Source organism: Schistocerca piceifrons, chromosome 2 (genome assembly GCF_021461385.2).
Source record: "Schistocerca piceifrons isolate TAMUIC-IGC-003096 chromosome 2, iqSchPice1.1, whole genome shotgun sequence".
In the NCBI taxonomy this organism is placed as follows: domain Eukaryota; kingdom Metazoa; phylum Arthropoda; class Insecta; order Orthoptera; family Acrididae; genus Schistocerca; species Schistocerca piceifrons.
The window spans coordinates 463,980,637-464,052,725 of NC_060139.1; positions in this window are offsets into that span (position 1 = coordinate 463,980,637).

Sequence of the window (72,089 nt, forward strand, 5' to 3'; positions counted from 1 at the left end):
TCGTATGAAGCGTCCGCTTAAAACACTTTGCTAGATACGAGTAACAAATCTCTTTATTCACCACACATTTTGTTTCAAAGTTTGCACATTACCAAATATACTGCGAATTCCATCTGCAGGCAACAATATACGTCGCATTTTTAATGCTACAAATTCTATGTGAAACTGTTCTTTTAAAACGTGTTATGAGATATTTAAGCGTTATGCACACGATCACATCCGTCAATAAATCAGGACGGCGCACAAAGCATTGTCACTTGTGAGTAACATATCTCGACGATAAACTGGTCCAACGATGGATAGGCTAAAAGGGATGTAGGCATACTGGATTTCACCACACGTCTGATGTCACGGGATGTGATAAAACAATAGTAGGGAATGCAGCGGCTCCAGACATCCAGGCAAGATTGTGGTGCGAGCTGTACATTCACTTGCCTCTTCGAGATCACACTGAACATTGACGAAAGCTAAACGAAAATTTTGATATTAAACGTAGCTGTAAACAGTACCCCAAGGCTGTATGTGCATCAGTGTAATACTGTAGATAACCGTTCTAGTAACTCGAGGGCTCTTTCGAAAATGAAAGCTTTGTAGTCCTATGCATAAGTTAAAATGCACCCCAAGTTTCTGCCTTCATGTAGCATTCACAGTCTTCTGAAATCAGACAGATATCTATCTAACACCCAATACTTTCTGGCTGATCAGGGTTGCATGAAGAACCTCGACTCGCACCAGACTTGATTTCGTTTCCTTACTATTAACGCTTCGCAGGCATGCACCTCACGTCCATAACACAGACTCCACTGCTAACGGCCTGCGGCTCCCGCAGGAAAGCTGAAATCTGGATGTTGTTGAGTCACAACACTTCTTTATATGCTGTGCAGCCACATCAGTGTGACCACCTGACAAAAGCCTGTATAACCACTTTTTGCAGCAAGGACAGATGTGAGACGCAAGAACAGAGTCAAGGCAACGACAGCCATGCCAAATCCAGTGCCGTGGGCAGCTGCCCTACGTTTTTCAGTTAAGGATCCATGGCGTGTACAACTCGATCAAAGTGGTCCCACAGATCCACGACTGGTTTAAATCGAGGGAGTCTGGTGGCCAGGGTAATATGGACAACTCATCCTGGAGCTTTTCGAACCATGCATGTACCATACATTGTTCTGCTGATGAATGCCGTCGTATCGAGGGAAAACAAATTGTATGTGGCGGTGGACACGGTCCCCATTGATAGAAATGTATAATTGTGTTGGTTCACTGTGCTTACAGAATGTCAACATCATCCATGGAATGCCACTAAATCATTCCCCGGACCATAACGCATACAGAGTGTTTGTTTTCAGACGTTTCACACCGTAAATGCCAACGGCCATCTGTCCGATGGCGCATAAAACATGATTCATCTAAAAAGGCCACATAACGCCACTCATTGGATGTCCAGTTGTAGTTCTGGCGTACAAAATCCTAACCTTCGTCGCCAGTGAACGGCAGTCAGCGTGGGGGGACAGAACCAGACACCTGCTACGGACGCCCATTCCCATACGCAGGAACGTTCGCCGAACGGTGGTTGAGGAGGCTGAGCGGTCAGCTGGCCACAGTTGAACATATATTCGCCCATCTCTGCAATCGTCGTTCACCCTTTCATCTATGGTCCTTATTGCACCACAGTTGCCGCGCCGCTTGTTGAGGACAGTGCTGTTTTCTCATGCTCGGTATACTTTAATCAGTCAACAACAAAAAATGGTTCAAATGGCTCTGAGCACTATGGGACTTAACATCTATGGTCATCAGTCCCCTCTAACTTAGAACTACTTAAACCTAACTAACCTAAGGACATCACACAACACCCAGTCATCACGAGGCAGAGAAAATCCCTGACCCCGCTGGGAATCGAACCCGGGAACCCGGGCGCGAGAAGTGAGAACGCTACCGCACGACCACGAGCTGGAGACTAATCAGTCAACAGCTTACAATCTTAGCCGCTTCGGAAATGCTTTCACCCTTGGCCCGAATGTCAGTGATCATGCCTTTTTTGGACATCAGATAAACTTCTCTGTTTTCGCATTGCGACAACAACTGCACTGTTTTCCGCATCCCCTCGATGCGCTTTCTACAACTTCATCTACTTCATCTATATCTACATGATTAATGTGTAATTAACAATCAAATGCCTGGCAGAGGGTTCATCGAACCACGTTCACGCTATTTCTCTACCGTTTCACTCCCGAACAGCGAGCGGAAAAAACGGACACTTAAATCTTTCTGTGTGAGCTTTGATTTCTCTTAGTTCACTATGACGATCATATTATATTGCTACCGCTAGCCACAACAGTCTCAGAATTGCTATCCGTGGCCTCTGCTCCTGCGCAAACAGCTGAAGGCTGTTGCACTTCTCGTTGCTGATTCAATGACATTTTAAATGCCGCTCTAGTCAATACCATTAAATAACTGTCAATATCAGGTTCCAGTCACTAAATACAGTTTCAAATTTACTGTCGTAGACACACTTAACTTTCAAATTACTTGACAGATGGTATAAAGTTCAATGTCCAGATACGAAAATCACACAATATACAATTCTACAATCTAACTACTATCTGGAAAAAAGTTCTTTCTAAATTGATTTCAAACTATTTTAACTACAGGATAAAAAAATTAGATTTCTCTGGCCTTGTTCTGTAGTCTCGGTGTTGTCCAATAGTTGAAATCGTTTATTGGTATCAGCAATCTTTTACTATGGACACCGAATCTCTCTTCAGATTAGTTACCTCTCGTTCTCGTTGATTTTCATGAAACAAAAAATACATATATTATATAACAATCCAGGAGAGTCCTGTCACACTGGCGCCACTGTAATTTTTCCTCCTATCTACGTAATTCTGTAGCTCTCAATTCGTTCGAGCAATCAATCATTCATGATAGGAAACACAGTCATAGCTCAGTCACTCAAAATGATTCTGAAATTTTACTTGTTAGAATGAAATCAGGCGATGATTCTTCTTCTCTGCAGGCTCGCGCTTTGCGGCAGTCTGCTAATCTGTACAAATAAAATGCCTCGTAATTTTGGGAGCGCTGTATAATCAGTCGGGAAACATCATATCAAGCGGATATTTGGATTTGATGAAGTTTAACCTTCCGAAGAAGTAATGGAGCTCTTGGATTATTAAATGCAGGCTCGTATCCAGTCTTTCAGAAGTTCCCTTCTGATTAACAACTACCGAATATATCGATAAATATCATTAATTCTCAAATTTCCAATACACCTTTTATTTGAAGGAGCAATCTATAAATATATATTTCCTTTTAATCGTACCGTTCGTATCAGTTATCTTCTGTGATAAATCTCAATAATCAGATTACAGTTCTTCCAAACCAAGCTCAGGCTAATCGGCACGAAGACAATCTCGGAAGCTCCCTTTCTTTTTTTTTTTTTCTAACAACCACCAGAGAGAGTACTACAAAGAATACTTATGCGCTCATGGCATAGTTATTGTATGAACTACTTTTCGCACGGATTCTGCGAGTATGAAGATAGAAAATTAGTAAACCTCATTCAAGGGTAGAATTGTATCTGAATAATTCATCGAATATAAAGAGATATTACACACTGTTCTTGGATATACTACACTGGTAAGATTGGCTCTCAGCTCTTAATGTTGATGCGAAGTTAGATTTAATTATGCCCCTGGATAAGTAAATGGTAAATGCGATCTGACTGTGTTCCTATAATCTGTTTTGTCTGAAATAATACGTACTTCGGACACCACCACCAAGAAACAAACCAAACAACATGCAAAAAGACAAATAACCAATAACGAATCGTAAGCAAAACTGCACGGATGCTCAGTGGATGGCAAGAACACGATCGAACAACTATTTCTGAACTTTACTGCCGCTGCTGCAGGTTTTACAATACTGTCTACCAGCGTGCTAGCTCCGTCAATACTGCTGGGGCGACGACTGCGGCTGCGAAGTCGCTGAATTAAGATAAGTCTCTCAAATATCTTGAGCAGAATAAACTACTCAGAAACTGCTAATACCGCAAGCCCTATATTTCCTCTAAATGGTATACAACGCTTTCAAGACTGGCTCAGCAACCTTTAAGGTGCTGCCCAGTGTGTCTTGTACTAACGTGTAATACCAGTATGATAGCTCTGTGCACTGGTTGACTACGTTCAATGGTGAATGCCAGCCTATAAGGAGGAATCAACTGCAACTATACTAGTAGTCAGTGCAATGCCTACCATGGACACTGATGTCCTACTGTAGCTGCTGACTCTAGATCATACACAGCACAGTATTCAGAGTCTAAGTCCCTATCTCAGAGCTACCGAACCTTGCGACTGTCCGCTTTCACGGCACCAGACACTCTCCCCTCTGCCTTTCTCTCCCCGATCCTCTTGCGACAATCTTGCCGCCAAATTCTGATCAGCCAGTCCCGACGCTGCAAAGGCCTCCCACATCTCCATCGCGAAGTGATACAATTTCTCCACCTATCCAAAAATTTCTCTGTTCAAACAGCGGGCGATGACCCTCAGCATTTCCCGCACTTTCTTATGAACTGCCCAATTAGAGCTCAGCCCATTTGCCGCTAAAACAGCGCGCGATCGGGCGGCGCCAGAGCGTACGTTGGACGCCTCTGTCTGCTCGACATTTCCCCTCTCTCTCTCACCTGGCACTCGGCGGTGTTCCTTTTGATGCTTGCCGGTCACTGACCCCATCCCCTGGGACCCCCGGCCCCTGCACAATGCTCTTCCGGCGCTCGCCGGCCTTCGCCTCCCCGGCTGTGCCTGATCACTCCTCGCCTCCACTGGCATATTTACTTTGCTTACACCTACAGCAGGCAACAAAATATTATCATTACCAAAGCCCATATTATTTCAGACATGTATTTAATCATCACGTGTCTCTCTTTCTAATCCACCTAATAAGACTAATTAACCATTATGTGGGTTTATTTACTTCAAACATGCAGACGAATCTGCGAAATGAACGTCACCAATGAAAGCCACCTTTCAAATTCTTGTATTTTCTCATAATATTCTTCCACTTCTTCATCTCTGTGCTGGATGGTTGGCGTATATACCTGCATTAATACCAAATCTTTTGAACTACCCTTCAGTCGTATCATCATCAGTCCTCCATCAATATATTGTACCTTCATTACCTTATTTTTCAACTTTTGCCCTATCAATATTCCTATTCCGTTTTCACCACTCTTGATTTCCCCTGAGTAAAAGAGTTTATAATCTTCACTTTCTATCTCCCCATTCTCTCCCCATCTCATTTCACACAAACCGAGGGCATCTAATCTGTTCCTTTTCAACTCCTGTTTTCCATTCTCTAGCTTTCCTGCTTGCAGAAGTGTCCTCACATTCTATGTTCCAATCCGTATCTTTCCTCCCTTCACTGTCCCTTTCTTCCTTTCAAATATGTCTACTCTCAATGTGTTCCCCTCCCGGAGATCCGAATGAGGGGAAGTTTTAACTCCAGAATCTTTCACATGGAGAGACATACCATGTACTGCTTGGGAATGTAATGTGGTAGTTTCCCGTTACTTTCCACAAAGGCAGTAGGATGCCCAGCCTAAAGTCAGCTGCTCACCATGAGTCACACGCTGTCTGTAGCTGCCTCTCTGGGTTTCAGTCACTACTTATACTCTTTTTGTGCCCAAAGAGAAAAGGTGCCTCTTCCGCCAGCTCCGCCGTATCGAAGCCCATCTTCTTCATCTCATACAAACAAATAAAAAGAAAATTTTCTCTTAAGACGAAGAGACCAGTTGTTATATACATGTTATATTGAAATATTTCACTGGTTCATGTACAATACTCTTAGTGGGGTTTGACCTTTATGCAATTCTTTTAGTGTCAGATTCTCTTAGGTCCGTTCAAACCAAACGGCAAAACACAAAATTCGTATCTCCTCTCCACAAACATAAAGGCTGTGTACTTCCTTCTATCTTCATGTAATGCTATTTGCCAATACAACGTCTTTAAATCAATTGTGATGAAGAATTTAACACTGTGAAATTTCAGTAACTATTCTTCAAGGTTTTCAGGGCGAGTCCTGACAGGAACAATGATCTTATTTATACTTCGGGCGTCAAACACAAGCCTGACATTACCGCTGGGCTCATCAATAGCTACAATAGGGCTACAATATGGAGAAAAGGAGGGTTGTATGTTCTTCTGATTTCTCATCCTTTCTTTCCTTCAGCTTCTCTTTTTGCCCAAGGAATTCGATAGGCAGCAAAGAAGCATGTCTCATGTGGGTAAACTCCTATTTTGTACTCGTTTCCCTTTACTACCCCAGGGCGTCTTCTAAATACTCGAGCATACCGAAGTATTACTCCTTGTAACTCCTACTTCTGGTCCTCTGACGAACACGCAGATTCACTTACCTTGGTTCAGACAGACTCAGCGTTCATGTTTTATCCAAGCAGCTGCTCACCTCTTTGTGTATCAAGAAACAGTACGTTTGGATATGAGAATTGTACTCTTATATCAGTACTCGCTTTTAGTGTATTTTCAGTTGTGCTGGTTTTAATTAAATTTACTGATAACCTCTGTTCATTGTAAAGAAACATTTTCCCTGTCCTAAATCACTCTGTTCTTCGTATTTTCTAAAGGTATCCATTCCAACATGACAGTTACAAGTTTTTGCACTACCAGAAAAATACACTTCAGAGAAAAATTGCTGCTGGTTAAGGTACTGAAGCATATATATTTAAAATATGACTGAAATTAACTTAACTGACGGTAGTCTGAAACAACTGTTAGAATAGGAATGGCATGTGAACAAGTATATGATCTCGTTGCTCATGTGCTTTGCCCCGTACTGAACTCTTCTGATTGCGAAAATGTAAACTGTCAATAACTTTAAACCAAACTAAAACTGCATGAATTTAAATAACACAAAGACTGAATCTGATGCAACGCTATTGATCTGAAACTGGACCTGGTAAAAACTTGATCAATTCGAAAATAATAGTCCCTTTGCTTAATGGATGCCATGCCTGAAATAATAAAATTTCTTACCTCTGTCTGTCCAATGGTAACGTCATTAGCACTGCTCTCTGTCAGTACAATAAATTGTATAGTTGGCAAACAGCTATTGTCCAAGGCTGTTGCTTAGCATACATTTTAATTAAATCGAATATGACTGAGATAATAACTTCTAGAGAAAAATAGTTAATCAAAAATGATATGGATCTGAGAGCTGGTATTGACTTTGGCTAAGTAACAATATGGCACTAACTTTAAAACTTGTATTTTGACTCTCTGAAAATTAATAATGCTCGCAATTAACACACTCAGTAAACTGATTATACATTAACAATTAGTTTTACCAAATCATTGGATATGTGTGGTATACATTGTCTCAGTCATCACATATGTATACAAGCATTGCATTATTAACAAAACAACTTTCTTTACCTTAATTATTTCCAACTTCTGTTGAGATTCACTTTACAGTTAGCAATCATCATAATATCTCACAAATAAAAAAATCATTACTGCCCTCAGAGAGTAAGTATATAATCAGCACACATCAGATACAATATATATTTACACTTGAGGGTCATCCATGCATCACTCAATCTAAAGTTGCTCTCATACATTACCCATAACACCTCAAATCAGTGATCACTGTTGAACAGCAATGCTACTACACAATCGATACAACATTTGACCATCTCTGGTTCAATATAATATTTTGTCACAAAACTTGAATTAATTTACCCTGAGTGTATACCTTTCATAACCCTGCTGCCTTCTTGTGAAGAATTTGGCAGTGTTCTTACGGCAATTGTCCACAATAATGCAACAAATTCTTAACATTACATAAGTATAGAGTGATAAAAGGTTGGGAATGTAGCATAAAAGAGGTAATGAAGAAATACAAATCTTTTTGAGCATCTGGCTCTTTGAATACCATAAAAATATCATGGTTAACTTGTTAAGCATTTTATTTAACCATCTAACATGTATCGTTAGAAATCATGAATGTATAATAAAGAAATACAAATCTTTTTCAGCATCTGGCTCTTTGAATACCACAAAAATATCATGGTTAATTTGTTAAGCATTTTCTTTAACCATCTAACATGTATGGTTAGAAATCATGAATGTGCAAAGAGTCAGGTATGATAGTGCTCATGTGTACTATGAAACTCTAAAATGTAGCCTAATATAAAAGAAAAACCTAATAGTATGAGCAACTAGCACTTCACAAAGTACATTGGAACTAAAAAAAACTGAGTTACACAATACAGAGCTATAGAAAAACATTACTAAGTATTTACAAACTTGTTAATAAATGTAATGCTTATGTGCACCAGTATGTGAGATCAAGTGTGCATTCATAATGCTCCTTTCGATAATTATGAGTAACCATAGGCATTGTTACACATGAGTATAAAATATAAACTAAAGAGTGAAAAGGTAAGGGTAAAGTCTTGGCAGAGGAAAAGTTACAGTCTGGATGGTCTGTAAATCGAGGATCCAAGACATTGGTTCATATTTCTTCATCAGAGGATTATATTTTTAAGTAATGTTATCTTGAATATTTTTTAACATCATTAGCTATGTCAAAGTAGTGAGATTTGGCACTGAACAGACTCATTGTTTGCAATGGTAAATGTGGTACCCAATGACAACTCAGCCAATTATATATTAAGTACTGCTTGATAAAGTCGTGAGTGCAATGAATGGTGTCATTACAGCTCTCACATTTGTAATGTATTATCGTTGTTATCAGTAAGCTTGCATATATTTATATTGTTGCAAACAAGTAAAAAACTGCACGTGTCATGAACATCTCAATGGATAAGGTAGGGAAGGACAATAGCATAAAGAGGAAACAGGACTTAAAGAGGCTTTAAATGCTTTTAAGACTGCAGAGTTTGATAATAGTGGATATTAATACAAAATCCTAAACTTCCGCAAATAACGACCGCATTATTTATGACAGCACTATCTATATATAAGTGATAAATTGTGCTCGTAGTTCATTATCTAACAATATGGTACATTGAGTATGTTTTAGACTCATAGTTGAGCTATTCTAGTAGCAGGCTAGAGATATATACATTTACTGGCAGTGACTGTCTGCAGTACAGTAGTGGTTACATGAAGAATAATAGTGGGTGTGCCAGTAAGGAGACCTGAAAACTTAATGTATACAGGCAATAATTCTAGAAAATAGTATGTGAAGATTGACAGTAATAAATGACAAAATACATAGTTCATAATTAATCGGTCTATATGCTGGTGGAGCTCATAAGAAAGATCAGCATAGTAGAATATCTCGGAAAAGTAGGAATAAGGCAAAGGAAAGTGCACTTTTGCTGCAAAAGAAAATCATTATCGTCCATAGTCGTCAAACTGGTCATTCAAAATAAAGCAAGATGAAAAAGGGTGATCATAAGACTATTTTAAGAATAGACATGAAAATGTTAAAGAAACCAGAATGACTTAACAACTAGGAGCATATAGTATAAGCATAGATTTCAAAGCATACAAAATAAAGGGTGATGCGGAATGGCCTGTTGTATCTGTAAAGCATGAGGAAATGATTATGCTGGAATTGTTAATGGCATAGTTGATGCAAACAAAAGTAGCATATGCAGGAGCTAAATGTCAATACAGATATCATGTAAAAGCATTATTAGTGCAGAAAAACGCAGTGTATCGAGTGGAACATGCATAACTACCATTCAAAAGCAAATTTTTCTTTATAATATAAGGATAAATATATGTCATGTTCTTCTACAATAGCTAAAAAAAAAGTATCTGTACCTCCATTAATCCATTATTGTGTTTTCATTAACTCCAAATTATCATAAAACATTTCTCATTATAACAGTGTGACCTCTGTGTCATCACTTTTCCTTACCTTATCATTCACATAAAATCATTATTTTCCTTAGTAAGACATCATTGTGTCTTCTTTATTATCACTTCATAAAATATTAGCATAATCAAACTGAAGCTCACATCTAGCATACATAGAAAAGTCGTTAGTACATGTCATTCTTGGTCTTACTATAATACTCACATAGCACACCGAAAAATGATTGATTAGTGACAGCATATAAATTTGTTTGTAGTATACAGATCATATTCTTCAGTTTATACTTTGTTGTTTCCCGTAAAACTTGCAAGAAAAAATATTAGTTGGTATATGACAAAGGAAAGCCTTAGTTGCCATTGTTTCGCTAGTTTTCCAGTATCGTGTTGCATATTCTCGATGCTTCAAAATGTATATGTGTTTACCTCTTTTTATTTTACTTTACATGGTAACAACTTGTTCTAAAACAGTCTTCACACCAGTTGTAATTACGGTTTTTGTCTCTACACTATATTTATTAGTCGGTGCCATCTTCATAACTGGTTCCATTTCGTAAATCTTTTTCAAAGTTATAAATATGAAACAACACTGAATTTTAATCTTAAAATTGATTACAAGAATTTTCCCAATCAGTACATGATTCATCCTACGCCAGTACTGCAACTTATTGTTGTCTTTTACAGTTTTTGTACCTGCATTCCAGAAAGTCAAAATAATGTTAACCCAAATCTCTATTCCTTTAAAAAATGCTTCAGATTTATGACTGGATAGGGTGTGTAAGATACTGACACTACATTTGATCGAGGCATTACCAGGCGCACTAATGCCAGCTATAAATTGAAGTTCTTTCCTACCTTAAGGTGATCTTCTTAAAAGTTGTTGGTACAATTCCTCCAGTTAACCATTTGTTTTTATGCATATCATGTGGTGTTCGCATAAAAAACAGTTAGGACAATAGTATGTTATGCAACATGTTCATATCATTTAATTATTGCGTGTGTTTAATCTTTCTGGCACCGTCCAAGCAATGGTCGCCGGTTCCCTGATTAATTAACAATTTTAAAAATAATAATGACAATGGAAATTTTCTGGCACCGCACAAGAGGCACAACAATAGTGAGATCGCTCGGGAGCTTGTGTCTCAGCTAATTTACGCACAGGCACGCACACTCCAGTCAAGCTTACGATTTTTCGTATACACAAAAAATCTGTAAAATGTAATGTTAGATTATTAAATGATATTAATTCTGGCTGTGAAGCTATTTACCTCCTCTTCTTCTCTGAAGAAAATTTTGTGGCGTCCAGATTTCTCTGCTTAAATTCCTTGCTTCTCCGAAGTATTACAGGTACGTGTGACACAGATAGATCAGCTGAAATAAAGAACTAAAAAACCACATTGGCTTATTACTACAGGAATTAATATATTTCACATTATTAGTGAACTACCCAGAAATTCACCTCCTCTGTTATGGACGGGAAAAGACAGACAATACTAAATCGATGAAACATCTGACAGGTGTTTTTACAAAACATAAGAAAATTCATGTTCTTCCTTTTTTTCTCGCTCCCTCCACAGGCTTGATTGCTGTAGGTATATCGTATTTTAATATTTGCCGTAAACTACTTCCGCTTATTAATGGATAAAAATAAATTGAGAAAAATGAAACATACACCCATAAAGGTAAACCAGTATAAGTCCCAATATAGCCTTTATTCATACTAAAAGGAACTGATTACTTCAATTTCACCACAAGACAAACTACATCTAAAGGCAACAGGCATTCCATTATCAACCGTATTTAATCAGTCCCTTCTGAACACGATTAAGTTCTTTGTATAAATTTCGGCTGAACTTATTTCCAGCTTCAGCCATATTTCTGTATCTATAACGATTTCAGCTTCAATTTTTTCTAGTAGAGCTTGGAGCTCTGGTTCTTTCCCAACACAGCTACGACGATTTAGAACTATAGCACCAAATGTTGTTAGGTCTACCTTCGTGTGTTTGTCCTCTATCCCCTTAGACCTACGCCCTTATCGTAGTTTTGCGAGACCCTCTATCCTAGAAAACCGCCCATTCCGCTCCACACACTTCCCGCTATCCGTGTAACCGCTTCATGAGCTATTAAGCGGAACCAGGAAACCCACCACACTACAGCGCAGGTTAAGAAATCTGCAACCCAAACGGTAGCAGAAGCGTGTCAGCCTCTGGTTGAGACCCTCCTTACAGCTCTGTACCAAAGGACCACAGTCTGCTCTGTAGACGGTGCTGCCTATGGTGAAGTCAGCCTTCATCTCGCAAGCAGGACTGGTAATCTTTACCACTTCTTGTAGCCACCTGAAACCAGAAAGAATCTATTATGATCCAAAGCGTCATTAATGTCGACATAAGCCACCGCCTGCAGTTCGCTGCAGCCTGTGCTCTTCATGATATCCATGAGCACACTTTCCACATCCTGAATGACTCCTCTCGGTATGCACACAGCGTGCACACTGTATTCCTTCCCCTTCTTGGGAGCCGTATTATTAAGGGACCCCACTATGCACCTAACTTATGAGCTCCGAACTACCAGACGAGAAGTAAATCTCGGTATGGACAGTATCCAGGGCAGCCACAGTATTGGGTCAACATGAAGCCCCCAACACTGATGCCCATTGACAAAAGGCTCAAGCTGTGTGACTGAAGCCAACACTGCTTGGAGCTGCGAGCGAAGGATCACACACTCAGTTCACATCTGACCACAGCCGTCACAGTTCCTGTCCATACTGAAAACACACTCTCATTCCAGGTGATCGACAGATATCACAATCAAACACCTTGCTGCACAACCGGACGTCTCTGTTGACAATTCCGACACCCTCGTCCACCAGCTCGGATACTAAAGATATGTGCCCACTGGGTTCCTCGCCGTATAATAGAACACTTCCATCTTTTTGGCCCAATGAAGGGTGCACTCCATGGGAAGCGGTACGTGGGTGACGGGGAGGTTATTGATGTAGCAAAACTCTGGCTCCGACATCGACCAAAAGCGTGATACCATGCCGACATACAGGCCCTCCCAGTAAGGTCGCATAAGGCCGTCGCACTGAACGGAAATCACGATGAAAATTAGGGTTTTGTAGCCAAAAGATGGGGAATAATGTGGCGTATTGGAATCCCGAATAAAATCAACTTACTTTCAGAAAAAAATGTGTTGCATTACTCACTGAATCGCCCCTCGTATTTCCAGCTGCCGATGCCATGTTTTCTGGTGTTTTTTGATGGCGCACTCCACTAGAGGGCATCGCTAAGCACGCGTATCGATGCTAGGGGCCCATCGGCCGACCTCTGGAGGCGTTCCGGAACGAGTGACATAGTTCGCTGACAGCTAGCTAGCAAGAATGGAAGAAAGTACACCATGGAGCCGAGCGGCGTGGGACACAGAGCCGCAATGTTCAGTGTGGAGAGTGGCCAGCTGTGTGTGGATATCGTCGACTTTCCGACCGGATGCTGTCTTCTTCCAGTGTCCAGAGGAAGACAGCAGATCGCAGCCAGAAATAAAGGACGGTGGAGAGCTTAGTCACTGCAAAATCCTGCAAGGAAGCCCACATCCGTTAGTCGGAAGCTGATAGTCTGTGGCAAATTACATGGTGTGACATGCACTGAGAGAGGTGAAATACGCTGGTGTCCGTTGTGGTGGTTTTGAAGCTTAGTGAAGCCTTTACAAATTGTTTGAAGTGAATTTGTACGTCGTATGGTAGAGCTGCGATGCAGAAGAGGGTTATATTTTATTATAGTAGTATTAAGGGGCACGATACTCAGTGTCAAATGTTGTTTCTTATATATATCTAGATTTTAGTTACTGTGTGGTCATCTTAAGTGCAGTAAATGTGAGTTAAAACATTAAAGCTACTTGTACATGCAAATACCTCCAACTGGACTATTCATATCAGGGGTTCAATTCTTACTCTCACTTGTTGCGTTCATGTGCACTGAGTATGAACTCAACCTCTGACATGAATATTTCAGTGTAGACTATGTGCATATACGAGTAGTTTTAATGTTTTAGCTCACATTTACTGCTCTGAGAATGGCCACACAGTGACCAAAATCTACATATGCAATAAACATCATTTGTACCTGATTGCTGTAGCCTTTACGGCTTGAAGTGAATACAGCTGCTGGACGCAACTACTTCCATATGAAACCGAACCTGATAATATTTTATTGTACTGTGGTCATGTTGCTTATAGAAAGATTGTGATTTCACCATTGTATAAAAGTCAGTATTCTCTATTGTGCTGTGTTTCTGTGCCTGTGTAGTAGTTAGCTTTGTAAAGTTGTATTGTTCATTAACATTCATTTGGAATGCAGTGGTGGTTGATGGTAGTATAGGATAGGTCTCTCAGTGGCCACTGCTTGTCTGATATTTAATGTGTGCATGCCTGTTTGTAAAGTTATATGGGGCTGATATTCGTTGGCTTTTGTTGTGCCTAGCTGTAAAGCAACCTTGGTTGAGTTAGGTTATTTGAATTTGTTTTTAATAAGTATTTTAATTCTGATATTACTTTGCATATTTTAAGTAAGAATTTTTTAATATATCTGTATGTCCTAAAAATATTGTTTATTCAGGTATTATCAGTTTGATGGCATTTTTGTTATCAAGCTCAAGGGTTAAAATTTGTAAGTACTTCCATGTTAGGCATGTTAGGATATAAGGTATTTAATAAGAAGGTATTTAAAATGAGCCCACACTCATGCAACCCCCAGTCAGAACCAAATTACACCCCAATCCTAGGCTACAAGCAATAAATCTATTGTGTATTGTGAAACTATATATACCATGTGTGTCAAGAAAATCAATGAATACAATGAAATAAATGTGTTTGATGGTAATTATCATCCAGATTAACTTACATAATTATGAAATAATAATAATTATTATTATTTATTTTATGGCCTTCATTGGACCACTGTAGTCAAAAATACAAAGTTCTAAACAAGTTGTTACACATGGATACAATTTGGTTCGACAATAACTTAATATATTTAGGTAATATAATTATTAGAGGCTATTCTTATATGAAAGGTGTTTTGCTCTTCTGTCTGCCCAATATTTCTTCATTCTTTGAGATATTTTCTTTCTTTCTTCATCTGAGACAACTCTTCCTGTACTCCTTTTATTGATTTTCATTTGTAGTCTGGTTTGTGGGTCTTGCAGTATTCTGGTTTTCTCTGCCTTGTTTTTTAGGTCATCTACTGTAATTTGAAGTTCTTTTATACACTCCTGGAAATTGAAATAAGAACACCGTGAATTCATTGTCCCAGGAAGTGGAAACTTTATTGACACGATCACACTGACAGAACCACAGGCACATAGACACAGGCAACAGAGCATGCACAATGTCGGCACTAGTACAGTGTATATCCACCTTCCGCAGCAATGCAGGCTGCTATTCTCCCATGGAGACGATCGTAGAGATGCTGGATGTAGTCCTGTGGAACGGCTTGCCATGCCATTTCCACCTGGCGCCTCAGTTGGACCAGCGTTCGTGCTGGACGTGCAGACCGCGTGAGACGACGCTTCATCCAGTCCCAAACATGCTCAATGGGGGACAGATCCGGAGATCTTGCTGCCCAGAGTAGTTGACTTACACCTTCTAGAGCACGTTGGGTGGCACGGGATACATGCGGACGTGCATTGTCCTGTTGGAACAGCAAGTTCCCTTGCCGGTCTAGGAATGGTAGAACGATGGGTTCGATGACGATTTGGATGTACCGTGCACTATTCAGTGTTCCCTCGACGATCACCAGTGGTGTACGGCCAGTGTAGGAGATCGCTCCCCACACCATGATGCCGGGTGTTGGCCCTGTGTGCCTCGGTCGTATGCAGTCCTGATTGTGGCGCTCACCTGCACGGCGCCAAACACGCATACGACCATCATTGGCACCAAGGCAGAAGCGACTCTCATCGCTGAAGACGACACGTCTCCATTCGTCCCTCCATTCACGCCTGTCGCGACACCACTGGAGGCGGGCTGCACGATGTTGGGGCGTGAGCGGAAGACGGCCTAACGGCGTGCGGGACCGTGGCCCAGCTTCATGGAGACGGTTGCGAATGGTCCTCGCCGATACCCCAGGAGCAACAGTGTCCCTAATTTGCTGGGAAGTGGCGGTGCGGTCCCCTACGGCACTGCGTAGGATCCTATGGTCTTGGCGTGCATCCGTGCGTCGCTGCGGTCCGGTCCCAGGTCGACGGGCACGTGCACCTTCCGCCGACCACTGGCGACAACATCGATGTACTGTGGAGACGTCACGCCCCACGTGTTGAGCAATTCGGCGGTACGTCCACCCGGCCTCCCGCTTGCCCACTATACGCCCTCGCTCAAAGTCCGTCAACTGCACATACGGTTCACGTCCACGCTGTCGCGGCATGCTACCAGTGTTAAAGACTGCGATGGAGCTCCGTATGCCACGCCAAACTGGCTGACACTGACGGCGGCGGTGCACAAATGCTGCGCAGCTAGCGCCATTCGACGGCCAACACCGCGGTTCCTGGTGTGTCCGCTGTGCCGTGCGTGTGATCATTGCTTGTACAGCCCTCTCGCAGTGTCCGGAGCAAGTATGGTGGGTCTGACACACCGGTGTCAATGTGTTCTTTTTTCCATTTCCAGGAGTGTATCTTCCTTAATTTCTGTGATCCATTTAATGTCGCTCTTGCTATTCCACAATTTTTGTATTATTTTTTTTACTAATTCTGTTTTCTGGAGTTCTCATCAGATGTCCAAAGAATGAGATGCGTTTCTTCCTGATTGTGCTTATGACTGGTTCTATTTTCTTATATACTGTTTCATTTGATGCTATTCTCCAATGTCCATTTATTTTATACTGTTTATTTATACATGTCCTAATTATTCTTCTTTCTATTTTTAGTATTCTGTCAATTTCTGCTGTATTAGTTGTTTTGAAGATAGTTTCAGCTGCATACGTTATTTCTGGTTGTGTAACTGTTTTATAGTGTTTTAATTTTGCATCTATAGATAGGCTTTTTTTGTTGTACGTAGTTTTGGTAATGTAATTTGCATAGTTCAGTTTTTTTATTGTATTTTGCCATGATGGCTTCTCATTTAGATTGTATGTTATTATTTCGCCTAAATATTTAAATTTATCAACAATTTTGATTTCCTGTTCTCCTATTGTAATTTTGTTTGCAAGTGGTGGATCAGTTAGTATAATCACCGTTTTTTCAAATGATATTCTAAGGCCTACTTTCTCTGCTATTTCTCGTAGTGATTTCACTTGTTGCCTGGCTTCTTGAACGGTGTTGGCTAGGAGAGCAAGATCATCAGCGAATCCCAAGCAGTTTAAGCTAATATCATCTTTTGCACTTCCAATTCTTATCCTCTTTGGATTGTCCTTGTACCATTCTCTCATTATGTATTCCAGTGCACAGTTGAAAAGTAATGGTGATAGGCAGTCACCTTGTCTTAAGCCTGTTTTCATGAGGAATGGTTCCAAAATTTCTCCTCTAAACTTCACTTTTGATTTGGTGTTAGTTAGAGTGAGTTGTATTATTTTAATTAGTTTTGGATGGAGTCCTAGATTTCTTAAAATTTTTAATACTGAAGGTCTGTGGAGACGGTCATATGCCTTCTTAAAATCTACAAATGTTATTGCCAGAGGTTTGTTCCGTTTCTTGTAGTATGCCTTAATCAATTATGAAATATATATATATATATATATATATATATATATATATATATATATATATATAAATTGTAACAACCCATCCCATTGAACTGTCAGTGAGTTTGTTTCACGATCAGAATTAACTGGCTTGGTCATGAACTGTTTAGTTGTCTTTGTGGCTGTTTCTTTGATATATAACTAAGACAGCTACTTCTAAAACATAGTATTTCACGTTTTTCTGTTAACACTTGATCTCAGCCACATTTTTTGGTGCCGAAACCCGGGAAGGAGCGAGCCGAGAAGAAAATCACAGAACTACATAGATGAGTTGGGCCACAGGACGAGGTAAGCATTTCTGCTAGAACACAGTTACGCAAAACTACAAGATCATAATACTATAGGAGTACTATGCAAGTTCTATGCCAGTATACTGACGCTCATCATATAAGCACAGTCTAAAACTCTTGCAGTATAGACTAGTTCTGTAGGGCAAAAAGGTGCGGCCTTTTGCAGCAGAAGCGATATTAGCGCCCCAAGCTGCTAGCCTGCGGTAACAATAGAATTGCTTGATATAAATGAAGAACTTGCTGTTTTTAAGGCCGTTACTTCAATATTTTCTAGTCACCAAACGTGGTGGTGAATTTTCCAATACGAATAGGAATATGCAATTAAAGCAGTAACCCATCTGCTGTTAATGTCAATCTCTAATAACGTCAGTGTAGTGTAACATATATAGTTCACAGCAGCAAAGTCGTAATTGTGTCGTCGAAAACGATGAGACATGAATTGTAGCCAGATATGTTCAAGTTAAAAGAGAACTGGTTATGATTATATCCGCGTGCATGGTGTGTAGTTTCTGACGCTTTTCACCGACTGCAGTTTGTTTCACAAGTTTTATAAGACGAATTCGGACTCATTTTAAGACATTCAAAGCAAGACACGTTTCTTAAATTTTTTAAGATTACGTACTACATCTCCTTACAAACTCCCCTTTCGTCCTGTCCTGGGTTTTATGCCTTGTGTGTATTTATCTTGTTTATCTTCCGTGCTTCCCAGGTGTTAAAACGTATCATCAAAAATATCTTTTCGAGATGTAACACTTCGACCTCCAGCATGTCCATCTGCTAAGCTTTCTTCTTATTTATGTGCAGATCGTAAACTACAGCGAGTACATGTTCAATTACATTAAGCGCAAAACCCAATTCCTGTTGACTTTCGGCTACAACTGCTGCATCGTCATTTAATTATAACGTGCTTACTGTCTGTCCTTGATAAACAATAATAGTCCTTTACTCCCCTCATTCCCTTTTCAAACATCAGTGGCGACAGCGAATATTGTTTACACCTTTCCTCCACTGGTTTTGACATCTTATACAAATCTGTGAGCGCATGCTATTAAAAATTGGTTTGAAGAAAGAAAATGTGTGAGTTATCTGTCTCTCTCTGTTATCGATACCAGACTGCCTAAGAAAGCAAAGCAAAAACATTTTATCTCATCCTACATTGTAAACCACCTTCCACATTTACGAACATCATATGCATTTCTTGCTTTTCCTGTAACTAGACACTGTGGTAAAACTGTTTCTGGAGCTCTCGCCTCCACCTCTCTCTACTAAAACTGAAATTTGTTACACATTTTACATTGTTATTGTCACCTTCCTAATTGAGAATCCATAAGAGCTTAGATTGCCTGATGCAATGCTTGTGTTGAATTCACCACGATGCTCCATTTTATGGTCTTAAATAAAATCTGATCATAATCCTGTCCTTCAAATCGTCTAGGTATTTATCTGTAGAAACCAGACACACAGCAGTTGCATAAATATTGTAAAAGATATGTGCACCAAATGCAAATCAGAGTAAGTGCGAAGTGACACCTTGTGAGAGTTATAAATTTAAAAATTACTGCAAAGCTGTATACATGCAAATAATAAGTGACATGTTATGCAGCCATGTAACAATATTACATAATTCAAGTAGTTCATATGATATGAAATTGTTGTATTCTGTATATTGAAAGTGGTCCCCATTTTATGTTCTTTTGCAAAAAATGTCAAAGAACATTAAACAATTTTACCCTTTACTTAATCCCAACTGATGTCATTCTTCAGCATTTCAGAAAAATTTAGGTACAAATCCAGTGTAAGCTGACACAGGATTTAAAATTAACCATCCATTGACATAATTTTTTACAAAATTTGATCAGCTCAGACTCATTATTTTTTTTAAAAAGAAAGTTACAATCATCAGCATTAAAAAGACAACAAAATCATATCTGGGCGCAAATAAACAACTATAGTAATCTGCAGAGGAAACAGATTTAATTACTCTTTCAAATAATAACTGATGGCAGTTAACATCCTAATTACCTAAACTGGAAGTATTTTATCTTATTTCTGTTTTTTGTAATAATTCATCATTAGTGAATCTGAAAATGAAATAGAGCCTTAATCTTACAAAGTACTTTACAATCAGCAGCTTTGTTTCCTCACAACAGCCCGCAACTTCCCCTAACTTTTTTACAATCACAGTGCCACACCCGTGTTAATTAACGTACCTCTCAAAGTTTCCACCCAATGCAGTTTCACATTTTATCAACAAACTGAATAGCTCTTCATTGTACATGGTTAAACTACCTAAAATACTATCGTCTTTGTAGTTTCTAATATAGTTGTGCAGTTTATTACAGTTATCTAATGCATTGCTACCATTAAAAAAGCAGAATATGTTTCACATTTATGAAAAGACAATATTTTTCTTATGACATAGCCACAAACATATCTCAGATAGTTTTTTCCTCCCAAGCCTACGAGTTTGGCTGCAAAAGGTAGTACTGGGATGCAGAGTTTCACATAATTGAAGCCCAGAGGAGATGCAATACTCTGTACAGCTTTAACATCTAAAATTGTTTGCCCCCCAATCCACTCCTTCGCAAAGCTGCTATTGGCTGATGAGCGTGTCACCAGCTTATCAAGTGTAGCATTATTAAACGCAGCAGTGAATTGCTTTAGGGACGGTTTGCTACAAAACCTTTCTTTATGTCTTATGTCTTACAGCTGTAAAAATAATTTCCAACCCATCTTTCTCAAACTCTTCATTAACAGATATTTGTCCAACTATGAGCACATTTACCATCAACTGCAGAGAAAATACATTCGTTTACAATCCTTTTTCCATTTGATTCTTGTAGTATAATCTTTTACCACTGCCATCTACAAATTTCCGTCATTCAGTTCGAGGTTTCAGATTCAATTAAACTGTCAAATATTCAGAAAGACTTCTGATAATTTTTTCAGAGTTACAGAAGCTCTGAAGTTGCAGTAGTCAAACAGAGAGTTCATTTTTTTGCAAAACCCTGCATTGTCATAAGCAGTGGTAGGCATAAGACTGCAAGCTACAAGCAGCTGAATAGCAGCTGCTACTGTTTGATTGGCCACATGCGGCAGTGTTGTATCCTAGCCAGTAATGCCACCCGAGCCCGCTGCCAAAAGGTTGGCAGCATCAAAGTCCGGACGCCGTCCGCATAAGCAGCGCCAGCGAGACAGCAAATCGCCGCAAGTCTGCGCGCGCCACCGCTGGCTGCTGGCTTCTTAAGCGCTGGAGTCGCGAGCGCTAGGACAGTTCTGTATTCGCCGCTCAGTTGTATACTCGCCACCGAATTGTGTACTTGCTAGTCAGTTGTGTGTTCATCGCAGCAGAGTTGTTGTTTGTCGTCAGCCGACGCTGACCTAGCCGCTCCGACTCGAACTAGACAGATCTCTGTAGACACGGAGTTCACTATTGTGTTTCTGTATCTTCATCAATAAAGATAAGTACCGACTTTTATTTAATCAGAGTGTTTGGGTTTTCATCTTTCTGTTCACTGTTCCAGCGGACCGGTCGGCCCGCTATTAAAAGTGTGGCGGTGACTTCGTAAGCCGTTTCTACCGCGAATTGTTTGTCGCTACGAACACCGCCACAAAACTGGCGACGAGGTCTTCCGAACTCGTGTGCAGGGCTGGTTCAACTTGTTCTTGTTATACTAATTATAGAGATAACATTTTGGGGGCTGATTTAATTTGTGTTCACTATGTCTGCCGAATTACAACAGTTGATCTTGTTACAGAGTCAGCAAATACAAAGTCTGGTGGAAGCAATCGCCAAACAAGCGGCTAATGCTCCAACACAAAAGGAACAAGCACAGGCAGCACCACATTTCCGTGCTTTTGATGCATCCCGAGAGGAATGGCGAGAATATTTCGCGCAGTTGCAGGCGCACATGACAGTCTACAAAATCACAGGTACTGAGCGGCAGCTTTATTTAATTTCCACTGCAGGCGTGGAAATCTATCGACTCCTTTGTAAGTTGTTACCGGAATCCCAGCCAGAAGCTTTAGACTATGACGTTGTTGTTAACAAGCTTGCTGAGTATTTCGAGTCGCGAGTTCATGTGGCAGCAGCCAGATTCAAGTTCTTCAGATTAAAGAAACTGCCACATCAATCTAATAAACAGTGGTTAACAGATTTACGGGGCCTCACCCGTCAGTGCCGATTTAATTGTGTGTGTATGGAGCTTCCTACAGTGATGTCATGCTACGAGACGCTATTACTCAAAACATTGCAGATTCTCGTATTCGTGCTGCTATCTTAAAGTTGCCTGACCCGTCATTAGAGACTGTGATGAACATCATTGAAGCCCAAGATACTTTTGACTATGCTGAGTGTGAGTTAGATCAGCCATGTATTTCTCAAATTGCCTGTGCTAAGCAAGTTATGTCACGCCCGCGGCCCCACCGGCAGAGTCAGACTGTAAACACTAGCCGGCCGCGTCATGTTAAACACATTCGTCAGCCGCGTGTGCAAAATGATAGAGTTAAGTCTTGCCCTAAGTGTGTTCTTGCTCACCCTCGTGAACGTTGCCCGTTAAGAAACGCGGTTTGTCACTTTTGTCAAAGGAAAGGACACATCCAGACTGTTTGTTTGCGTAAACGCAAGAACAATTCTAGTGCTGCCCAGCCCATGGATATTCATGTTCTTCAAAGCCAGCCCGCCCAGAAGGTCGCGTTTAAAGACTCTTCCACGGTTCATGTGGGTAATAAACTTGTTCGCAATAAGCCACCCACCCAGCCCTCTGCTATGCGACCCAAGCGTAATTCAAACACTGTAAAAAGTAATGTACAGACTGCAAGTGAAGCGGGAGTTGTTGTTCCACCCGCCCAACCCACGAGTTGTCGTAAGCAGCGAACACGCGCTAAACGCGCTGATTTTGTGTCTTCCGCCTCCACTGCACCGATCCAGAGACAGTGTAATAAACTATTGTGAAGATACACATCCAGGATAAGACCTTCAATTTTCAATTAGACACTGGTGCGTCTGTGACTCTCATAAATAGTGCTACGTATGCGGCTATCGGCCGCCCTAAACTTTCAGCGGCAAAACATTCTTTGGCTACTTATAGTGGAGAACAAATTCCTGTGTTAGGTGTATGTAGCGTGCCAGCCACATTCCGTGGCAATATAAAAACAGTTTCATTCACAGTGCTCCGCGCTACAGAAAGTGTAAACATTTTCGGATTAGACTGTTTTGACTTGTTTGGCCTGTCTATCCAAGACAATGTGTTGCAAATTAATTCTGTTGTTGTTCCTCAAGACAGCATTACCGATTTGTGTAAACGATACAGTGACATATTTAAAGACGAACTAGGTTGTGCTGCGAACTTTGCCGCTCATATTACTTTAAAAGATAATGCTCAGCCTCGATTTTGTCGTGCTCGTCCAGTGCCTCACGCCCTCCGGGCACCTGTAGAAGATGAACTTCGTCGTTGGCAAAACAACGGTGTTATTCAACCCGTTTCAGCGAGCCAGTGGGCTTCTCCCTTAGTTATTATAAAGAAACCGTCTGGCAAGTTACCTTTGTGTGCTGATTTTAAGTCGACAGTTAATCCTCAGACTGTCATTGATTCTTTTCCTTTGCCTAGACCGGACGAGCTGATGGATAAGTTAGGGGAAGCTCGTTTCTTTTCCAAAATTGATCTCCGTGAGGCATATTTGCAATTGCCCCTCGACGAGCAATCACAACAGTATTTTGTCATAAACACGTCGTTGGGGTTGTTCCGTTTTCTGCGTTTGCCTTTTGGTTGTGCGTCAGCTCCAGCTGTTTTTCAGCGTTTTTAGTCACAACTTCTGGCTAATGTGCCATCGTGTTGCAACTATTTAGACGATATTGTTGTGTACGGTCGGACGCCTGCTGAACATTTCCGTAATTTGGAGTGTTTGTTTCAAGTGTTGTCTCAGGCAGGCCTACGCTGCAACATCGATAAATGTTCATTTTTCCTTACGGAGTTGGAGTATCTGGGACATGTTATTAATGCTCAAGGCATTCATCCCTCCCAGTCACATTTAGCAGCTATTCGTGATTTGCCCGCCCCTCGCAATCTGCATGAATTGCAAGCAGTTCTTGGCAAATTGACATATTATATTAGGTTTATACCTAATGCATCACAGTTTGCTGCACCGTTGCATCGTCTCCGCCGTAAGAATGTTCCGTTTGTGTGGTCAGCTGATTGCCAATCAGCCTTTCAGCAGCTTAAAGAGGCTTTATTGAATAATCTTTGTCTGGCCCATTACGACCCTAACAAGCCTCTGGTGTTAGCTTGTGATGCCTCTTCTTTCGGCCTCGGTGCTGTGTTGTCTCACCGAGTCGGTAACACCGAACGTCCTATTGCGTTCGCATCTAAATTGCTAAACAAAGCTCAGTGTAATTATAGCCAATTGGACAAGGAAGCGTTGGCTATTGTGTTCGGTGTCACAAAATCCCATCACTACCTCTATGGTAGACCATTCTATTTAGTAACAGATCACAAGCCCCTGACGTCACTGTTTCATCCGTCTAAACCAGTTCCTCAGCGGACAGCTCAGAGACTACAACGTTGGGCTCTTTTGTTATCACAATACCAGTATGAGATACTGTATCGCCCTACAGCTCAGCATGCAAACGCTGACGCGCTTTCTAGATTGCCGATTGCTGCGGATGATGTCTTCGATTCCTCTGACGACTCTTGCCATCAGATTGACGCCGATGAGCATCAATCCCTCCGGGATTTTCCGATTGATTATCGTCAGGTGGCACGTGAGACAGCTACGGATCCTCATCTGAGTTTACTATTACGTTTTGTTCAACGTGGTTGGCCGTCCAAGGCAAAGGACATATCGGATCCTGTGGTTCGTCGCTATTATCCGCAACGTCATCTGTTGTCTGTTTCGCACGGAATTTTGCTGTTACGCACCGAGAATGACCAGCTTCGTGTAGTGGTTCCCCAAGTGCTCCAATCCAAGGTCCTCGACTTGTTGCATCAAGGTCATTGGGGAGTGGTCCGCACCAAGCAGCTTGCCCGCCATCATTGTACATGGATCGGCATTGATAAGCTGATTACGCAGATGTCTACAGATTGTTCGACGTGTGCTGAACACCAAGCTGCTCCGCCTCAACGCTATTTTGAGTGGGCACGCCCGGCCGGTCCCTGGCAGCGAGTACATATTGATTTCGCTGGACCATATTGGAATTCTCGTTGGCTCATCGTGATAGATGCATTTAGTAATTTTCCGTTTGTTGTGCCCATGCAGTCTACAACGTCTGCACAAACTATACAAGCGTTGACTTCAATTTTTTGTATTGAGGGTCTTCCAGAAGTTTTAGTGTCTGACAATGGTCCACAATTTACCTCTGCTGAATTTGAACGTTTTTGTTCTGCCAATGGCATTCGCCATGTTCTTACTCCGCCGTTCCACCCTCAATCGAATGGTGCAGCGGAACGTTTTGTACGCACATTCAAGGATCATATGGACCGCCTTCGTGCTACGCACTCTCGTCAGCAGGCCCTCATCACGTTCCTGTCGTCGTACCGGACCACGCCACGCGACGGCCCTTCGCCTGCGGAGCTTCTCCACGGCCGTCGTCATCGCACCCTACTACGGTTGTTGCACCCCCCGGATCGACCCGCCGCTTCTGAGCATCGCACGCGTTTTCAGCGCAACGACGCCGTTTTTTTTCAGAGTTTATCACGGTCGCCGTCGTTGGGAACGTGCTACCGTGATAAGTGTCCAGGGTCGCGGTTTTTATACTGTTCAAGGTGCTACTGGGGTGCACAGGAGGCATCAGAACCAGTTGCGCCGCGCTGGCCGCCCGGATTCTGCCGCTCGTTCTTTGTCCACAGATTTGGTCCGCGGCGGGTTCCAGCCGCGCCTTCCGACTTCGCTGCCGCCCCCAGGGCAGCAGCAGCAGCAGCAGCCGTCGCCGCTACCACGCCGACAGCCCGTCCCGTTGATGCCTCCCGCGCAGCTTCATTCGGGAGCGCTCCAGGTGGTCGCTCCGGCGCCTGCGGTCCCTCTTCAGTCGCCACCGCCTTCGGAGCTGATGGACGTCGACCCCTCAGCCGGGCCGCCTTCCCAAGCGGTGGCTGTGCAGCCTGTCCTGCAGCCGCTTTCCTTGGGCAACCCCAAGGAGTCTGACACCGCAGCGCCTTGTCCGGCGCCCACTCAGCAGCCGTCGACGCAGCGTCCAGTACCAGAAGCTGCGCCCGTGGTCACAGGCCTGCACCCTGACCTCGGTTTTCAGTCGGTGTTTCCCGGGGCCCCGCGCAGCCAATGCTGGGGTGCGGACCGGGGACTGCCACCGACAACAGTCTCCGCCCCGGTCTCTTCTGCTACCCCTGCGGCCGGACCCCTCCCCCGCCGTCGACGCTCGCCGCGTCATTATTCAACGACGGTGCGGCGATTTGGGGGGGGGGGGGGGAGGAGTGTTGTATCCTAGCCAGTAATGCCACCCGAGCCCGCTGCCAAAAGGTTGGCAGCATCAAAGTCCGGACGCCGTCCGCATAAGCAGCGCCAGCGAGACAGCAAATCGCCGCAAGTCTGCGCGCGCCACCGCTGGCTGCTGGCTTCTTAAGCGCTGGAGTCGCGAGCGCTAGGACAGTTCTGTATTCGCCGCTCAGTTGTATACTCGCCACCGAATTGTGTACTTGCTAGTCAGTTGTGTGTTCATCGCAGCAAAGTTGTTGTTTGTCGTCAGCCGACGCTGACCTAGCCGCTCCGACTCGAACTAGACAGATCTCTGTAGACACGGAGTTCACTATTGTGTTTCTGTATCTTCATCAATAAAGATAAGTACCGACTTTTATTTAATCAGAGTGTTTGGGTTTTCATCTTTCTGTGCACTGTTCCAGCGGACCGGTCGGCCCGCTATTAAAAGTGTGGCGGTGACTTCGTAAGCCGTTTCTACCGCGAATTGTTTGTCGCTACGAACACCGCCACAAAAGGCAGTGCTAAATTTTGTTTTTGAGCAGAGCAGCAGGTCAGTAGCTTTCTTAGTGCACTTAGGTGGCAATCCGAAACTGCATTTACTAGCTCTCCCACACAGCAACGCTATATATTTCCAGGAAGCTGTACCAAAGCCGCCACTTTTTAGTTCATACAAAACATTATATTTGAAAAATTATTTCTGACACTCTTCAAAAGATGAGTGTCATAAAGGAAACAATTTTTTTCTTTCTCATAAGTCAGAAGAACTCTCTACACACACCCCTGCACATCTCCCCCACTCAATGAAATTTGACCATTGGCCACTCACACTGCTTTTATCAGTACTACCAACCTTTCTTAAGTTATGTACTACTGTAAAACACATTTTTGTCAGTACATCAGCAGGCACACATTCATTATATAAAACATGGTAATGGCTGCCTACATTTTGGAAACAAACCACTCATCATTAGTACTAGAACAGTGTTGGCATTTTTTGGGGTTCATTTGCCACCAAAATCTTCAAACCCAGTGACAACATCTGATGTAACAACATTTGATAAATATGACATTAATGTCATTTCGTCCATACGTAGATTTACAAGCTTTTCGCTTTGAGGAAAGTGTTTCACCTCCTCTTTCAACAAATGAAAAATATTTTCATGAATACCACAGTTTACTTTTATATCTTCCACGTACTTCTGTAAAGTTCTAACTGACGGAAGATGAAAATATTCTGATAAAGGTGTATATGCAAGTGTTCTACAATGTAGAACACATTCAGAACAAACACCTTTATTTTGTCATCAAATGGAAGCCCACGTTTCCTCTTATCAGGTACTCTAACTTCACTCAAAACAAGATGTAAAGCTTTCTTTGTAAGATACTGACATATATGGTCTTAAGCATCTCCCTGTCTTCAACCACACTTTTTGCATTCTACTTTCTTCTTCTTGGATGGTACATGCACCTTTTAAACAGTCTGCACCTTTGACACAAACGAACAGTTTAGACAGCTTTATATTTCAATTGCTTCTTCAGATGATCAGTTGTTCCGTTTAATTTAATTATTTGTTCTTCGCATCAATCCGAATCAACTAGTCCAGCTTCCTTATCGGAGTCTGTATTCAGGGCACTCACTGATGCACTCAATACACTTTCATTAGTGGCATTCACATAGCACGATGTTTTTTTCCTTTTTCTTTATCGGTAGAGTGTATCTGTTCGGCAAATTGCGTTTGACTGCAACGGCTGATGGTTGATTTGGAACATCAGATAATGTTGGCACTGCATTCCACGCAAATTTCTTCTTGTCTTCGTTCAAGAACCGGCATGTCTCAAAACAGAGAGCACAAATCCTAACATTCTTGCACATATACTGGATATCCTACTTCGTAAGGCCGGCCCTTCTCATATTTATAAAACACTTCGTGCTACTGGAGAAAGAAAATAGATTTTTACACTATGAAAAAAAAAGAAATACACCGCATGCATATTGAACCACAAAACATTTTACACTATCCAGAAAATATTGTAATTATCTCATCTTTTATACCCACATAATGTAGCCTAATGCAATCTAGAACTTTTTCTTTGCTTTCATGAACTTCTTATGACATGCTAATTTTAGCAATTTCTTGGTTGTTTATAAACGACCATAGTAATTACTTGCAACTATGTGTTTCCCTGCTTAGTCTAACAGGCAACAGCAAAAATATTCATGAAACTAAGTAGGTCCTATTGAAAAAGTTGTTGATTGCTTATCTGCAACCGGAAAACGTCCAGACATTTTTATACAATAGTAACATCATGAAACGGTGATGAAGACTTCGCGATTCTCGTTAAGAGCCGAAGTTGTGAAGATACTACGAGTGACTGAAAATGTTAAACATTTTCTCGCATGCCCGAATGTGTAACTAGTCATGCTAAAATGAGCATTTGTTATTCGTAACATTATTGACTTTACTTAGTATCTTTGGAAATCGAAAAAGACATATTTCCGGAATATATTTTCATTGGTGCTACGGTTTATAGCGCCACAATAATCTGCGAAATAAGACCGCATTTTGAATGTGCTTCTCCCCTCGATATACACATAAACAATCGTTTCGCAGTATGTTATGTTTGTACAGGTCAGCAGCTTGGCAGTGGGGTAATGCTCTTTTTACAACTCCCGTAAACGTGACGTTATTTTGACGTCACGCGCAATATCGACGACCTTACGGTCGGCTATCGAGTTTGTGACAAGGAAGAATATGGATATTATTGCTCCTCGATTCACTCGCAGCAGTTTAATCTGTCCTCTTAGGTTCCTACTCAACCACACTCCCTGAAGTCGCTACATATTCGGAAATAAAGAGCCAAATATTAGTGAAAAGACAGAATATGGATTTTATTGCTGCTCGTTTCAGTCTTTTCACTAATATTTGGCTCTTTATTTCCGGTCCTCTTAGGCTCCTTCCTAACCGCATACTCGGAAATCGCTAAATATTTATTTCATTTTTCGTTCTCAGATCAGACTTTTGCAAAACAGACTTGTATTATATTCATAAGAAAGTATCAAAATGTTTTACCAACGCTAACATGAAAAAAAGTGCCTGTGACGGGATGGGAACCAACAAATTTCGACTCCAGAAATCACGATGTTTTTCATTACGCTAGCACTTAACAATTCGATGTTCAACTCCGGCCTTGGTTATCATATTTTATCAAGAAGCGTTGTATCGTTGATGCATCATTAAGCGACATTTAATGGTAATGGTGAGGCGTTTCTCATACATTTTCAATGCTCCATTACAGTAAAACGGCATAATGCAAATTATAAAACAAATGTATTTCATACTTAATTTGTAAATTATTGACGATAATAACTCACTCCTAGGAGCGCACAGCTAGTATATGAAGGCATTAGCCGTCGATAAATCATTACGTGACTTTTATTATAGCAATAATTGTAATAAATCATTCCAAGAATGACGTGTTTTTGTAAATCTCCGGTACGGGCACATGAAATCTTGTGAGTGGCCCGTATCAAATCCTTACGAAGGTCGATAGCCGATCAAGCGTTCGTCGGTATTGTGTGTGACGTCAAAATGACGTCACGTTTGCGGGAATTGGCAGCGCTGCAGTAGCGAAAATGCAGAAAATCTCTAGAAGTTTCGTGACTCATATTTTAGAGTCTGATACATGTGAGGTACTACATATCGTTTGTGTGTTTCCATAGCTGTTTGAATATAACCTGTTTCGCTTGTGACACTGATATGCGCTATTCGGAAATGCTATAGCGGGTGCACATATAACTAGTGCTGCCATCGGATGATCGTTCAATGTACTACTCCGATATTATCGATTCAGGAAGAGCTGATCGCGAGCCGACTCTGCCACCAGCTTTCGAACAACGTGACGGATTAGATGCGACAGATAAAAGTTCGGAAGCACGATTACACGGGCTGGAGAGGGAACGCACAAGAGAGCCTCTTGCACTTGATCTGGAGACATGGACACACTTCTGGGAGCAGTCTGGTCAGTCAGTTGACAAGGATGCGACACTACCGCCAGTAAACATATACTTCTTCCTGTCCATCTGTCAGGATAGCTGAAACATTTAGTAGAAGATACTGCGGTGACGTCAGAGACGTACGCAGAAACAAAGAGGGTTCTCTAACCTCGTTTTGGCAACAAGGATCGATTAATTCGGGACCACTTAGATTACATAGAAGCCATGAAACCCATATATTTCGTCACTCAAGAGAAACTCAATTTGACATTCACTGAATGCCACCGACGTATTCAAGCGCTACGGCCTCTTGGGAAAGACACGAACGGATACGGCCAAGTCCTCGCGCTGAAAATTCTCCGTGCTTCGCCGGATGACATTTTGCACCGCTGGATAATTCACGTCAAGCGCACGAGAGTAGCCGAAGAGGATATTTTGCGGCTGATGGAGTTTCTGAGCGAGGAAGTGGACGGGGCGCTTACCACGCAGAAGATACGCGGTGATATTTCCACCGCCTCTACCACTCTCCCCACGGCTGCCGCACTCAATGAGCACGCAAAATCTAAAAGACCAACCCATAAAAGCGCTAGGTACAAGAACCATTCTGTGCTTTTTATATATCTCGTGGCCACTGCGTGCAGGACTGTAAGAAGATCTTATTGTCAGTGACCGAATAGATAAATTAAAACAAGCAAACAGATGTTTTCTTTCTCTCCAACGTGGCCATACAGTTTAGATTGCAGGAAGAAGGAAAAGGATCGATGCGCTAAGTGTAGACAGTTGCATCATAGATCCATTGATGATGAAAGAAATGATACTAAAACTCCTGCGGCTCGGGCAAACATTATTTCCATGGGAAAAATAGTTGTTGTTCTCCACGGACTCACGTACCTTCAGAAGGCGCAAGTATGCTTCTCAGTATCTGCAGGACTGAGTAGGGTATCTCGATGTGTGCTGGGTGCAGGAACTCTATCCAGGTTCAGAGTAAAATCGACGACTGACCGTTTGAAATTCCAGACTGTAAATCGACGAGAATGTACTGTTTGGTCGTTTGTACAAAAGCCTACACACTCACGCCACCAAGAGTTGTTTAGTTTAATATGAATGGGCTTTTGAAGAATCCTTCGGTGTCGCTCACTGTCTTTGAAAGTCTTCATGTGATTTCACACTAGCCACCTGTTGCACAACATGTAAAGAGTTTATCATATGTCCATAAGCTTGCGCTAGCTAGCCCAGAAATCGATTCAGTGAAGGACATTCTCGTGGAGGTTCTCATAGGAGGCGATTTTTATTGAAAAATAGTGAAGAGCAGTTCGTCAAGACGCATCTCTGAAACTTTATAGTTAGTTCCTTCCATATTTGGCTGCGTATTTAATGGGAATAAATCAGGAACCTTGTGCATGCAATTGTGCTAAATTTTGCTCATTGTGACTCGTCTGGTCTGCACTTGGATAACGACATCAGACGCTTTTGAGACTTTGAGACTATGGATTACTGCTAGTCAAGACTGATGCGTGAGCAGCAAGGATGTGAGACTTACTGAGGCGTTCAGAGCATCATTCTGTATAAGGGATCAACGAGTAATTGTTTCACTTTCCAAAAGACAATAAAACCACTCCAAGTTACAGACGACTGGAGAGAAATGATTCAAACACCTAAGGGCAAGATTTCAACGTCAAGAAGATTTTAAGAAAATGTCCTACGACTTAATGCTAGACTACCTTACGAAGGGGCAAGTAGAGGTCGTTCCCGCTCAACTCTCAGGGAAGGCGTCATCATGCAGTGAGAAATAAGAAACATGGAAACATTAAGTGGAGGATCGCCTTCGGCTCGCCATCCCACGAAACCGAATACAATACGTCTTCTCTGACCGAGGTGCTAGAGGCAGGACCGAATGTACTGCGCTGATCCTAGGATTTTACTGCGATTCAGACTACATTTCGTTGTCCTTGTCACAGATATCACTCAGGTGTTCCTTCAACTGGTCTTGAATGAAAAGACAAAGACATGGCCAGATTCTTCTGGTTCAGAACCAATAGGAACAAAAAGGGACGTCTTCAAACGACGGACGACATAATACAATACCGTTTCGCCAGGCTTCCTTTCGGCCAGATGTGCACCCCGTTTCTACTCCCTGCAACTATAAGAGAACATGCCAACAAGTGTATGGCATCATTTCGCACCGTGGCGTCTCTTTTAAACAGGAGTAGGTACATGGACGACTTTGCGATCGCAGTAGAAAGTGATAATTTGGTGATCACCAATTACAAGTTGGGGCAAATAAAAGTGGCTCGGACGAGTGGATAGGACTGGACGTGGATTTATCCATACAACCACCCCCCGTGTCGCGTACACCACATATGGAACAGCGTCCCACACAGCCGGCCGATCCCTGAAGCGCATTGCCACAGTCTTCACGCCTGACGGATATTCTAGCAGAGGTCAGTCTGGTCGCGGCCCTAGCTCGTGAGACACTCAGGTGCACGTATTCTGGGACGCATCCGAAAACGTATATGGAGCAGCTCTGTTCGTTCGTATGGTCTTAAAGAATAACGGCCTAACTCTTTTAGTCTATAGCAAGAACAGACTTGCTGCTATTAGGAAGGTGACCTCGCCACGATTCGAAATTTTAGGGGCAGTAACAGGTATCCGCCTAACTACGGCATGGACTGCCCTCCATTTTGTACACAGCTTTGTCAGAAAGAGAAATCTTTGGGAGAGATTGCAGCCACTGAACCATCAGCTGCCCAATGAGTAGTCCATAGAAAATCCTTCGCCGGAGAAATATACGCGCTTCAAAATAGCTTACCACTGCAAAAAGGAGTCGAAGATCGCATGGTACAACCCTTTCATGGAAGACGGGCTGATACTTATAAAAAGTAGGCTGCAATGCACTACCCTCGACAGGACAAAAACATCCAGCGTTCCTTGACGGTTCTCATCATTTCACAACGTTAGTTATTCGAGAGACAAGCGTCCCCCTCCATCACTTTAGAGTTTGTTCTGTACGAAGTTGGACTTAATTTTGGATCCTCAGAACACGTCAGGCAATCAAAAGAGTTCTATATCCTTGCTTCACGTGTAAGGTCTTGAAGAACCCAAGAGGGCAAAAAATTGAAACACCGCTGTCATTTGAACGAGCTACGCTTGCTAAATCATGTAATGTTAAGGGAATAGACTTTGTTGAACAATTATTCACTAAGTAGGAAAGAGAAGTACACGTGGCACATATCGGTCTTTCGTCATGTGCTACCACGCGAGCCATGCACCTCGAACTCTATGCATAATTGTCAAGAAATAAGTTTCTCATGCCTCTCCCGCGATTCGCAAAAATACGTGGACTACCCCATACGATTTACACAGAAAACGCGAAAGCATTCCACGCCGCCAATATGCAACTAGCAGAGTTTTGGAAAGCGTTAACCACCACAAAGACTTACCAATTCCTTGCCCACCACGGTATTACATGGGTGTTCATTACCTCACAAGCGGCTTCGTGGGGAGGATTGTGGGAAACAATGGTGGGTACTATGAAACGTTATCTGCGGAAGGTACTGGAAATCTCAAGGCTCAGTGAGGACCAACTGAATACCACCTTGCTTTGCAATGAAGCCAGCGTGATCTCAAGGCCCATCACACAAGGAAACGATGCAGATGCACTGGCCCCCTCCAATTTTCTAACTGGAGAGAAACTCGTAACGATTCCAGCAGGACCAGAGTTCAAATGGCTCTGAGCACTATGGGACTTAACTTCTGAGGTCATCAGTCCCCTAGAACTTAGAACTACTTAAACCTAAGTAGCCTAAGGACATAACACACATCCATGCCCGAGGCAGGATTCGAACCTGCGACCGTAGCGGTCGCGAGGTTCCAGACTGTAGCGCCTAGAACCGCTCAGCTACCTCGGCCGGCAGGACCAGAGTCTATGTCGGAAACGAACCTAAGAGAATTCCTGCGGAGACAGCGTTTGGAAACGTTGGACGAAAGAATACCTGTTGGAATCGAGGAACTTCGACGAAGTTAAACGTCCACCGGCCGACTAATTAAATTTCACCATTGAGACGTCATTCTGATACAAGGGGTCATGCGCCCACAACACTTCTGCAGGAAGGCCAGAACAGAGAGAGTACTACCAGGGAGAAATGAGAAGATAACAACAGAAACCTTCCGCACACGAGAAATTCACACGGTCAGTCGTCCTGTGCAATTGGTCATGCCTTTAGAGGTCGACCAGGGTAGGGAGGATGTTGCGGAATGAGATACTTCCTGCGGGTGAGACACTACATGTTTACTCATTGGAGGAATATCTTTGGCTTGTTGATACGTGTAGTTCTGTGCCGAGAAAGAAAGTTTGTTGTGTATGTAGTACGCTCTGTCATACAAATTTTCACGACGCAGCTACCTATATGAGAATGCAAAGTCCAGATAAATGGTGATGAAAGAGGAAAACATGACAATGGCCAAGAAATAATTAAGTAAATCGGTAAAATACAATAGAGACATTAAAACTGATAAAATACTGAAGAAATTTGTGTAATTACGATATTGTCGCCTGCAACGAAACAAGGTATGATGCTGTTTCATTCATTCCATAATAAATGGCTGTGTCGCCTTCATTACCAGTAGAATCCGTTTGTTTGAATCTTTTAGTAAGTATTTTGTTGTTTACAAAATTTTTAATTACTATATTATTATTCTACATTTCATAAGAAAGCCAAAATATGTTCGTGGTTGGACACGCGCAGTTTTCAGTAGCTATGTACAATTTTTTCAAAGAAATGTTTCGTCAATACCGTCTTGCTGCACATGAATACCACTACCTGTGACTTGGTTACGTGTACATAGCAATATAATTAGTAATAGACTCGACAAATTGTTCTTGTACACTAATATGTTTAGGACGAGAGGTCAACAGCCTATAGATGGAATCGTGAAATGCAGAAAATGCACGTAGGACGAGTGGAGCTACTGCTTAGTGTATTGTTACGACACGCAGTCCTGTTACGCAAATGCTACAAAAACTAAAGAGTATGGATAAGTAGTCTGACGAGTAAAGTAGGTGGTTGCTGTTTAGGAACAGGTAAGGGACGGTGCATCCCATGCAGTTGGGCCTAGTAATGTCTGTTACAGCCCAGTGTTTCGTGAAAACACATGCAGTTTCTGATATTCACAAAACAGACAAACACTGTCCGAACAGGTCTTGAAGGCCCGACGGTACCGATCGGCCGCCGTGTCATCCTCAACCCATAGGCGTCACCAATGCGGATATGGAGCGGCATGTGGTCAGTACACCGCTCTCCCGGCCATTGACAGCTTTCGTGACCGCTGTCGCTACTTCTCAATCATATAGCTCTTCAATTGGACCCACAAGGGTTGATTGTACTCCGTACTTGCCAACAGCACTCGGCAGACCCAGACAGCGAACCACCCAAGTGCTAGCCAAGTCTGACAGCCCTTTACTTTGGTGATCTGACAGGCGCCGATGCTACCACTGCAGCACGGCCGTTGGCTTCTGATATTCACATCTACGACAAATAATAATAACAGTGACAAAAACTGCAACAGTTGCGGCGCGGGTTATTTCTTGAAGGTGCACATAAAATTTTGCTGTCGGGGAAACGTCAATCCAGCGATGCAAACGATGGCGCTGCCGCTGCGTTACACGCGACGCGCACAAGCTAGACCACCTTGTATTAATAAAACGAGATGTGACGGAAACCCAATCGTTACTGTCCTTCCGATCTAAGACAGTACACTGAACATGACATAATTCTAATACATGCATGCTAAAAATACGAGGACCACCAAAATGGGGTGGGGCAACAGTTCCCCATGAGGGCAGTTATTTATTCGCTTATCCGTCTAGTAAGATACCACTGAGTACTTTCAGACGTTAACTGAACTACAAGAAAAAAAACAGTTGTTACTCTGTTTTCATGGAATAGTAACATCCTGTTTCTACATTTCACCATCTCGTTGTAAAGTTAATCATCCATGTCAGGTGGAAGTGATACAACTGATGAACTACAGTCTGGTAAATCATTAGGAGATTCCTTTTTGGTATAGAACTGACCACCTTATGTGATGTGATGTAAGCTTCAGAGTTATTTATAGTGAGCAATAACTAGTATTATAAAGTCTAGTAAGGGCCTGGTGCCTTCATCGCTTTCAGTAGTTTCACATGTTTTACAATACTTGGAGGGCTTATTTCAATATTAAAAAATTAAAACAATAGTCGTTTATTCTTCAGTCTCATTTGCACATTTTCAGTTACATGGCGTGTTTTGATCTCTCTGGATCATCTTCAGATCTACGTAGCTGCGTAGGCAACCCATCTTGTCCGTGTTACAACCACGTATCACTGTTCTCCAATATGTAGCTCTGACACAGACGAGATCGAAACATGCCACGCAATTAGAAATGTGGAAGCGAGACTGATGAATAAATGACGACCATTATAGATACCAATACAGTTGCTGATCCGTACGCCTTCAGATGCACTTTAGACATCGCTAGCTTTAATTTTTCTGCTTATTGCTTATAGTCCATCTACTGGGGTGTCAAAACAGTCTTTCTAGCAAACGTTCTATATGTAGATGATTGTTTCTCTACTTTCTACTTCAGATACGGATATTTTATTAACATGTTCTGATTTGGCTTATTATTCACTAACTGTCCTTTGTTTTGACTGTAAATTACTTTTAGGTATTTATTGGCGTACTAGCCTATCCCTGCGGCTTCGTTCGCGTACGACTTTAACACAATGTTGCACAAATCTACTCCTTCGCCCTCCCCAAACCTCTCTACATCTACATGGATACTCTGCAAATAGCATTTAAGTGCCTAGCAGAGGGTTCATTGCACCACCTTCACAATTATCTATTATTCCAATCTCGTATAGCGCGCGGAAAGAATGAACACCTATATCTTTCCGTACGAGCTCTGATTTACCTTATTTTATCGTCGTGATCGTTCCTCCCTATGTAGGTTAGTGTCAACAAAATATTTTCACACTCGGAAGAGACAGTTGGTGATTGGAATTTTGTGAGAAGATTCCGTCGCAACGAAAAACGCCTTTCTTTTAATGATGTCCAGCCCAAATCCTGTATCATTTCTGTGACACTCTCTCCCATATTTCGCGATAATACAAAACGTGCTGCCTTTCTTTGAACTTTTTCGATGAACTCCGTCAGTCCTATCTGGTAAGGATCCCACACCGCGCAGCAGTATTCTAAAAGAGGACGGACAAGCGTAGTGTAGGCAGTCTCCTTAGTATGTCTGTTACATTTTCTAAGTGTCCTGCCTATAAAACGCAGCCTTTGGTTAGCCTTCCCCACAACATTTTCTATGTGTTCTTTCCAATTTAAGTTGTTCGTAATTGTAATACCTAGGTATTTAGTTGAATTTACGGCGTTTAGTTTAGACTGATTTATCGTGTAACCGAAGTTTAACGAGTTCCTTCTAGCACTCATGTGGATGACCTCACACTTTTCGTTATTTATGGTCAACTGCAACTTTTCGTACCGTTCAGATATTTTTTCTAAATCGTTTTGCAGTTTGTTTTGATCTTCTGGTGACTTTATTAGTCGATAAACGACAGCGTCATCTGCAAACAACCGAAGACGACTCCTCAGTTTGTCTCCCAAATCGTTTATATAGATAAAGAACAGCAAAGCGCCCATAACACTACCTTGGGGAAGGCCTGATATCACTTGTGTTTTACTCGATGACTTTCCGTGAGTTACTACAAACTGTGACCTCTCTGACAGGAAATCGCAAATCCAGTCACATAACTGAGACGATATTCCATAAGCACGCAATTTCATTACGAGCCGCTTGTGTGGTACAGTGTCAAAAGCCTTCCGGAAATGCAGGAATACGGAATCGAGCTGAAATCCCTTGTCAATAGCACTCAGCACTTCATGTGAATAAAGAGCTAGTTGTGTTTCACAGGAACGATGTCTTCTAAACCCATGTTGACTGTGTGTCAATAGACCTTTTCCTTCGAGGTAATTGTTCAAAAGTGTGTGATATCTTATGGGACTTAACTGCTAAGGTCATCAGTCCCTAAGCTTACACACTACTTAACCTAAATTATCCTAAACACAAACACACACACCCATGCCCGTGGGAGAACTCGAACCTCCGCCGGGACCAGCCGCACAGTCCATGACTACAGCGCCTCAGACCGCTCGGCTAATCCCGCGCGGCTTCGAGGTAATTCATAATGTTCGAACACAACATATGTTCTAAAATCCTGCTGCATATCCACGTTAACGATATGGGCCTGTAATTTAGTGGATTACTCCTACTACCTTTCTTGAATATTGGTGTGACCTGTGCAACTTTCTAGTCTTTGGGTACGGATCTTTCGTCGAGCGAACGGTTTTATATGATTGTTAAGTATGGAGCTAATGCATCAGCATACTCCGAAAGGAACCTAATTGGTATACAGTCTGGAGCAGAAGACTTGCTTTTAATAAGTGATTTGATTTGCTTCACTACTCCGAGGATATTTACTTCTACATTACTCATGTTGGCAGCTGTTCTCGATTCGAATTTGGAATATTTACTTCGTCTTCATTTGTGAAGGCATGTCGGAAGGCTGTGTTTAGTAAATCTGCTTTGGCTGCACTGTCTTCGATAGTATCTCCGTTGTTATCGCGCAGAGAAGGCATTGATTGTTTCTTGCCGCTAACATACTTCACATACGACCAGTATCTCTTTGGATTTTCTGCTAGGTTTCGAGACAAAGTTTCGTTGTGGAAACTGTTATAGGCGTTTCGCATTGAACTCCGCGCTAAATTTCGAGCTAATGTAAAGGATCGCCAATCTTGGAGATTTTGCGTCTGTTTAAATTTGGCATGTTTCTTTCGTTGTTTCTGCAACAGTGTTCTAACCCGTTTTGTGTACCAAGGGGGATCAGCGCCGTCGTTTGTTAGTTTATTTGGTATAAACCTCTCAATTGCTGCCGATACTATTTCTTTGAATTTAAGTCACTTCTTGTCTACACTTAAATTATTAATTTGGAATGAGTGGAGATTGTCTCTCAGGAACGCCTCAAGTGAATTTTTATTTGCTTTTTTGAATGCGTATATTTTTCGCTTATTTTTCGAGGATTTTGGGATTACAGTATTTAATCTCGCTATGACAACCCTGTGTTCACTAACCCCTATATCAGTTTTGATACTAGTTATTAACTCAGGATTATTTGTTGCTAAGAGGTCAAGTGTGTTTTCACAACCGTTTACTATTCGCGTGGGCTCTTTATTCACTTTTCTACCCCGTCTCTCAACGCAGGAGATGTGAAGGGTTTATTTATTCCACTCTGTGATTGACAATGAAACAATGTTTTCGCAGTCCCAGATTTAGAAAATCTCACTTCCTCGTAATCGAAGCCGTAGCGTAGAAATTACGAACTATTCGCCATTCGCTGTGGTGCATTGCGTATATGCGTTGTGCTCATTTCCTAGCTACTTTCTTGTCTGCGGTTTTGTTTACGTTTCTTGGACCGTGGGTGCCCTTCTTCGATTGTTGTGTAATGATACCAGAAATGATTTGTTACAATAACAATCGGAAGGCAGCCATACGTTGTTACCACGTATGTATTCGTGTAGTCATGTTGGTATTATATGCTTCCATGGGTGCCTGCTTCCTCCAATTAAGTGACGCGAATTTGTGCGCGTCACATAGCAGTGCTCCAGCTATGTCGCTGGCTAGAGGTTTGTGCAGTGGCGAAGCGTCCATTAAGGCTCTAAGGCCGAACTTACCCAAAAAAGTTCAAAATATTTCGTCCATACTGAATTTAATCCGTGCCCTCGTAAACGTTTCGAAATATTTTACGTCTGAACTTCGTATATGCACCCGCTAGTATAATGTATCAATCCTCTCGCGTTGTAAGCAATAGCAGCTAGGAATTCTGTGCTTCTTATGAGCATGCGCAGTAAGCCCCGTTCCTTTTACGTGACGTACTGGGGTTTCTTCAGCGTGGATACGGTTTTTAAAACCTGGCGTTTGATTGTTTCTGAATCTCGCCAGCAGGCGGATAACGCCTGTGTAATGACAAATCATTCAGCAGTTCCCTAACAGATTGCGCTACGTCACATCGTCTATCACGCTAGCAGCAAGCCGGGCAGAATGAGAAACCATTAACTCTTAAATTAAGTGCTTATTTAAAACACAAAGAACAAGAAGATATTCATAATTCGTTGAACATAAATGTGAATGCATCATTGGGTGTTGTTGCAAGATGACAGGAAATAGTTTATGTACTTTCTTTGTTCCACAGATTAAAATTTAGTAAGGTATATGTACCAAATAAGGCCCGGTTCCTAATAAGGCCCACTCTTCATTTTCTAGCACAGAAAGTTTGAAAACAGCGCTAAATGTCTTCGGTAGTGATAGCTTGTACCATCTAGTGGCCAAGGCAACAACTATTTCCGCACTCGCTCTCGTGCCGGCCATTTCACTTTCAATTGTGCTACGGCGTTCAACGATGGAGGGCTGCTTCTTATTTTCACGGTACGTTTCACGTAATGCAATAGTTTCGGTTATGAGGCATTTTTTACTAGTAAATATATATTTATGAACAGAAAACTATGCTATACTGAGATAGTGGCATTATCCTCCTAATAATAAGTTTCTTTTTAAACAGTAAACGCACACGCGTTTTAACATGGTTGTTCCCAATAAAGCCCATCCGTGGCGCTCCAAACAAGGCCCAGGCATTATTAGGCACCCTGTTGTATAGAGCTGTGCATTACGACAATACATATTTAGTCTTAGCGTATTCTGGGAAACCTCATGTAACACGTATTTACTATTTATAAATAAAATCTAAATTATTTTATACATTTTTACTGAGCTATTGGTTTGGCATCGCAAGGAATGTCAAAAGAAAAAAATTTAAATTCCTTCTTGGTAATCTTTGTGACAGGGCATTCTGCGTTTAGATCAATAATTTTTAGCAGCTATAATTGAAGTACGGTACTTTAAAAAATATATATAATCACAGTTTTACAACCCTAATTCAGGAACGTAAGGCTTAAGGGAAATATTTGTTTTTAGATGGAGCCACAGGAAAAAAGAGCAACGTGGGATGCAGATACTTTAAAACAAGCTATGGAAGCTGTTGCTGAAGGGATACCTGTCAGAACCGCTTCGAAGACGTACAGTATTCCTCGGCATACGTTACGCAACCACTTAAGTTCTGGACTAACAACCAAATGTTTGGGACAAAAAACTTGTTTGGACAAAGCTCAGGAAAGAGAACTCTGCCAAAGAATTTTTCGACTCGCTGAAGTTGGGTATCCAATTACAGCAAAAGTGCTCAGAAAATTTGTATATGCATATTGTGAAAAGAACATTGTGTAGAATCCCTTTAATGAGACGAAGAGATTGGCTGGACGCAAGTGGCTCATGCTCTTCCTACAAAGACACCCAGACACTGCAAGAAGGAAGGTACAGCACTTGAATCCAGGAAGAGCTGCAAAGCTGAACAAGATTATTGTAAATGATCATTTTCAGAAACTGAAAACGGTCTTGTCCGAATTGGAGTTATTTGACAAACCCCACCTTATCTACAATATTGACGACAAGGGATGTCACCTCTCACTCCACAAGTCTCCTGAAGTTTTAGCGAAGAAAGGAGAGAAACGCTTGTACTCTGTTTCCCCAGAACATGGGGAAAATGTTACCATTGCCTCACGTGGGAATGTAATTGGACAGGCTATTCCTCTTATGAGACTTTTCAACGGAAAGCGACGCAAGCCAGAATGGGAAGACTATTTGCCACCTGGGACAACAGCAAAAATGACAGATAGGGGCTCAATGAATACAGCTACATTAATCAAATGGTTACATCATGTTCCCAAATACAAGCCTGCAAAAGATGTTATTTTGATATTTGGTGGAACATCGTCACATTTGGGCCCTGAAATTTGCGACGTTGCTGAAGAGCACAATATCAGACTTTACTGCTTGTCCAGCAACACAGCACATGAGCTGCAACCCATGGATAAATCAGTATTGAAACCGTTTAAGTCTTACTGGGCTGACGAAGTTCAGCTTTACTGGTCTATACATGAAAGGGAAGAAAACAAAACAATTAACAGACGTGTGTTTGGAAAAATCTTCAGCAAGTTGCGGCTAAAAGCAGCATCCCCAGTAAACGACATGTCTGGATTCCGTGCCACAGGGATTTATCCTTTTGACCCAGAAGCTATTCCAGACACTGCATTTGCTCCCTCTCGTCTATCAGAGCGCCCTGACCCAGAGGAGGACATGACAATTGTCCTCAAACAGGAAAACTGCCAGAGACTCAATCAGTCCCAAAGGCTTCCTGAAAAAAGAGACGCCAGTCCAATAATTTCAGTTCATCAGAAAGCGAGGCATATTCAGTAAATGATAGTTCGAGTGACTTCACTCTTGAAGATAGTGATGCAGCTGAAGATCTCGATTGTTCTTTCAAGGAAATTTTGCAAACCTCAAAGCTGAAGACAAAACCAAACACCACTGAAGAAGGCATTAAATCACAAGACGCAAATCGTATGTAAGGCACTGTTCACGCAGAATCAAAAGAAAAATGGTACCAACGAAAGCACTGGGTGTAAGGAAGATACACTGGGTGTTAGGAAGATACACCTCGCAAAAAAATTTCACTGTCAGTAAAGAATATTCGAAAGAAAAAAAGCAAAATAAAGACTCCGCTGAAGCAAGCAGCAGCCCTGCCTCTAAGAAAGTGTTGGAAGAGGTTGGTTGGTTTTGTCACGTGTGCTGTGAAGACAGGATATTCGACATGAGGCTTTGCAAAACATATATGAAATATGTACATGAAGATTGTGTAGGGTTAACACCCAAAGACAAAGTGCGAAATTTCCTGTGTCCCACCTGTAAAAAATGATTTAAATGAGCCAAACCAGTTTCACGATTCATTATTCATGTGTTCATTGAAAATGTAATAATTAGAATTATTGTTATTATGGTAAGGAAACTTACTGCTGTCAGAACAATTTTGAATGGTGATTAAATTTAATAATCTGAAGGGTTAATGAGCAGTAAGTACCAAAAGTTCTGTATGAAGCGATTGTAAAAATAAATAATTATAAAAGTCTATGTATCGTCTCATTCCACTTACTTCTAAAATAAAATTACGTTACAACACTTGCAGTGTATTCAAACAGTTTTCCTGCCATTTACATGCCCCAGAATATTAATATGAACAAGATGTGGCTACGGACCATATTAGGAACAAGGTCTCCTAACAAGGATCACTTGCAAGAGTTATACATTTTTTTAAAGTTATGATATTAATTAAATAAACTTTCAGTGTTCATTTATTTTTGAACTGAATGTAGTTCTAGGATGTTGCAGCCGGCCAGTGTGGCCGTGCGGTTCTGGGCGCTTCAGTCTGGAACCGCGTGACCGCCACGGTCGCAGGTTCGAATCCTGCCTCGGGCATGGATGTGTGTGATGTCCTTAGGTTAGTTAGGTTTAAGTAGTTCTAAGTTCTAGGGGACTGATGACCACAGATGTTAAGTCTCATAGTGCTCAGAGCCATGGAGTCCGTACGTAGGATGTTGCACGTATGATCTCGGAATCTTATCAGTTAACATACTGAATACAAAATTCCTAAACGTTAGGTGAGCCTTATTTGGTACATGTACTTTAGTCTTACTTGTTTCAAACATTGGTAGTTCTGTAGTGTGTCTGTAGGTTTTCAAATCAATATAGACATTCTTATGGTGAAACCTCGAACATGAATTAAGTAGTTAAAATGTAGTAAGCAGAGGTAGTGATTAACTGATTAGTGAAGTATATTTCTGTGTGCCCTGTTACGTACGAGGTGTCATCGTCAATCTGTCCTGACACTGTGTTGTCGAAAGGAAAATTGTAAGTTATCTAATATTTAAATCATTATGTTGTGAAGCAAGGTTTTGCTTACTACGTCAAACTCCCATGGAGCCACTGAATTTTTTAACTGAAAATCCTCCATTCTTTTCTCGTCTTTCTTTGGAAGATAAACTCCTGGTGAAAGAACGAAAGCCGACGCCAAGTCTCTCTATTAAAAAATTTTACAAAAAATTTGTAAGACGTTTCGGAACACAGTGGTACAAATCAAAACCGTGGTTAAGTCACAGCGTTGTAGGGAACAAACTGATTTGTTTTTACTGTGTATTATTTGGTATGGGTGATGACGATTTTGAATGACATATGTGGGGAGCAGGCGAAGAGTGTCTTCAGAATTTCATTTCGAAAGCTAACTAGCATGAATGTTCCATTTCACATATCACAGGGTGTTAAATACAATCAGCTAGGCACAGTAAGAAATGACCATACTCTTTCAAAAGCAATACGCGTGGAAGCTTTGAAACAACGAAAAGGTTAATAGAAACAGAAAAATAATGAAGAGACTTATTTCGACAATCTGCTTTTTAGCATGACAAGATTTAGCTCTTCGAAGTCATGGCAAAACTGTGGTGTCAGTAAATAAAGGAAATTGTTAGAACTGTTGGATTTCTTTGCAGGAGAATAACTATACATGAAAGTTCATTTAGCATCCGATGGAGTATTTAAAGGCACTTCCTCTGACACACACAATTATTTAATAGCTTGTATTATGGATGTTGTTAAGAAACAAATTGCTAGTGAAGTTAAGATTTTTTCTTCTTTCGAAATTCGTAGTTCTCAGCCTACCTTACAAAAAATGCCGCGCTTCATCACATGGTTTGTATATTTTGTCGCTTGTGTCTGGCCGCACAGTGTGTATAGCTGTGAGGAATGAACGACGTTTGTGTTGGTTACAGGAATGCTGTGTTCGACCACATAAGCAAAAGTTATCCATTTGTTATTACCTTTGGCGTAATCCTTTTGTCGTGGCGGCGTGAGATGAATACGGGCGGATGCAGTGTGCAGAGCGGCGCTGTCTCACGCAGCTGTCTCACGACATCAGGTGAGGAGAATCTGTCAACGTTCCTATGGAAACGCTTCAGTGTTGCTGGTGTGATGCTGACGTTTCTATGGAAACACCTCGGTATTTCTGATGCAATGCTGACGGATTAAATTTTGATTTTGTACTCGATAGCGCTTCGCAGATGAAAAATGTCCAAAGCGATCCGAACTGTGTAGACCTCCCTTACGCTTTATCGACTGTTGGGATGTATTGTTGCCGCGGTGCATATATCCAAGGTCCATTTAATACGTGTACCACATGTTTGTCCATCTCCTCCACACCTGTTTCTCTGTCCACTTCCCCCCCCCCCCCCCATCCTTACCATCTCTTCGTGTGTGTCCTCCTCCCCAGTTTTCAGCAATCTGTGTCTGTCACCCCTATCACTGCACCTCTTATTTTCCCCTCTATACGACCATCTTATCCTCCTATGTCTATCTCCTCGTCACTCTCTCTGTTGATCTCTTCCTCCCTACTCTCTCTGCTCATCCGTGCCCAGTAGCACATGTAGCCTCTGCAGCATATGCTAATAGTACCTGCACAACGTGCCGCTAATGCAGGAAGCCTAGATATCAGGTGTCGAAAAGACTTTTCGTCCGTATCTCAACTTCTATGGGAGCATTTTTTTGTTTCTTACTTGAGGAGTACTTGAGTAAAAAAAAAAAATCGGCTACAACTGTAGCCAGTGCCCAATATTTCATTGCTTATCACGTTAAAACCACGAATTCCTCTCTCCTTTCAGAACCTCTTTATTTCAGATTTCCGTTTGCAGCCTATTTCCTCAAGTATTTGCTGGATGTTCTCCAATCTCTGTCTTCCTCGACAGTTCCCTCTAGTACCACTGATGTTATTCCTTGCTGCATTAACACATGTCCTATCATCCTGTGCCTTCTTCTTGTCAGTTGTTTCCATGTGCATTCTTTTCTGTTCATTCTGCAGAGCATCTCCTCATTCCCTCATTCCCTGTCTTATCAGTCCACTCTTTTTCTACATTCTGCCTTAACATCACATCTCAAACGCTTCTGTTGCTTCTTAAGTTCCAGTTTTCCCACTGTCCATGATTCGCTGCCATAGGATGCTGTGCTCCAAACTTACAATCTCAGAAATTTCTTCCTCAGATTAAGGCCTATGTATGATGCAAGTAGACTTCTGTTCGCCAGGAATGCCCTCTTTGCCTGTGTTGTTCTGCTTATTATATCTCCCTTGCTTCGACCATTATGGGTTATTTTGCTTCCAAGATAACTTCATATACTTCCTGACCACCAAAATTAATATTAATGTTCCCACTATTCTCATTTCTGCCACTTCTCATTACTTTTATCTTTCTTCAGTTTACTCTCAATCGATATTCTGCACTCATTAGAGTGTTCATTCCATTAAACAGATCCCATAGTTCTTCACTTTCACTGAGGATAACAGTATCACCAACGAATATTAATACTGTATATCCTTCCACCGTGAATTTTAATACCACTCTTTAACTCTCCTTTAATTTTCGTCTTTGCTTCTTCGATGTCTAGTTTGAACAGAAGGGGCAAAGAACTGGATTCATGTTTTGCACCCTATTTTAATCTGAGACCTTCTGGAATTTCGAATATCTTGCTCCATTTCACATTGTCAAAGTTTTGTAAACCCTCGTCGCAAGTTTTGTAAGTGCCTTGTTGTTACTAGTGTGGAAGCCGAGTTGCCACTGCTGTGTTACGGCAGGCCGAGTTTCTGAGTTCGTGAAACGGCTTCTGGTGCAGTACACCACTAAGATAATTTCACATTGCTTATTACACAGCTATAACCCAGGGTCAGATAAAAGGATAGGAGAACGAAGGTTCTACAACACTCCAACAAATTAGCAACAAAGTCACACAAATGAGCTAAAAAGATTTACTTATCTTTGTGACTAGTAGAGTAATGAAGTCCGCATCAGTGCTTATGAGTGGCTAAGTGCAAATAATCGTAGATAAATTTCACAGTACATAGCAAACGCAATTTACAATTATCTGTTCACCTCTAAGAGTTCACTAAACGACGTTCCTGTGTAAGTCAGCCATGGACGATGTTCTATAAGCAAGTGGGCGAGAGCTGCTCCTCTATATGCCGAGTAGGCTTCTTTCCGTTGCCGCCCGGTCATTGGCGGACTGTACTCGGCCGGTAACTGGCCGAGGCGAAGTCGATATCTTCATCCTCAACGCCGTCCGTGACGCTGCTGGATCTCGCACAAGTGTAGATTCTCTATGGCGCTGGCACCAGCTCGCATCTTTGCGCCTATGGTGCTTTTGCACTGGTTGTGTCTTGTTCGCACGACACAGCAGAACGCTTTTACTAGATAGATAAATCCTTTAAGAGTATCTTGATTTCTCTTCAGTCTTGCTTCTATTATCAAGCGCAAGTTAAGATCTGCCTCTCTTCTGCCTTAAACTTTTGCTAAAGCCATACTGATCGTCGTCTAACAGCTCAATTTTCTTTACCATTCCTCTGTATATTATTCTTGTCAGCAGTTTGGATGCATGAGATGCTAAGCTTATTGTGGGATACTTCTCGCACCTATCTGTCCTTACTATCTTCAGAACTGTTTGGATGACATTTCAGATAGTCTGATGGTATGTTACCTGTCTCATAGATTCTACACACCAACCTGAATAGTCGTTGCTACTTCCCCAAATGATTTCAGAAATTTCGATGAAATGATATTTACCTCTTATACTTTATATTTGTTCCCAAGTCTTCCAGACCTCTTTTAAATTCTGACTAATACTGAGTCCCCCTTTCTTCCTTGTCGATTTCAGTTTCATCTTTTACCAAGTCATAAGACAAGTGCTCTCCCTCACAGAGACCTTCAATGTGCTCTTTCCACCTACCTGCTCTTTCCTCAACATTCAACAGTTAAATTCCCATCGTACTCTTAATGTTGCCACTCTTGCTATTAATTTCGCTATAGACCGTTAAGAGTTTCCTATATCCTGAGTTGGTCCTTCCGACGAACTTTTTTATTTCGATTTCTTAACATTCTTCTTGCAGCCTTTTCGCCTCTGCTGCCCTGCATTTCCAACTTATTTCATTCTTAACTGATTTATGTTGCTATATTCCTGTCTTCCCCTGTAAGTGTTTGTATTTCCTCCTTCGCTGATCAGTTGTGTATTTCTTCTGTTGCGGAAGATTTCTTCAGAGTCTTTCGTTGTGCCTATTTCTGATCGTCCGTCATCTGTGATTGCCCTTTTTAGAGACTGAACTTCATACTTTGATATTCCTTATCGCAGTATCTACATTCTTAGCGAACTTCAAATGTATCTCATCATTCCTCAGTACTTCAGTACCCCACTTCCTGTCACAATGATTCTTCGGTATCGCTATCTTAAACTTCAGTCTACTCTGTATCATTACTAAATTGTGATATGGTCTACATCTGCTCTTGGGTACGTCTTACAATGCAGTATCAGATTTCGATATCTCTGACCTTGATGTAATTCAGCTGGAATTTTCCCGTGTCTCCGGGTCTTTTCCTAATATACTTCCTCCTTCTGTGATTTTTGAAGAAAGTATTCATTGTTACCATCTGCCATTGATTCCAGAACTCAAATAATCTTTCTCCTCTCTCATTCCTACTGTATAGAACATATTCAGCGAAACCTTTTCTTTCGCTCCTTCCCCTACACCCGTGTTCCAGGTTTCCATATTACTAGATTTTCATCACACTTTATATACTGAATCGCCCTTCAATATTCTCGTATTCTATCTCTCTCTCTCTCTCTCTCTCTCTCTCTCTCTCTCTCTCTCTCTCTCTCTCTATCTATCTCTATCTCTCTCTCTATCTCTCTCTCTTCATCTTCCGCTCGCGACATCGGCTTGTTTACCTGGACTATCGCTATTAACGTTTGTTTGCTCTCAAATGTGATAATAACAACCCTCATCAATTAAGTGCTAAAAGTAGCTCACTCTCCGACCTACTTTCCTATTCATAACGAATCGTACTCATTATACCATTTTCTGCTGCTGTTGGGATCACCTTATGTTCGTTTGACCAGAAATCCTTGTCTTCTTTCCATTTTACTGACACCCACTATATCTAGACTGAGCCTTTACATATCCCTTTCTAAATGTTCTAGCTTTCCTACAGCTTTCAGACTTCGGGCATTCCATGCTCAGACTCGTCGAGTGTTATCCCTTCGCCGGTTACTCTTCGTTTTTCTCGTGGTCACCTCCCAATTTACAGTCCCTTCCCGGAGATATGAATGGTGGACTAATCCGGCATCTTTTGTCAATGGAGAGGCTTGTGTGTACCAGATTTGGTTGAAATCGATATAATGGCTTAGGGCGAGATTCCAGACAGACATACAGACACATTAACATATATATATATATATATATATATATATATATATATATATATATATGCCTAATATCGTGTAGGGCCCCCGCGAGCATCCAGAAGTGCAGCAACACGACGCGGCGTGGACTCGATTAATGTCTGAAGTAGCGCTGAAGTAGTGGAGGGAACTGACACGATGAATCCTGCAGGGCTGTCCATAAATCTGTAAGAGCAAGGGGGTGGAGATCTCTTCTGAACAGCACGTTGCAAGGCATCCCAAATATGGTCAGTAATTTTCATGTCTTGAGAGTCTGGTGGCCAGCGGGAGTGTTTAACCTCATAAGAGTGATCTTGGAGCCACTCTGTAGCAATTCTTTACGTGCAGGGTGTCACATTCTCCTGCTGGAAGTGCCCAAGTCCGTCGGAATGCACAATGGACATGAATGGATGCAGGTGATCAGGCAGGATGCTAACGTACGTGTCACCTGTCAGTGTCGCATCTAGACGTATAGGCGTATCAGGGGCCCATATCACTTCAAATGCAGACGTCCCACACCATGACAGAGCCTTCACCAGCTTGAACAGTCCCCTCCTGACACGCATGGTCCATGGATTAATGAAGTTGTCTCCACAGCAGTATAGGTCCAGCCGCTCGATACAATTTGAATCGAGACTCGACCGACCAGGCAATATGCTGCCGTCATCAATAGTCCAATGTCGGTGTTGACCGGCTCACACGAGGCGAAAAGCTTTATGTCGTGGAGGAGGAGGAGGAGATTAGTGTTTAACGTCCCGTCGACAACGAGGTCATTAGAGACGGAGCGCAAGCTCGGGTGAGGGAAGGATGGGGAAGGAAATCGGCGTGCCCTTTCAAAGGAATCATCCCGGCATTTGCCTGAAGCGATTTAGGGAAATCACGGAAAACCTAAATCAGGATGGCCGGAGGCGGGATTGAACCGTCGTCCTCCCGAATGCGAGTCCAGTGTGCTAACCACTGCGCCACCTCGCTCGGTTTTGTGTCGTTCAGTCATCAAGAGTACACGAGTGGGCGTTCGGCTCCGAAAGCCCATATCGATCATGTTGCGTTGAATGGTTTGTACGCTGACACTTGTTGATGGACCAGCGTTGAAATCTGCAGCAACTTGCGGAAGGGTTGCACTTCTGTCGCGTTTAAAGATTCTCTTCAGTCGTCGTTGGTCCTGTTCTTGCAGGAACTCTTTCCGGCAGCAGCGATGTCGGAGATTTGATGTTTTGCCGGATTCCTGATATTCATGGTACACTCGTGAAATGGTCGTACGTAAAATCCCCACTACATCGCTACCTTGGAGATGCTGTGCTCCATCACTCGTGCTCTGACTATAAGACCACATTCAAACTCACTTAAATCTTCATAACCTACCAATATGGCAGCAGTAATCGATCTAACAGCTGCGCCAGACACTTGTTGCCTTATACAAGCGTTGCCGATCGCAGCGCCATATTCTGCCTGTTTACATATCTCCTTATTTGAATACGCATGCCTATACCAGTTTCTTTGGTGCTTCAGTGCATGTGAGTGAATATTTATGTAAAATTGTTGCTTGCGAAAACATTCTTGCTATGGAAATTTGTCTAATGTAAGGAATTACTGTAAATTAATTTTCATGTGCTATGGTCAGTTAGGATCAAACATAATGAACACGTTAAACGAAATAGGACAACGGCAATTAGCACTACAGAGTAAGTTCGAACGGATGTGAACTAGTTTATAAGAGCCAATAAAAAAGGAACGTTGTGCAGTAGAACTTTAAACTAAGACTTGTAAAAAGATGCGTCAAACGAAGAGTATGTTGATGCTGTGCTAAATGAAGTCTGATTTGATACTATAACATATTTTAAGTTGGGATGTCGGTGCATAATGGCAATGCTCTGGAACTGTTTGATATATGCTGTGTAGAGCTTTAGATTATTCAGTCTATAAGGTTAGCAAGCCTATAAGACCGGGGAACTGAATAACAGACAGAAGTTCAAATGGTTCAAATGGCTCTGAGCACTATGGGACTTAACATCTGAGATCATCAGTCCCCTAGAGCTTAGAACTACTTAAACCAAACTAACCTAAGGACATCACACACATCCAGGATTAGAACCCGCGTGCGACCGTAGCGGTCGCGCACTTCCAGACTGAAGAGCCTAGAGCCGCTCGGCCACAGCTGCCGGCTGCAGACAGAAGTGTTTTCCTGGTGAAGACTCCCACGGAAGAAAAAGAGAATAGAAGATATTCTTCGGATTGTTAATGGAAGATAGCATCTGTTTGAAGATCCAGAAGTTAACTGACGGATACTTCAATCACAAAGAACGAGTGAGGGAAGTGTGAATAAATGGTTGACATTAAACATTAATAATCTTATTGGGGAAAGAGATGATGAGTAAATGGTCTGTGGCTTTGGAATGAACTGTGTATACAAACAATTAAAATTGTACGTGAACATTCAAATTTCACAGGTAAGTTAGACTCATTAACTATAGTACTTTGGGCGTAGAACGAGTTTGAAGTGGAATTCCCAATACATGTCCAGGCAAGCAAGCTATTAGATTTCATCTTGCGTGTATTTTTGTCACTATATCACTGTGTTCTAATAGACAGTTTATATCCGTTTCAGGAGCCTGCAATATGTTAATTTAAGTAAAATATTTGTGATGCATCTTACGACGTTCTAGAGCCGGATTTTCAGAGTAAAAAATTCAATTAAACAGGTTTAAAATCATTGCCGATGACTACCATTTGTGGTAAACAAGAACGATCGACTACGACTGGAGAGTAGCAGATATCATGCAGTTTTCCTGCTGCAGCAGCCGTGATTACGTCAGCAAGGTAGGGAGATAACAAATATAGGGTGATTATACTTAAAAATTCACTCCTTGAGTCAGTGTAGATGGATAATTATTTATCGTATGGGTGTCCAAACTTATAAGTATGATGTTCAGACTGTGCGCTGCAGGATTTGTGTTGTTAGTAGTGTTAGTGTCATGACTTGCCGTTAGGCGCTGCTACTGGTACGATGACGTAAGGGCTGTGAGAGGTGCTTCGGACTCCACTGTTTTGATACACGATGGAGATCCACCTCACGTTTCTCATGAAATCATTCGGTTATTCCGTAACACAATTGTAGGAAACCGAATCACTGGCCGATTGTTCCTACCTGTGAGTCCACTAAGATCACAAGATTTGAATCCATGTGATTTGTGGCTGTGGGGTAACCTGAGGGACAGTGTTTGTCAACGGGACACTAACACGCTGGAGGTTGAAAATGAGCATAGCAAGCGAGGTAGCCAATCAACATCAGATCTGAGATGTTTCGGGCAGCAGTAGAACAATCTCTGGTGCGGTTGCAGACTGTCGTGGACGCAGAGGGCCGTCACATTGGGTAGTGTTCGCTACCTGGAACATAAACATGGTACGCAATTTACAAACGCTACACTCTCATGCGGAAATCAAAATTCCTTTCTTTCTATTGTTTGTTCTATATTTCTGCTCTGCAAGACCTTACAAATGCCTCCACAAAGTTTCATTGTCATACGATCACTTGTTTTTCATGGCGGCCCTCTCAAGTTACGGAATTTAATTATAACTGCTCTGTATATCGCTGGCTCTTGGAGAAAAATAATGACAGACCCATTACGTATTGAATACGAACTATCGCAGTACTGGCACAAATACTGCCGTTAGTTAAGCTGGAGATGATCACTATTAGATCTGTTAGAAGCTCAGAATTGACTTGATGCTACAGTAAATGTTGTAATGTAACCCGTCAACTGTATAAAGAGACATTTAATAGTGGAAAGTGTTGTAACTGTAACTAATCAAAACGCTTAGTCTGATAAAGTGGTAACAGAATCTGCAGGTGAAACTTCGTTGAATCAGTGTATAAGCTTAGCGTCATTCCCAGTCATTCGAGAAGAGCATATTGGGATGGGTTGTTTGGGAGAGGAGACCAGACAGCAAGGCCATCGGTCTCACCGGATTAGGGAAGGACGGGGAAGGAAGTCGGCCGTGCCCTTTCAAAGTAACCATCCCGGCATTTGCAGGGAGCGATTTAGGGAAATCACAGGAAACCTAAATCAGCATGGCCGGGATTGAACTATCGTCCTTCCGAATGCGAGTCCAGTGTGCCAGCCACTGCGCCCCCTCGAGAAGAGCATATTGAAATCGCATCATGTAACACATATGAATATTATTCATCGCAATTGCTTAAGGTGTGTGTTGTAGTGATGATATTTTACAAAAACGATGCACCACGATGGAATTAATCGAATGGGAGCGAAGTCGATAGATCTGATGTAGTGTATAAACAAACAAATGATTACAGTTTCATTGAAATTGGATATTTATTGAAACCGCATTATGTAACACATATGAATTTTTTAAGGTGTCTTAGTACTGGCATCTTGCACTCTAATTCCAATAAAAACGATGCACAACGATAGAATTAACCGAATGGAACTGAAATCGGTAGATTTGATGTAATGTACAGACAGATAATTTATTGCAGTTTTATTAAAATTGGATACTTATTCAAGAGAAAGAGCTTGACACATCGAGCTAGACAGTAACACGTTAGTTCACCTCTGTCCCTTATGCAAACGGCTATTCGGCTTTACATTCCTTAACAGTTGTTGGAAGTACTCCTTCGTGACAAATTCTGGTCCAGTTACGTCGCTAGATCATCGAACTCCCGAGCAGGCTGGAGGGCGCTGCCCGTAACGCTCCAAATATTCTCAATTGGGAAGAGATCCCGCGGCATTTATGGCCAAGGTAGGCCTGACATGCAAATGGCGAGAGTATCTACTGCTTGCATTCGTGCCTGCCAAACGCAACCTGGCAGCAAGGCCCTCGGAGCTCTCCCCAACTGAGAGCGTTTGTAGCATTACTGGCTGCGCCCTCCAACCATCTCTGGATTTTGATGACCTAAAGCACCAGTTGGACAGGATTTGGTACGACATCCATCTGGAAGACGTCCAGCAACACTTAAAGCAATACAAAGTCGAATAACTGCTTGCGTAAGTTACTGAGTTGCTCAATATGTGAAGCTCTTTCTCTTGAATAAATCATCAAATTTTTCTGAAATTGTACTAATGAGTTTGGCTGTAAATTTTCATAAGTTCTATCGATTTCCGTCCCATTCGGATAAATCCTTCTTGGTGCGTCGCATTTTTTGTCGTATACAAGCTAATAGTGGGAGAGAAGGGATCTCGCTTAAATGATTATCATGTTAAATTGGATAAGCACCAGTTTTGCATAAACTGTGTTTCTGCTTTGTTGGTGACAAGTGAACAGTGCTTTTACATACTGAAAGAGCTATCTCCATTTATGGCTAATGTAAGAGCTACGAAAGTCAATAGATAGTCTGAGAGGTAACTTCTATGACTTGTTCATGCTAGATAGAAAATGTGTCGCGCGAGTTGGCTATACTTGACACAGAGTGTATACACTTCCGCTTGCTCCTGACGTTTAGTAGCCTGTCTACTGCTTGTCTTTATTGACGGTACAACAACATGAATAATTCAGAAAATAGAGGTAACACAAAACTGGTAACTGTAAAAGAGGTCGGTTGTTGAAATAACAGCGGAGGTGAGGAAGCTTTTCTTTTATGATAGTGTAATGAACACCATAACAACAGCTCGTAATAAGCAACCATTTAAAGTTGTTAGGATGATAGGCAGTTGTTTTGTGGACAGTCAGCTAGCTGATACGATCATTAACACAACTAACGTCAATATCAGTTCTACTTCGTGGATTAAAATCACCGAGCCTGGGATAATTCAAATAAGAAAAAGGCATTTGGTAAAATAGAGGGTCAGGAGGTGAAAGTGTCTTGAAAAAAGGGTGGTGAAGTGAAGGTTTCAGAACGATCACATTCAGTCAGATCAGTGATGCAAAGGGATTGTCTTCAGAGACGAAAAAAGACCTCAGAAGTATGATGGAATGCTTACCTGAGGAGCACAAAGAGTTTTACGGTGAAATGTGCCAAGACTGAACAAAGAATGATTAATAGAGGTAGAAATATTACACAAAACTAATTTGCTAGACTTAGCTCATTTAGCATTTCTGTGCAAATTTATTTAGAAAGGTCAGTCTTTGTTTGTTATTTTTGGATCATGCCCATTGATAACTTTCTTTCCTAAAGTCAATGAGCAAGTGTTAATATCAAGTTACTATCTACTTAAGTTAATACCTATTTCTATTCACGTTATTTTTATGACGTTTACTGCGAATAATCTGTTATTGTTGTGGAAATCAGTCCTGAGACTGGTTTGATGCAGCTCTCCATGCTACTCTATCCTGTGCAAGCTGCTTCATCTCCCAGTACGTATTGCAGCCTACATCCTTCTGAATCTGCTTAGTGTATTCATCTCCTGGTCTCCCTCTATGATTTTTACCCTCCACGCTGCCCTCCAATACTACATTGGTGATCCCTTGATGCCTCGGAACATGTCCTACCAACTGATCCCTTCTTCTAGTCAATTGTGCCACAAACTCCTCTTCTCCCTAATTCTATTCAATGCCTCCTCGTTAGTTGTGTGATCTACCCATCTAATCTTCAGCATTCTTCTGTAGCACCACGTTTCGAAGTCTTCTATTCTGTTCTTGTCCAAACTACTTATCGTCCATGTATCATTCCAAACATGGCTACACTCCATACAAATACTTCCAGGAACGACTCCCTGGCACTTAAATCTATACTCGACGTTAACAAATTTCTCTTCTTCAGAAACGCTTTCCTTGCCATTACCAGTTTACATTTGATATCCTCCCTACTTCGACCATCATCAGTTATTTTGTTCCCCAAGTAGCAAAACTCCTTTACTACTTTAAGTGTCTCATTTCCTAAGCTAATTCCCTCAGCATCACCCGACCTAATTCGACTACATTCCATTACCCTCATTTTGCTTTTGTTGATGTTCATCTTATATCCTCCTTTCAAGACACTGCCCATTCCGTTCAACTGCCCTTCCAAGTCCTTTGCTGTCTCTGACAGAATTACAATGTCATCGGCGAACCTGAGTTTTTTTATTTCTTCTCCATGGATTTTAATACCTACTTCGAATTTTTCTTTTGTTTCCTTTACTGCTTGCTCAATATATAGATTGAGTAACATCGGGGATAGGATACAACCCTGTCTCACTCCCTTCCCAACCACTGCTTCCCTTTCATGCCCCTCGACCCTTATAACTGCCATCTGGTTTCTGTACAAGTTGTAAATAACCTTTCGATCCCTGTATTTTACCCCTGCCACCTTTAGAATTCGAAAGAGAGTATTCAAGTCAACACTCTCAAAAGCTTTCTCTAAATCTACAAATGCTAGAAACGTAGGTTTGCCTTTCCTTAATCTATTTTCTAAGATAAGTCGTAGCGACAGTATTGCCTCACGTGTTCCAAAATTTCTACGGATTCCAAACTGATCTTCCCCAGCGTAGGCTTCTACCAGTTATTCCATTTATCTGTAAATAATTCGCGTTAGTATTTTGCAGCCGTGACTTATTAAACTGATAGTTCGGTAATTTTCACATCTGTCAACATCTGCTTTCTTTGGGAATTGAATTATTATATTCTTCTTGAAGTCTGAGGGTATGTCGCCTGTCTCATACATTTTGCTCACCAGATGGTAGAGTTTTGTCAGGACTGGCTCTCCCAAGGCTGTCAGTAGTTCCAATGGAATGTTGTCTACTCCCGGGGCTTTGTTTCGACTTAGGTCTTTCAGTGCTCTGTCAAACTCTTCACGCAGTACCATATCTCCCATTTCATCTTCATCTACATCCTCTTCCATTTCCATAATATTGCCCTCAAGTACATCGCCCTTGTATGTATCCTCTATATACTCCTTCCGCCTTTCTGCTTTCCCTTCTTTGTTTATAACTAGGTCTCCATCTAAGCTCTTGATATTCATACAAGTGGTTGTGTTTTCTCCAAAGGAAATTAAATTCTGTTACTTTGCCCATTTAGCATATTAACCCTTCAATTTGGAATATGTCGAAGAGGAATTTCAGTCCGGCAATTGCTTTAGAACCTGGCACTTGTGTTGCAACCAAGGGAAACACACCAAAGGCTTGGACAGGACCGCGATATTGCGTCTATTTCTATTTCTAGGACGATATGTCTAAGACAAAAATACGAAGGCCGCTGCTTGTTTGGGTATCTGTTTACCCGTGGGACTTAGTTCGCGAGACACGAGCAGAGCTCTTACTCATTAGGGAGTGTAGGTTGCAACGTCAGCCTGTACACCGCTAGACTCTCGTGTGTGATCCTTCACTGAACAGCGAAACAGCGATGACTCATCACTGATGTCTCACGATCGGATCATATGCCATACGCATATTCTTACCAGTAGTCCGTGTAGTTACTGTAATTAGTGTATGAAATCTTTTCTACAAATAATAGCCCAGAACTTATAAGTCCAGACGGAAAAGTGTTAATATAGCTTGACTGATTAATGTAATTAAATATCTACACCATGTTTCAAATCCACAAGTTGTAGTTGGCCAGGATTACATCAGTTTCTTATTGCCATAACTGATTCTAAAATAAATAGCGAGCATGGGTTTTGTGTCACATGATAAAGTTTACGATATAACCACAGACCAGAGCTCAGTGCACCACACCGTACAAGTTCATTTCCAGCAGTGCTCATAAAGCGAAATACGCTAATGCTTTAGCCATGTTAACAGTAATTGCAAAGATGTCCTGTCTTGCAAAATATTTATGAATTGTCAGAAACTGACGTTCAGTTTTTGTACCGTTGGCGCGAATGTGACTGACCCCTTCATAATACAAAATTCTGCACAGCGGGAGAATATTTCCTACATGACGTTCATCTCTCACGCAAATTTCATAGTCCAGCATACACGCACGGTACTTCAACTGCGACACTTTCGAAAATTTCTCGATTTCGCTATAACTGCAACACTTTCGAAAATTTCTCGATATCATATAGTGTGACAGACTCTGATACAGAGTTCTACTGTCCATGTTACACTGGGTGAATTTTGTTAAGTTACGAGGCCGAACGTCATCGCTTCCGCAGGCGTAGTGTGTGCTCCTTCAAGAGCGAGTACCCTGAGTCACAGGACAAGCCGCGTTACTCGCTGACAGTAATGGAAAGTGTCACACCGTAAACACTTTGGCCGGAAGCTGCTAGACTGACTCCCCAGAGTTAGCATACCTGTGGGGTATGCTGATTAAAATACAGGGTGTCCGGATCAAATTTATAATAATTTAACACGTAATAACTTGAGATGCAGTTAAGATATTTAGTGGCGGTTTCCTTCTAGAAGTACGGTAACTCAAAATGTTTTGTGTGTTTGCATGCCGCAGTTGCTGCCGCGTGCGCATGCGCTTACCTGCTTCGTTCACGAAAACGCGTGTCGGTAGTAGAACTGTTGATATTTTTTAAAAATTTCAGGAATGCGATTTATCGATATTTAAAGAAGTATCACTATCGGCACTCTATATATCGATAAATGTATCAATATGCAGAAGGGTAGGTATCGACGTACCTGCCTAAAAAAATATCAGCTGCACATTGTAAATATAGTGCCAGTTTTAAAGTTGTATATTTATGTATTGATTTATTATTAGATACTCTGTACATCAACAAGCTAGCAGCCTGCCTATCCCCAATAGAGCAAGAACTGAAAGAAGCCGCGCAGAGTGGCCGCGCGGTTAGAGGCGCCATGACACTGATTGCGCAGCCCCTCCCGCCGGAGGTTCGAGTCCTCCCTCGGGCACGCGTGTGTGTGTGTGTGTGTGTGTGTGTGTGTGTGTGTGTGTGTGTGTGTTGTTCTTAGCATAAGTTAGTTTAAGTAGTGTGTAAGTCAAGGGACCGATGACCTCAGCAGTTTGGTCCGTTAGGAATTCACACACATCTGAACTGAAACAAAAGCAATGCGCGTTCGCGCACGACGATAATCACTTTGCTGACAATCGTAACTGATGTCAGTGGCACAATAAAAGGTGTTGATGAGTCCGACGTTCTGTTTCGTCACCTGTCGGATTTGATCGGAACACGTCATGTCGACTTCCATATTTTTTCATTTCTGCCAACGCCAGTGACGTAGCAGTTGTAGTATCAAAATTGCGTGGTGAAGCTAAACGTTGCAGTTTCTGTTAGTATCGCCTAGCGCTGATTATGTCAACATTTCCCATCACAGGTCCCCGCCCACCCCAGAAACTAATCTTATCGTTTAGATTTTTGCTCACCATTTTAAGCAACTGTTTTTGAGAAATGTCGATGTGAAAAAATAGCACAGTAGTTGCGTTAAAATTGTTTTTTAGCGCCATTGCTGTGCTATTTCTTCACATCGGAAACCTTATTACTGCATTCACACCGCCAACCCCTCCTCCCCCCCCCCCCCCCCCCCCCCAGTGCAGTCGGACGACTCCTTCTTTTGTGCCACGCATACTTGCTTCACACAGTCAAAGTGAAACACGGGACGTGATGAAAGCTCAAAAAGTAGCAAGACTCCTTCACACTGTGAAAGTAAAATTATGCTCTTTTGCAATTTCAAATTTTTACCGAAAATTGTGAAAAATATATAATTTTTATATAGATATATTTATGTCTGAGGAAGAAGAATAGCCGATGTATATCGATAACTTTATGGGAAAATATTGATAGATCGATATTTATCGTCAGCCATTGACAGTAGTCGTGTCGAGTCCAGAGCACAACGTGTCCTGTGTGCTTCCTCGCGCAGGGCTAAAGAGTGTGGCACTGGTACAACGTCGTTTTCGGAGTCAGGATGGACTGCGACTAACTGACAGAGTTCTCAGTTACGTAACAATCAAGAAATGGGACAAGCGACTTTGGGAAACTGCGAATCGGCTTTCGATGTCAGGCCACCATTCCAAGCGTACAGCTCCATAGGCTGCTATTTAATTACACTAAGGTGACAGTGGTCATGGGATAACGAAATGCACATGTATAGATGGTGCTAGTATTGCGTACACAAGTTATAAAACAGCAGTGCATTGTCAGAGGTGTCATTTCTACTCAAATGATTCATGTAAAAAGGCTTCCCACGTAATTATGACCGCGCGAATGAACGCGGAATGATAGTTGGAGCTAGACGCACTGGACATTCCTTTTCGGAAATCGTTAAGGAATTCAGTACCCCGAGATGTGCACTGCAAGAGTGTGCCCAGGACACCGAATTTCACGCAATTCCTATCACTGTGGACAACGCAGCGGTCGACAGCCTTCAGTAACGACCGAGAACGGCGGCGTTTGGATAGAGTTGTCAGTGCTAACAGACAAATAGCACTGTGTAAACTAACCGCATAAATCAATGTGGGACGTACGATGAATGCATCCGTTAGGACAGTGCGGCGAAATTCGGCGTTAATGAGCTATGGCAGCAGACGATGGACGTGAGTGGCTTTGCTAACAGCACGACATCGCCTGCAGCGCCTCTCCTGGGCTCGTCGCCGTATCGATTGGGCCCTAGACGACTGGAAAACCGTGGCCTGGCCAGACGAGTCCGAGTTTCAGTTGATAAGAGCTGATGGTGAGTTTCGTGTGTGACGCAGACCCCACGAAGCCACGGACCCAAGTTGTCAACAAGGCGCTGTGCAGCCTGGTTGTGGCTCGTAATGATGTGGAATGTGTTTACATGGAATGGCCTGGGTCCTCTGGTCCAGCTCTACCTGTCATTGACTGGAATTGGTTGTATTCGATTACATGGGGACCGACTGCAACCATTCAAAGATGAAATGTTTATGCATGACAATGAGCCATGTCAGCAAGCCACAATTGTTCGGTATCGGTTTGAAGAACATTCTGGACAATTAGAGCCAATGATTTGGCCACCTATATCGCCCGTCGTTGATCCCATCGAATCTGTGTGGGACATAATCGAATGGTCAGTTCGTGCACAAACTCCTGCACTGGCAACATTTTAGCAGTTATAGACGGCCGTAGGGGAAACATTTGTGCAAGGGACCTCCAACGACTTATTGACTCCGTGTCATGTCGAGCTGCTGCATACGCCAGGCAAAAGGAGGTCCGACACAATATTAGGAAGTATCCCATGACTTTTTTCACCTCAGAGTAATATGTACGTCGTTCCAGCAGAGCCCTCGTAGGTCAGTCTGAGAAGCAAGTAGGCAGTTACAGTTAGCTCCTTCGGCAGTACAGGATGTCAACCGCATAAGGTTGCACCTGCGAGCTGCAGCTTCGTCACAAAATCAGGCACGAAGTCAGGCCGCTACGGCACTTCTGGCAACAATGGATGGACAGAGGCATTCCTCGATTTCGTCAGTTTCTCGTGGGAGGCTGCACTCCACACTTCCGGTACGGTACACAGGCACCGTGTAGTGTTGGGGAGTTGAATGTGAACAGCTCGTAGCGTTGCGCAGTTCGAGGCGAGCCGCCAGCAGTGGTTGATGTGGGGAGAGAGATGGCAGAGTTTTGAGAGCGGACGATCTGGACGTGTGTCCATGAGAGACAGTAAATTTTTAAGACCGGATGTCATGAACTGATGTATATATTATGACTTTTGAGCACTATTAAGGTAAATACATTGTTTGTTCTCCATCAAAATCTTTCATTTGCTAACTATGCCTATCTGTAGTTAGTGCCTTCAGTAGTTAGAATCTTTTATTTCGCTGGCAGTATTGGCGCTCGCTGTATTTCAGTAGTTTGAGTAACGAAGATTTTTGTGAGGTAAGTGATTCATGCAAGGTGTATGTTATTGTTAGTCAAGGCCAGTCTTTTGTAGGGACTATTGAAAGTCAGATTGCGTTGCGCTAAAAAAAAATATTGTGTATCAGTTTACTGTTGATCAGAATAAGTAAAGAGAGAAATGTCTGAGTACGTTCAGTTTTGCTCAGCTGTTTGAAAATCAAATAACGTAGAGGTTTTCCAGCACTGTCATTTATAAGTTTTTCTAAGGGGACGTTTCAAATGTACCAGACACCAGTTCCTCATATACCAGATCTGCGCCATTTCATTAGTGCAGCTATCGCAAATATTACTCCTCCAATTAATATCTCCATCACTTGCCAATTTATTATATCTTACATGTTTATGTGTCTAACAGACACACCCTGTCTCATTAACTCGCGAACTTAATTTCAGTAGTGAAGAATTGTGTGATTATGTCGTGGTCTTGCGATAGCGTTCTCGCTTCCCGCGCACGGGGTCCCGGGTTCGATTCCCGGCGGGGTCAGGGATTTTTCCTGCATCGTGATGACTTGGTGTTGTTGTGTCGTCTTCGTCATCATTCATCCCATTCACGGTCGGAGGAAGTCAATGGCAAACCACCTCCACTAGGACCTTGCCTACTACAGCGGTGCGGGTCTCCCGCAATGTCCCCTACGCTCCTCGGAGTATGGGACCTTATTTTTTTTTTCGTGTAATATGTCTAATATTACTGGAATCTTTCAGCTGAAAACCACTGCACAGCATGGTCTGAATATGTAAACATTCAGCTTATCGCCAGTGCTTAGATTTTAAGAAAGACTCGCTCACTGACGTGAGGGATATAGAAGCATCATACCGACACATCGCACAGATTGTTGGCTGCGGTGCAGTGATAAAAGAACGAGTGGTGAGGAGGTGGATCCAGGACAACAGCGCGGCGAGAACAGCATCCGCGCGTCGTTCCACAACGACAGCACCACCAGCTGATCGTAGGATTGTGTAGATGGCACTGCTAAGTTGATGCAGCTGAAATCGCAACACAGGTTGCTGGCAGTGTGTCACCAGGAAGTTTATGGAAAATTCTCTGACAGCTGGGTTGAAATCTAGAAGTAACACACGCATTTTATAACTGACATGGTAGAAAGTCTACTGGAGCACTGAGTGTTGTTCTGTGGTGTTCAGTGACGACCCTCGATACTGTTCGTAACAGTCAGACCAACATGAGCGAGTAAGCGGACGAACTGGTGAAAATTTACGGGAGACCTGATCATTTCCAACTGCTGGAACCGTGGTGTGAAAAGCAACAGAACACAACAGGAGCCGGCCGTTGTGGCCATGCGGTTCTAGGCGCTTCAGTCCGGAACCGCGCGACTGCTACGGTCGCAGGTTCGAATCCTGCCTCGGGCATGGATGTGAGTGATGTCCTTAGGTTAGTTAGGTTTAAGTAGTTCTAAGTTCTAGGGGACTGATGACCTCAGATGTTAAATCCCATAGTGCTCAGAGCCATTTGAACCAGCCACAACAGGACTTACTGGTAACTGTTGAAGGGAAGCTGAGTGCTTGCTAGTACTTTGCAAGAATGATAAACCCTGCTATCATACCCCACCTAGAATTCTTCAACAAGCGACGCAGCATGTTTCAGTCATGACGAAACATTCTTCAAGATGCCATTCGAGCACTCCCTATGTTGGGGGGGGGGGGGGGGAATCACACTTCATACTGATTTTCCCTACTGACTTTCCGAATTGAATCAAGATGTAATCATTTAATAAAGGTTATGTGATGTTCGTCTCCACAATGCCTCATAAAAATCTGACCAGACGCTTCGTGCTGTAACACTTTCAAATTCTTGCAGCTTATATGCTCGCTTCCTCCCCACCACAAACTGGATTCAATCACGAGTTTAAAAGTTAAAAGAAGACACTTTACTTAAATTTAGACATTCATTACATTAATCCTGCTTCAACAAGTTTTTCGCCCACGCTCGTCATTTTGAGACTTTGTACACGGTTCGACGCCTACAGGTTCTGTTTTAATCAGTAAGTGACCAACCTATAAATCTATGGAAAATATTTCAGAGAAAGCAAATATGAGTAAATATTATTCTATTGATTAACATGTAACGTTATTTTTTAACGGCTCGGTGGTATTGAACTTTACGTATTCCTCACCACTTCCCGTTTACGACCACTTCTTCAAATCACTGTTTCAATTAAACAGTAGGTTTACCATGAAGCTACTCTGACATTTACAATACTTTTACGTAATAAGATAGGTAATAAATATGCTTACGTCGTGTTGTCTTCTTACTAAGTACACATCTTTTCTTTATGGCATACGGTGTGAATTTGCATATTGTTTACTAAATTGGTGTTGAAGCATGTGAACTGCTTCAAGAAGTCCCTCCATATGTAGAGCAGACATAGATCTTGACAGTAATTATTGTTTGATATAGAGTACGTCTCTGTGGTATACGGCTATAGCAATGAAGATTTGTTGATTTAGCGTAATGATTTCCATTGTTTATTCCGCGTAACATTGTCAGTTTTCGTCATTCAGGCTGCTGTGAAGTGCTAATGAGCACATCTTATCGATATGAATACTGATGGGCACTCGAATTGTTCTTGATATTAATGACTCATACTTTACTAGATTCTCCGTGTATACGAGTACAATGGCCAACCATTCATTCGCTGCAGCCACCGACGGCTGAAACCATCCAACGGAAACGTACGTTTTGTGGGGAAGTGAAATGGAATCATCAGATAGCTCTATCATTACTAAATCAGTCGGCATACTTTGGTTTACTAGTAGCGTACCGGGTAAATGCAGCTAGTCTGGTAGGAGACCGATAACGAAACACTTGTCCGTCCCTTCCTAGAATATCGCTCGAGTGTGTGGGGCCTTTACCAAGTAGGTCAACGGGAGATATTGAATGACTGCAAAGAAGTGAAGCACGAATGGTCACAGGCATGTTTAACCGTTGAGTAAGCTTTTAAAAAAATTGCAGAGATACCTTCACTGGTGGACGCTTGGAGAAGACCACTAATTCACTAAACGCTACTTACAAAGTTTCGCGAAGCAACATCAGGTGAGGAATCTAGGTCTGCGCTATAGGCCCCTACGTATCCCTCCTTGGTGACCGCGAAGAGAAGAATAGATTAATTGCAGTGAGGCACAGTGGAAAAGTACTTTCTGCCTCATGCAGATGTTATAAGTAGGTTCGTATTGTTTGGTTGCGACATTATGGACGCAACAAGCAGATGGACGTTTCCCAGCGGCAGCGGAACTTTTCAGCGTGGTCCGCGACATGTTTCTTCGCTACACTGAGGCACAGAACTAGTAAACCGTTGAGCGCTGCAGGTGAAATCCGTCCACAGTAAGAGGAAGAACTTCACGTGGCTTCACATTTGTGGATGGGTAATTTGTATCGAGAGACAGGCCCCCTGGGAATATGGGCCACCTAACAAGTATATTTTAAGGATATTTTATGTAAGTACCTATAGATCTTATAGCGGTAGAATATGTAAGCAGAACATCGAAGAAGAATCACATCAAGACACCATGTCATGTCGTATGAAATATTACTACAAACATCACTGAAACAAAATACACTATGTGATCAAAAGTGTCCGTACACCTGGCTGAAAATGACTTACAAGTGTGTGGCGTCCTCCTTCGGTAATGCTGGAATTCAGTAAGGTGTTGGCCCACCCTCAGCCTTGACAGGTTCCACTCTCGCAGGCATACGTTCAATCAGGTGCTGGAAGCTTTCTCGGGGAATGGCAGCCCAATCTTCAGGAGTGCTGCTCTGAGGAGAGGTATCGATGTCGGTCGGTGAGGCCTGGCACGAAGTCGGCGTTCCAAAACATCCCAAAAGTGTTCTCTAAGAATCAGGTCAGGATTCTGTGCAGGCCAGTCCACTACAGGGATGTTATTGTCGTGTAACCACTCCGCCACAGGCCGTGCATTATAAACAGGTGCTCTATCGTGTTGAAAGATGAAATCGCCATCCCCGAATTGCTCTTCAACACTGGAAGCAAGAAGGTGCTTAAAACCTCATTGTAGGCATGTGCTGTGATAGTGCCACGCAGAACAACATGGGATGCAAGCCCCCTCCACGAGAAAGACGACCACACTATAACACCACCGCCTCCGAATTTTACTGTTGACACTACACACGCTGGCAGATGACGTTCACCGGGCATTCGCCATACCCACACCCTGCCATCGCATTGCCACATTTTGTACCGTGATTCGTGACTCTACACTACATTTTTCCAATGTTCAATCGTCCAGTGTTTACGCTCCTTACACCAAGCATTTGGCATTTACCGGCGTGATGTGTGGCTTATGAGCAGCCGCTCGATCATGAAATCCGAGTTTTCTCACCTCCCGCCTAACTGTCATAGTACTTTCACTGGATCCTGATGCAGTTTGGAATTCCTGTGTGATGATCTGGATAGATGTCTACCTATTACACATTACGACCCTCTTCAACTGTCGGCGGTCTCTGCCAGTCAACAGACGAGGTCGACCTGTACGCTTTTGTGCTGTACCTGTCCCTTTATGTTTCCACTTCACTATCACATCGGAAGCAGTGGACCTGGGGATGTTTAGGAGTGTGGAAATCTCCCGTGCAGACGTATGACACAAGTGACACCCAGTCACCTGACCACGCCCGAAGTCCCTTAGTTCCGCGGAGCGCCCCATTCTGCTCTTTCACGATGTCTAATGACTGCGGAGGTTGCTGATATGGACTACCTGGCAGTAGGTGGCAGTAGAATGCACCTAAAACGAAAAACGTATTTTTAGTGGTGTCCGGATACTTTTCATCACATAGTGTATTTATTCAAAGGTTTTCAATGGCGTTAGCCTCATGAATCAATGGAAATAGGTCAGAATTTGTGCCGGACCTAGTGAAAATTTGTGCCATACCTGAACTCGAACCCAGATCTCCTGCTTAACGCGAGCAGTCGTCTTGACAGCCTTCTTTTATGAATAATTGATCGGAGAACGTAATTCGTTGTGGAAAACTGCAATGAAGGGATGACGAACCGACATCGTCACGGTCTGCGCTAATGCGTGCAGAACGGCGTGGAATCATAGTATCCCATACGTGTTCAACTACACATTACCATACGTCACGGCTTTGAGTTCTAAATCGCTAGAAAATTTCTTTTTCACAGAGATTACTTCACTAAAGCCTTAGTTGAACTAATCTGCATCAAGTGAAAACCGCACAGGGCTAACTGAGACGGCCTAGCCGAAATACGAGACCGTGCTGAAAAGTAATGCCTCCGAATTTTTTATATGAAAACTCTTAGCCTCACCTCTGCTATCACCGCTTCGTCACTATCAAAATGAAGTCCCCGAAAAGTTCTGGAAATAGATGAAAATCGGATAGGGCCAAGACGGAACTGTGTGGATCATGAGCTGTGAGAGTGGACGCAAGACGTCGGAATGTTGCAGAAGTCGCGGCGCTCCTGTGTGGTCTGACATTGTTACGCTAAAGAAGAGAGTGCTCCACGTGTAGACAAACTCTTCCAATTCGTGCTCTCAATTTCCTGGGGAGTTAGAGCACGCTGTTTCTCACGCACCGACACAGTTACGTTACACACCGCCACGTTGTACTCTACAGTTAGGAGCCCTCTAGCAGCACAGGGTTGCAACTTGCATCAGCGAACCGGGAAAAGTCGGCCGCGACACATCTAATACCTCAACCGATTCTGAGGAGACAATAAGAAAATTGGGAGACATTACTTTTCAGCACGCCCTCGTATGTCGGGTGATTGTTTACGGCACCGCACTGTATTTAGACTAAGAAACAAGAGTACGACAACAGTTCATTTACGTTTATACTGTTCTACTTCTCAGCAGTTGTGTTGATAGAAGCCTTTCTCTTGTCTGTACTGTTCAAAAGGCACAAGCAAGAAATCAACACGTCACTGTTAAACACACACAACGTTGTGCGAATCCGTGATTAAAGTGAAGAGCATTTAGAGCATGGCAGCGGGGATTCTATCACTCCCGTAACACAAACTTCGCTGTTGATGCGACGCTTAAAAGCTTCCGGCGAACGAGACAGACCTCTTGCCCTGTGATCATCTGTGCCAAGCGAGGACGAAAAACATCCGGATCGGTGGCGGTTTCTCTGTGATAAACAGAATCTAACAGTGCGCTTCTCTATAGATTGCGTGACCAAGCAGCAGTATTCCCTATTCATTGGACAGTCCAGTGTACACAGCTTGCCAAGCAGCCTCTTTCACTGTTCTTCATGTTTCTGTCAGGCTGTCTACGGAGTATTATGTTCCAGAAATTGCTCTTAACGTTACGGCAAGGTGAATAGACTTCTTAAGTTATGGTAATGGCACATCTCTGTGGGGATTGGTCATGAAGGCTATTGCGAGTGTAACCTGATGACGAAACCGTTGGTGATATAACAAATGTGTATCGATATAGCTGTTATGGTTTCTTATTAATATTAACTGTTTTTGGGTCAAAGATATAGTTTTTTGTAAGGCAATATGAAAAATCTCCTTTGCATCCAAAAAACCACCGAGCATAAAATTTGGGGAGAGAAAATTGTTTTCGTCACATTCTCGTCTAATGCGACAGGCTTCTCTTCGCAGAAATCATTGTTATTTCGTTCTTAGGGTGATATGGTTGATCCACGTGATATGCAGTGTCGCAAATCGATTCACAAAATCTGTTGTACTCTTTTTAAAGAAATTTAATTGCTACTGAAAAATTCGTTATAGACACTCGTTTTCAATAGCATTAAACATGTTCCCCACTTCTGATAAAGATTCTTAATTAGTCGTGTACAATGTGTCATTCTCTTTGTCTGATAAGTCTGGGATGTGAGCTGTTTTATAAATTTTCAGTTGCACACAATTGAGTATCATGTAGTACAATTTTTCGATATTTTTAACAGAAATGACAAACCTCGAACGACCTCCGCATTGCGGTTTGTCTGTCCAAAGGAGGCCTAAAAGCGCAGGACGGAAACGTAAACATCTCAGCAGGCAATGGTGCCCTGAGTGCTCCCCCCCCCCCCCCTCCCCACCCGCCAAGTGCCACTGTAGCTGCATGAGGGACCTCTCTCAGATTGTTGCCCATAATGTCGGCGATGGAGCGCAACGGATAAGCCAGAGCTCTGTCTGAACGGGCATAAGGCTTTGCAACTCTAACGCACGTAGTTTTGCAAACTGTGGGAGAGGTACGGGCAAAGTAATCAACACCCAGAAATGCACGTAGAGAGAAAACTTTTGTTAAGTGTGTGGTTTTTCGCGTAGAAAAAGAAACGTTACTCGAGACTAATGAAAAGTGCTAATAGTTGAATTGGCGAGCCTCAAAACCGATCAAAATTGCGTGACCTGGATGATTTTTACAGGCTGTCGTGGGAGAAATGAGACTACTAGAGGACACTTTATCTGCTATCCCTGATGTGGCTAACTGGTACTAAACTTGAGGGAGCGTCAAGGCGCATAAAGGGTGACAATTAGTCAACGTCACTGCTCAAAGGAGACTGACCCGGTGGCGCAGTCCCGCCTGGGCGCAGCTGCACAAGTTGACAGCTGTCACTCAGATGCTGCTTTCTCCGTAACTCATCGTGAAAGCCAGGAACGGCTGACGCCACCAACAAACCGACCGCTGGCTGATAATGACAAGCTCTTAATCATCCCAGATAAAGTCACCCTGCCAGTACACCACTTACCTCCAGCCCTGGACGATACAGAAAGGCCTGGGGGACAAACCGTTGTGTGAGCTCTCTTGAAACTTGCTAACATATTAAAACTGTGTGCCGCACCGGAACTCGAACCCAGAAGTTTGCCTTTCACGCACAATGCTCTTACCGACTGAGGTACCTGCGCACAACTCACAATGCAGTGGTGTGAAGGCAAGGTTCTTGGTTCTATTCCTGGTCCGACGCAGAGTTTTAATCTGTCAAGATGTTTCAGAAAATTGTGAAAGGTTCGGCCAAATGTCAGAATGGTGCCAAACCTGCCAGTCCACATTTCGTACATATGGGAAGAAGATAACTGATGCCAGCGGCCACTAAAGGAAATGCTCCAGAGTGTATACCAGGCTAGTCCAACCAATATGCCCATTCTGAATCGTGGAATCGATTGCCACAGTGGGGACGCTGCAGACGTCCTGTGTGCGAGGAATACAGTAGAAATTGTCTGACGACCAATGCAGTTTCAGGACGGATCTACTAGCGGAAATAACCTTCAACAGTTTAGATGTACTAGTTCCACAAGGAAATTATGGTCCTAATGACGAAACAATCAGAGAAATGTAGCGATAGTATTCATAGAATCAGTAACATAAACAGTAGTACCAGTAGTCTGCAGGTAGAGGAACGGGAGACACTCAGATAAGTACATCAAGGGGCACTTCGTCTACAAACACAGTGTGCCAGTCTTACCAGGAAAGGGGTATTCGTAGATGGTACAGACGGACACCTGTCATTTGATGTAACTAAGATGATGCACCATGGGTAGAAGAGATGCACCATGAGTGTAGTTTGGAATTGGTTCGTTTAATTATAAAGATAAGTCTACCGTACTAGTTACAACTGCCTCGTGAAACTTTTATTACGGACTCAAGCCAGTCGGTAGGCAAGTAACCAAACAAAGCAACCACAAGACGGGAAGTATTATTCTACTTTTGTGCAACTGTAATTTTTGCTGCTTTACCTTTTCATTTCTTCCGCAAAGGGTACACATGTTATTGTAAACTGAACAGTTTTCATGCAGCCACCGTTTGCAGACTGGACGTTGTAACCAGTCAGCTTTAGATCGGGTTTTAGAGTAAAGTTCCAGACATTGTACACATTCCTCTTCACTGAATTCCGCACAATCATTACAGCGTTGAACGCTTTTCTCAAATCACCTTCATTCGAAGAAGCGCGATTCATTATCTGATTATAGGCATTCAGCATGATGTATTTAATCTGCAATCACAACACAGGTGATTTAGACAAACTGTAACTACACTGTAACTGCGGAATTGCCCCGCAATAAACTTATAACCTTTTTAGGTTTGCTTTTTCTCTCCTACTGCATCAGTCGCTCTAAAGCGATAGTCAAAAAGACGTACCTTGCCTTTACGATGCAAAAACCTTCTGACTATCTCTAAACGCTCCACTCGCCATTATCATTAACTTATCTATCACTGGCAGTACTCGGGTTTTCATTAATGCCCATTGCGTAACAACATTTCACTATATTCGTGAAATTTCAGACACTTTGCTCAGCCAGTCGATGAGAAAAGTCCCTCCTAAAACTTGCTAATATGCTCACTTTCATAGGATTTGTAACACGCCTGTCCTCTACAATTACTCCCTACTAACAGACTGGTGCTGAAAACGGAAAATGCGTCTTCTAGTTGCATCAACTCAAATAACTTTACACTATGAAAATGGATTTAATTACATGGGCTGTGTTGTAGGTAAAGCAAATGGCAGACTTAGTTTTGTTTTCAGTATACTGTAAAAACGATGGTCTACAAAGGAGAATGCTTACATAAAACGTGAGGCTCCCATCTTAGAATACTGCTCACATGTGTTGGAGCCCTATTAGATAGGATTTTCGAGGGGGTACTGAATGTGTACAAAGAAAGGGGTTACAATGGTGACAGGTCTTTTTGAACTAAGGGAGAGCTTCATGGAAATGCTGAAAAACTTGAATTTTCACACGCCTTAAGATAGACGCCAGTTTTTCCGCGTAAGCATATTTATCAAGTTTCAAGAACCAGTATGAGGTAAGTAAAAATCTCGGAATGTCCATTAGCCTTCCTTTGCAACCGCAGAGACCGCGAAGCCAAAGTAAGATTAATTACAGCATACAAAGTAATTTTTAA